This window comes from Ceratotherium simum, chromosome 1 (assembly GCF_057802395.1).
Source record: "Ceratotherium simum simum isolate JZ-2026a chromosome 1, ASM5780239v1, whole genome shotgun sequence".
In the NCBI taxonomy this organism is placed as follows: Eukaryota; Metazoa; Chordata; class Mammalia; order Perissodactyla; family Rhinocerotidae; genus Ceratotherium; species Ceratotherium simum.
The window spans coordinates 87,777,582-87,849,670 of record NC_141900.1 but is presented as its reverse complement, the minus strand read 5'-3'; the positions used below and the strand labels follow the sequence as shown (position 1 = coordinate 87,849,670).

At 43.0% G+C, this 72,089-nt stretch overlaps 1 pseudogene; it reads left to right on the top strand.

The window, feature by feature from the left end:
- The first annotated feature begins 50,256 nt into the window (after positions 1-50,256).
- Positions 50,257-61,441, top strand: LOC101399657 (large ribosomal subunit protein P1 pseudogene; annotated as a pseudogene).
- The last annotated feature ends 10,648 nt before the right edge of the window (positions 61,442-72,089 follow it).

The following is a 72,089-nucleotide window of genomic DNA, read 5'->3' as shown; positions in this document are numbered from 1 at the left end:
CTCTTTCAGAATCCTGGGAACAAGCATGAAGGGATGTGGAAATAAGTGGAAAAAAAATGGGGGAAATTGTTGAGGATTTTTTTTGTCTAATTTCCAACTTGGACAACGGAGCTTGCCCTCTGGAAGTGAGTGGGGTCCTAACTGTGTGGGGAGTGGAGGTGTCTGTAGAGAGCACCCTGACTTTCAGTCAGCAGTGGGTCAGCTGTGACAAGTCCAAGCGATGGGGTCAACTGAAGACCAGACTCTGTGGTGACTCACCTTTCTTCGTGGGAATCATATTAAAAACCCAAGGTTTGAAGAGATCTTTGAGCACTGGCTGGTTTAGGAGACATAAGACCAAAAAAGTGTCTTACAAAAAAGGATTTGGGAATCTGATACACTGTATAAAAATTCACACAAGAGAACAAATAAACAAGCACAGCATGTGAGAGGCCTTTCTCAGCTGAGAGCTGGGGCGCCTCCCGTTCCACCGACCTCTGCTGGGCTCATGGGATCACAGGACACGTGGGTTGAGGCAGTGCCTGCCAGGCCCCCACCCCCCCCCCAGGTGCTAATGAGATGCAGGGAGGGGTCTGCAGCCCGATGGAGTGGCTTTCGATTTTTGTTGCTGTTGTTCTGGAATATGCCTTTCTCTAGTGCTCTGCCAACAGCTTGTCAGCACATGGCTGTGGTGAGTGAGAAGGCTTTAGGCTCACAAGACGGTATGATGCCCTGACTCAGCCCCTAAGGGGGGATTCTCGGGACATTGGTCCACAGTGGCCCCAGACAGATGCTCTAGAGCGTCTCCAGCACCCACTGTCACAAGGGCACCAGAACCCCCAGGCCCCATGTCCAAGGAGCCAGGTTTTTTTTTTTTTGGGGGGGGGGTTGTGAGAAGGATTAACCCTGAGCTAACATCTGTTGCCAATCCTCTTTTTGCTGAGGAAGATTGGCCCTGGGCTAACATCCATGCTCATCTTCCTCTACTTTATATGGGACATCCCCACAGCACGATTTGATGAGCAGTGTGTAGGTCCACGCCCGGGATCCGAACCTGCAAACCCCGGGCCGCTGAAGCAGAGTGGGCGCACTTAACTGCTATGCCACCAGGCCGGCCCCCAAGAAACCAGATTTTAAAGCCCAGCCCCACCTCGAATTTCTTCTCCCATCTGTCTTGCAAAAGTGTGAATGGATTTGACAAAGGGTGAGGAAGGGGGTAGAAGGGAGAGAAATTAACTGCACTCTCCTACTACTGCATCACCATCACCACGCACACGCACACTCACACAGAAATACACACTCATACACAGGCAGCCAGATATCTGCCAAAGCAGCCTACGGCCAACACACTAAGACCAAAAAGGCAAGCTGCGCAAGGCTTTCCCACCAGGGTGTGTAGTGTCTAGGAAGAGCAAGGAGATTTGGATTTGAGTCCCAGCTTTGTCACGAGTAGCTGATGTTAGGCCACACACATTTCTTTGGACTCCACTGTCCTTCCCTGCTGATAGTGGTCCCTTCTTTTCTAGAAGAGCCTCTGATTATTCCAGACCACCTGTAACTTGACACCTAGGCCCATACCAGGGCCATTTATTCACAGGAGGCACAACAGAGGTGGAATTTGTTACAGATCTGGGGAGCAGAGGAAGGCACATAGGCCTTTACAGCGATGAGATTTCAGACCCTAGCCACCCAACGCCAAGACCTTGAGCTGCCCAACTGCTGGGTCCATGCTGCATTTGCTTCCTCCCTTTGTTTATAAAGTCCCAAGATGCATGTTTCAGTGTCTCAAACAAGCTGCAGGTGACTTCTTACGTGCTTCATGGGCCATCATCATGTGGCATCTCTTTAAAGCAGGATGCTCTTTATCCAGAACCCGTTTCCGGATCACTTCACATCAAGTCCATCTCTCCATCTTCTGAATTCATAGCACTTGCCGTTTGAACTCACTTGATGCTTGTCTTCTGCTGCCTTATATTAGATTTGACTTTTTCTGTTTCCTCTCAGCTAGATTGTTCTGTTTGTTGCAAGGTAACAATGTACTTCATTCTGAATTAATATGGAGTGTTTTTATCTTAAATATATTTTATCTGCTATTTATTTTACTGCATCAGTTTTGTTTTGGTTAGTATTTTCACAGTATGCCTTTCTTCATTCCTACTACTTTCAAACTTTTTGTATCTGTCTCAAAGAGGTGTGAATGGATTTGACAAAGGATGAGGAAGGAAGGAAAAAGGAGAGAAATTAACTGCACTTCCCCTACTAGCACATCACCACCATCATCAACACACACACGCACATACACACAAATACACATTCATGTTATACAGACAGCCAGACATCTGCCAAAATAGAATATGATGAAACCACTCAGACCAAACGAGAAAGCTATGTTTTAGGTGTTTCTTATAAATTGTATATTTTTTAGACCCAAACTTAGAAATTCTGTCTTTAAAAAGGCAAGTTTAATTGATTTCTATTTATTGTGATTGCTGCTGTGTTTTAATTCATTTCTAACATCTTGTTTTGTGTTTGAAAATTGTTTGCAGCGAAACTCCTCAATGGGTCACCCATGCCTCTCCATGTCTTGCTGGGTATGCCAAGAATGTAAGGCTCTGACTGCTCGTTCCCTGGGTCATTTCTCAGGGCTGTGTTTGCATCAAGAAATCTTGCAGAATGAGGTCATGTCTCCCTTTGGGACATGGAACAGGCTCACTGCCCGCCAAGAGGTGGATGCCCCACGCTCAGTGTTCCTCAGCTGCAACACAAACACACTGCACATACAACAGCCATCTAGGCTCTTCTGTCACCGTCATGGGACTCAGGGGAAAGAGGAGCTGAAGATGCTCATGGTGGTTGCTGTGTGTGAGTATTAAAATCCTTTCTCTCTGACCCAGGAGTCTCATGTCTTCTGACAGCATCCATGAAACAGTAAGGGGCTAACCTATTAGCTTGTAAGTAGGATAAACCAAATCCCAGACTCTTCACCGACCTGATAATAATTATCGTTATTATTTTCCCCGTATTTCCTCAGGTCGTGCCTCCTTTTGGAGTTCTTCTGCTTGCTTTATTTCATTTTTAACCTCTACTGCTTTGAAAGTTATGCATTGTGTTTCTCTTATGCCAGTGGTAACCCCTAAATAATCACTTAAAAAAAAGAAAACAAGTTTAACAAAATTTAAAGTCAATCAATGTCTCTAACCCCCTTCAGGACAACGAGTCTACTTTCCCATCCCCCTCCACCCCACTCCCGTCATCCATGCTGCCTATTGTTATCGAACATTTTAATTTCATCTTATTTCAATCTACTTTGTTTTATTGTTGTTACAGTCACTACTTATTTAGATTTAGCAAAAAGTTTTATCTTTTTATTGTTGTTATTTTTCTCACCATTGCTTCTGGCTTTCTACTCCTTCTGTCTGGTTCAGTTTTCATCTCACTGAGTTATATCCTTTAGTTGTTCTTTCAACTAGGATCTGTGAGTAATAAATTCTCTTGGGCTTTGTTTGTGTTAGAAACTCCTTTCCCCTCATTTTTGAATGATGATTTAGTCAGGATTTGAATTTTAGGGTGCTAATTATTGTCCTACAGCAATTGGAAGATATGTTTCCCATTGTTACCTATTTCCGCTGATGATAAGTCTGCTTTTAGTTGAATTGTCATTTCTTTATGGTAATCCAATTTTTATCTCTGGAAGGTTTTTAAGATTTTCTCTTTTTTTTAATTTTCTGTAATGTATCTATAAAATGTCTAGATGTGCATTTGTTTTTATTTATTATGCATAGGACCTGATATTCTTCAATTTAAGAATTTAAATGTTTCTTTAATTCTGGAACATTCTTAGCCAATATGTTTTCAATTATCACCTCCCTCACATATTCTCTGTTCTCTCCTTCTGGTACTTGACTAGAAATATTTTGACCTTAGTATTTTAACTCCATATCTGTTAAATTCTCTTTCATATTTTCCATTTCAAATTCTGGGTGATAGTCTCAATGTATCTTCCAGGTCACTAATTCTCTCTGTGGTCATGTCTAATGTACTACTTTACACATCTAATAAATGTTTTATTGTAATAATATAGTTTTTATTTCTAGAAGCACTATTTGTCTGCTTTTTGACTATTTGTCAAATTTGTTTCTGTATTGCTCTGTCCTGTTCTTATAATTTCTATTCTTTATTTTATGTTTTTAAATATTTTAAATATTCCTTAGAGAATCTCATGTCCTCTGTATATAAATGGTGACAGCATCTCTGTCTATAATACTGTATGTTTGCCTCTGCTAGCACCCTACTGGTTTTACCAACTCTGGACCAGTATTCATATTAGCTACTAGATATAACTTATCTGGTGTAAATTTGTGTAGGCAGTGCAAGCTTAGGTTTCCAATATCTGGTAGTGACACTCTTCTGTCCAAGGCTAAGTGGATGGCAAGCTTTCTTGAAACTTCTCCAAACAGATCTGCTGAGTTTTTCTAATCCCCTCAGAGGCTCCTAACCTTACGCCAGAACACCTCTATCCCTGCCTCTCAACTTACCCAGATTTGAGGGCTTAACTTCCATCCTTGAATGTTAAAACCCCAACCCAAGCCCTTAAAGCCTGTGTCTGGGTCTAAACCCCTCTTGGACTACCATGGCCTCTGCTCCCGCCCACACTAGGGCTTTGAGTTCCTGTCTCATCTCTGACACTGGAAAGCTCTCTCTTTCTTTGGAGCCCTGTGTGTATTTCGATTTATTTTTGTTATATTGCATGCAGATTTATATGTGTGTGGATGGAAGAAACCCCTTTCCATATCGCCTCAGTCTGCCATATTGACTGGAAGTCCTCAGTTAAATCACAACTAAGAGCAGGAACCACGTCTCAACCTTCTATGTATTCCTCCACCATAGACCCTGGCCCAGAATCATACACAAAGTCAGAGCTCAAAAAGAATTTGTAACAATCTCGGGGTCTAATGATAGGGCCTTTGTTAACTGGACCATGGTATAATAGTGCAATGAAGTGTGGTGTAGCCATTTAAAAATATATTATGGAAAATTTTTGAGTGATATGGAAAAATGTTGTCAATGTCATTTTTTAAGTGTAAAAGACAGGTTAGAAAGTAGTATATACTGTCTTATAGTATAGAAAACAGACTGGAAGAAAATATACCGAAATGTTAACACTATTCAATCCCTGGACAATGAGAATATGGCTCATTTTTATTTTCTTCTTTTGGTTTGTATTTCCTATAGTTAACATTTATTTCTTGTATAATAAGTGTGACAAATATGAATTTAAGTTAAAACCTGGTAAAACCCCAAATGCCAAATAAATAGAAAATCTGAGATGCTCTCTCGAGTTTCTCCCTACTTAGAACATTTGCAGGCTTACACTGTCTCGAATGAGCACCCATTTGACATCCACACCCATACAGGGAGGTTTCTGCCTTCTGAGCAGTTCACAATGTCCCCACTTCTCCCTGCCACTGGAGGACGCTCTTGAGCATTGGGCCTCCCCAGGCTGGCAGCTGCCCGTTGGTCCTTTGCCACAAAGCCTCCTTGGCCCATGTTCTCACAGTAGCCCTCAAGAAAGGCTGATCCAAGGACACTCCATTCCTGGAGTTCCTCTTCACTTTCCATTCCCACCCTAGTTACACACCCCATGTGCTCCCTGGGGGCACAAGTGCTGTGCCAGGCTGCCAGGTCCAGCAGGGCTACTGACAATAGCCACATACTGGACACAAACCTGCCCTCCTCCACCACTCTGGGCTCTTGCTTATTCCCCTATGTTCTTTCTTTCTTCAGATTTTACTGGACTCTCATTGTTCTTCCCTTCCACGTTTGGAAGGGCCTTGATGGGAAGGTCTCTATTCTACCCTTAACAAGTCTCCCTAGCTTTCATTTTAGGAAACAGGCACTCGGGGGTCTGTCCTCCCTACCCAGAAAGCCCTCTGTGCTCCTTTGGAAAACTTAGTTAGCTTCTCCAGTGACCAACTTCTCCAATTTCAGTAGAGGCATCCTTGATCAGGTCACGAGAGGTGTTTTTTTATACCCTGACTGCAGAAAGATGGCTTCCTACCATCCACAATTGTTTATTTTAGAAGGTAACTCAGGTAGCCCTGAGCTAGATAAGGAAGGACAGCATTTCTCACATATATGATAAGCTACTGAAATAGTAAAGGATTGTAAATTGGCTAAGCAGCATAAGTATTTACAGTACCCCACAGAAGATGGTGGAAAAGCAGAATGCAAGACCCATAACCCAGAGGAGAAGCCAGGTGGTGCTGAGGTTCTGCCCTGGAATGTCACCGCACCCCCACCCCCACCCCAGCCTTCAGCATCACCTGCTTGTTCAGTAGAGGCTGACAAGTTATGTGGAAATTGATGGCTTAGATTCTCCCTGTGGCAATGTCCTTCTTTTCCTAGCTCCATTTTTGGCAGTTTTTGTTCCCCAAAGCATCCTCCAAGCAGAGATCAGTTAAAAGTAGGGATGAGGACCACAGGAAGGACTAGGGAACAGGTCTATGGGAGGCCTGGGAGGCCCTTTGTCTGAGGAATCATTTTTTTTCCTACCTCTCTCCGCTTCCCTCTCCTCCCATGCCAGCTCCTGCCTCTGGATGTCAGGAAGGGCCAGACACTGAGCAGGTGGCCCTGGCTGGTGCCCGGGCTGGTGGCACGTTGGGAAGAAGATGCTTATCAGCATATGGGCCAAAGGAACACATGGCCCTGAGTTCCTGGGGACAGGAGGGGAACAGGCAGGAGCAGATGAACTGCTAAGCAACAGGGTTGGTAATTTCAGCCAGCGAACTTTCCAGCGATAAGAAATAAGGGAAGGCAGCCAGTCAGGGAGCATGGAAGGGAGGGTGAGGGAATCGGTTGGTCGCCCATCTCTGCACAATATCATCTCTGTTTATTTTCTTTCCAAAGTAAATGCTATTTTCTGTAGGAAGCTTTTGCCATTCCCAACTTGCAGAACTGAAAACAATAGAAAACCATTAACACATGGCTTCACCCTCCCTAGAGGATAAAGTTCCTCACACTCACATTTAAAATATTTCTGAGCTACAGGAGGTGCAATGGCTGAACTTAAACTTGGATCAACATACAGGGAATGGAGCTCTTTTGGGGTTTTCAAAATCGCACAGGAGGAAGTATATTAGAGTGTATAATCACACTGACCAATTTTTAAATGGAAAATATGAAGTATTTGAGGGCTTTTTTTTTAAGAAAAGGAAATACACACCACTCCTCATGTGCCATTTGTTCTCAGAGGGCGGATTTACCTTTTTTTTTTGGTGAGGAAGATCAGCCCTGAGCTAACATCTGTTGCCAGTCCTCCTCTTTTTGCTGAGGAAGATTGGCCCTGGGCAAACATCCGTGCCCATCTTCCTCTACTTTATACGTGGGATGCCTGCCACAGCATGGCTTGATGAGTAGTGCGTATGTCCGCACCTGGGATCCGAACATGCAAACCCCAGGCTGCCAAAGTGGAGTGTGCAAACTTAACCATTATGCCACCAGGCCAGCCCTGGATTTACCTTTTTGGTAAAGGAACAAGCTGCTGATCTTGATCAGGAGTTCATATATAATTGTTATTACAGAATAATTGTTATCACTACTCATGTTTTTAAAAAAATCTATTAAACTTGATTAAACTTGATCAGGATGGGCCAAATAAAGTTTTATTGGGACATAAAAAAAAAACCACTGTCAAGTGGCTGCCTCCAGCTGATGGGATTATACGTGATTTTTTTCCTCCTTCTTCATACTCATACACTTTTCATGTTTTCGATGTGCATGTGTTGTTTTACAATTTTAAAAAGCTATTAAAAACATATACAAAAGCAATGCCAATTAATAAAAGAGGAACACCTGTGGACTGGTGTTTCCAGAACCTACCACGTGGCAGAATCTAGGGTTGATCTTTATGTCTGTTGTTTGGTTTGACCATCACAAGCATCCTGCAACATTGATGGTACCCTTTGTACAGATGAGGAAACTGAGACTCAGGGAAGTTAATTAGCTTGTCCAAAGTGACACAGATGGTAACTGGCAAAGTGAGCTTCCAGTCGTGGCCTGTCTGACGCCAGGCTGTGTATGGGAGTGGTGGAGAGTGTCCACATAAGTCTTATTGCTGGGTGCTTCTTCGTGTACAGCTCTACTTCCCATTACAAAGGCCAGGGTAAAGAATCAAAGTGCCAGGGCCCTGAGTGGGAACGTGCCTGGTGTGTTTGAGGAAGAGCCAGGAGACTAGGGCAGCTGGAACAGAGGGAGTAGGGGTGAGTGGTGGAAAGCGAAACCAGAGGCAGTGGGACCGGATCCTGCAGAGCCTTATGGGCCTCGGGAAGGGTTTGGGCAAAACTCTTGGTCTATGCTCCTGCTGATTGCCCATGGCTCAGCGTGGTTACCTCAACCCCCAGGTTTTCACCATCTTTCAACACAAGCACCCACCAACTAGAAAGTTCTTCTGCTTCTCTTAGTTCAAATTCCCAAGAGAAGGAGCCTAGTTGGCTGAGCTCAGCCTGAGGCATCATGAATCAGGTCCTTGTCTCCTCAGCCAGAGGGGTGGAGTGGGCCAGCTGCCCCATCCTTGGCTGGGACTCTGTCAGGCAGTGACAGATAGCCTGTGAAGAGAAACTTTGAATGGGACCTGGGTTACTAATGGGATCCAGGCAGTCAATTCAGAGACAGAATCAAGTCAATGGAAGAAAGCATTTCCTTCCGTTCTCCATTCCTCTGTTGTCCCTTGAAATTATCTGTTAGGTGGGGCGTCGGAAAGGGGCAGAAAGTCCTCTATACATTGTGGTGGGCAGTTGTATCCTAATGAAGGATAATAATAGGAAGAGAGATAATATCTGCATTTGTTGATCTACTTGAAATTACAATAAGGATGAAAACACACCTTGATTAATGTGAAAGATTCAGAATCTAGATTTGCTGAGTCTCTCCAAAAGCAAAACCAAAAAAAAATATTTTTCTATTTCTCACCTCTGGTCTGTAGAAAACCTGGTCTGAGTTTCCTCACGTGGCACATAATTATTTTCTAAGCATCAAGGAAAAGCTTTTGTGAACCCTAAAGACTGAGTTCTCACCCTAATTTTCTCAGCCGGGAGATGGCACAGCTTCTTCCTGCCTCTCCTACCACACCAGCTGACCCTCAGAAGCCTCTACTGGCTGAAAACAAGAGACAGTCTCCCAGCACAGAGCACAGGGCTTGTGAGGGTCATGCACCAGGCTAAGTTTCATGCCATCCCTGGGCCCAGGCCCAGATGGGGCATCCCTATCCTGGGCCCCCACAGAGACCACAGAGAGAGAGAGGAGTGGTCTGGGCCAGCAGCAGGGTGACTGCCTTGCCTGTTCTCCTCCCTCCCTAGAGCCCCCCACACCCAGGTTGTCCTTCATCTCCCTCCAGCAGTCCGTAAATCCATCACTTGCCACTCTGGTCTTTACCAGATCTTAATTTCCAAGTGTCAGGAAGTTTCACTTTCTCTATGATCAAGTTCACGCCTCCTTTTGCGGAGGGAGAAGGATTCACATCTCAGAAGCAGTATTCCTCATTCCTCTTTTTTATACAACAGCCAATGTCTGTTTCTGATTTCTTCCTTTTCCCAGCACAGAGCCAAAATTAATAATCATGGAAATGAAGAGCAATATGCAATAACCCTGGCAAAGCCCCGCTATCTGGTTGAAATGCTAGCTGTGCTGCCCAGCTCATTTCCCCCACCCACCCGGGCCGTGGACGTAACCTACTGCTCTCTCCTCATTGACTTCTTAGAGTCAAGCCCGGAAATCAGACCCCCAGCTACTGAATTAGGATCACAGTTATACAACAGGAGCTGGAGTGTGCAGCTGCCCACAGAACAGGACAGACCTTTGGGTGCAGTGCCCTGGCGGGGATAGGCCCAACCCCAGCCAAATGGAAAGACATTTGCCTCCCAAGTCTCTAGTCTTCCTCTCTTGCCCTTTTTTTGGCCTCCTCCTCAGAACAAGGAAGGTTCTGATGTCTTCTGTGACATCCAGCCCTCACCAACTCATCCTCATTTAGCACACAACCCTCCTGGCTGTTTGCATTTTCAAGACATCATCATTGAGTAGGGAAAGACCCATTTTGTCTCATGTTAAAGGAATTGCAAGAGAAGTCAGGTAGAGGGTCTTCTTTGAAGGAAACTGCTTTCTCCACAGTGAGAGTACTGAGTGGCCCACATGGGGCCACACGGAGGATGGAGGATGGTGGTGGGATAATGTGAAACTGAACTGGAATACAGGGACCCGGTCACTGGGAGGAGCAGGAAGGAGAGGGAGAGGGTGCCCAGTTGTCAGGGAGTAGGAGTCTGATTTCTTGTTTCAACAATCCTTCGGGGTTTTGATAATGAGGAGGTGGTTGTTAAGAATTGTGAAGGGTATGAGGTGTTACCCTACTCACAAGCTAACAAGTTAGTCTGCCACAGTTTCTCGGGTGCTGGCGGAAGACGCAAGACTCCTTGGTGAAGGACAAAGGACTGTATTACCCACAGCAAAAGCAGCAGTCAGAATGTCGGCACTGAGTCCTCAAGCCCCAGTTTCACACGGCAGCATAAAGAGGGCTGCGTGAAACCTGCACATGCAGTGGGTTGAGCTACAGGAGAAGAACCCCGAAGCTTAGGGAACTCGAACCTGTTATAATGGGTAACAGGTATAATGGGTAAGCCTGCCAGCCCTTCATCCTAGGGGGAGACGTAATCTTTGTTATACCGGACAGTAAAATAAAAAAACCTGCCCTCTGCTCTGGAAGGAAAAAGTATCTCTATCTTCCAAAGAGATTTGCTATACACAGATCATGAAAAAGAGAGCCCAGAACAAAAGCAGTCAGTGCTTCTGCTCACAGGATGCACAGAAACTCGAGAGACCCATTGAGAACTGTCTCTCGATGATGGTGCATGGTGCGCGGTTTCAGGGAAAATTGCTCCCAGTGGTGTCAATAAATAGTATTGGGGAACTCACAGTTTGAGCTGATAGAAGCTAAAATGTAACCTGGATATGTAAACATAAAACCAAATATTGACCTATAGGTGCAGTGTTTACCATTTCTGTCTGATAGCCAGGCAGCACAGTAACAATCATGACCGTTAGACAGATGGGTCAGATAAACCTTTGGAAGGTTGCATTTGATCACAGGGCATATACACTAGATCACTTGATATGGTCCCACAGATCACTGAGGCTTTATTCATTTTTTTCTCTCTGTTCTTCAGATTAGATGATTTCTGTTGATTTATCTTCAAGTTCAGTAACCCTTTCTTCTCCAACTCCAATCTACTGTTAAGCCCATCCAGTGAGTTTTCTAAATCAGATACTATACTTTTTAGTTCTTACGTTTCCATTCAGTTCTTTTTCTTCTTTTCTTTATATTTCTCCTCGGAGATCCTCCATCTGTTCATTTTAACCATATTTTACTTTAAGTTCTTACACATATGTGTAATAGCTGTGTTAAAATCTTTGTGGCTAATTCCAGCATTTGGGTCGCCTTTGGTTATTTTTCTATGGACTGCTTTTTCTCTTCACTAGGGGTCCTACTTTCCTGTTTCTTCCATATCTAATGATTTTTTTATTCTATACTGGGCATTGTGAATGATGTGTTGTAGAGACTGGATTCTTCTTTCTTCCTCAGAGAAGTGTTGATTTTTATTCTAGTGGGCAGTTAATTTGACTGGACTCAGACTCCAAATTCTGCCTCTCCCCTGATGGGCAGCACCCAAAGTCTCTGCTTCGTTCTTTCAACCTTCCAGCTTTGCTTTTTGCTGGGCTCCTTGGGGTCTCTCTACACATGCCCGACTCAGGGGTCCTCCAAGCATTTGGTCACAGTTTATATGTAAATTTGGGAGCTCTTCTTCTCCAGGCCCCTCTTTACTGAGATTTCCATCCTCACTTTCTAGTTATCTGACTACCCTAGACTCTGTCTCCTGTCTGCCAGCCACTAGTGCCCCAGCTATCTGCTTGAGTTCTGGCTGTCCCAGGAGCGGGGCTTGGGAGTGGCCCCAGGACAACAGCATATGAATGTGAATCTTACCCAAGTGCAATTCCCTGTTTTCAAGGATCAGCTCCCCCTCTTGGCATGCCTGCCTTTGGACACTCTCCTGTGCCTTCAAATTGTTATTTTTTATACTTTGTACAGAATTTATAATCAAAATATGTGGGAAGTTTAGTCTACTGTAATTTACTTTACCATTACAAGGAAGTGGAACCCCTACATAAATTGTTTTATAATCTGCTTATTCTACACTGTACTTTTAAAATGCTATACATTATTCTATCATATTGACCATTGTAGTAAACAATACTTATGTAACACAACTATTGGTAGACATTTGAGATGTTTCCGACTTTTGGTATAATAAAGTCAGTGTTCTCCAGAGTCAGGAGTTCCCACCACAGGAGTTGCACAAGATAATTCATTTCGTTTGCAGGGAGAAATATATAGTAGTACTTCTTTTTCTTAACTCATCCTTTAGTATATCTATTTCATATGTTTTATAATGTATATACTATATTATGATACTACAAGCAAATAATTTATAAAAGGTGTATAGGTACATTAGGGTGTGTTCAATTTTACTTATTTACTTCTTTTCTACACATGGAATATATGATTTTAAAAGTTTTAAAGGGTATAGTTATGAATAATGTTTTAATGAATGTACATAAATATATATATTTATATATTTTATATATGTACATAAATAAATAAATATATATATATGTATATATATATGAAATGTTTAGGCACAATACTGATTATTTACTTAAGACAATTACCCAGAAGTGGAATTGCTGGATCAAATGGTATGCACATTTTTTTTTAAGTTTTTGTCAATATTATCCAATATACTTCCAGAAGAATTGTACCAATTCACCCTCAAAGCAGCAGAATATGAGAGTATACTTTCCCCCATAGCCTGCTAACACCAATTATAGTTAGTGGGGGTTTTTTCCCTTGTTTTTAAAAAAGTTTTATTGATGAATAACAATATTTTGCTTTAATGAGAATATCTTCCTTTACTCCCAGAGTTAAACATTTTTCATATATTTACTATATTAAATCTCTTTTTAAATTGCCTGTTTATTTCTTTTGCTTTTTCTGTTAAGATTATTCATCTTTTATTTAAAAATTAATTTTAAGAAATCTATTTGTAGTAAGTGTATTCATCCTTGGTTTGATAAGGATGTTACAAAAGTGTTTTTCAGCTTATCATTTGCCACTTTATGTTGAAGATATTTTCACATACACAATACATTCATGTCATCAAATTTATTAGTCATTTTCTTCATAGTTTCTGCCTTTAGAATCATGCTTAGAAAGTCATCCCACACCCTTAGGTTATATAACCATATCAATATTTTCTCTTAGGACATTTACTTGACATTGAAATCTTTACTCCACCTGGAATTTATGATGATAAATTATGCAAGATAGAAATCTTACCATACACTAAAGTATTGTACACATATTTGGGACTGTTTCTGGGTTTTCACTGAAATCCATCGATCTGTTGAACTACCAATCTGTTAGTACTACAATCCTCTAATTTTTAGAGTTGAATAATACATTTTGACATGAGGCATTACATTTCAAGAATGACATTAACAAACCAGAAACACTTAAAAGTGGAGTTAGCAAACCTCTTCATATAATAAATATTTTAAAAACTAAGAATATTTAACTTTGAGAAGAAAGGATTCAATTCCTGTCAAAAGTAGGAATTCAATAAGTAACCTAAGGGGGTTACATCAAAGTTATTTTTCAGATGGTTAAAGATCCGGTGTATGGATTGAAATAGATCTGGATGACTCTAGAGGAAAGAACTAGGTCTAATGGGTGGAAATTACTAGAGGAAAATTTTGGCTCAACAAGGGCCTTTCCTAATGTGCACAATTGTTCAGCAAGAGAACAGGCTGTCTTGAAGGAGGGTGAGGTCAGAGGAGTCAGCTCGTCTTCACTGAAAAAGTTAAAAAATAGGTAAACAATTTTTCCAGGATGCAATGAAAGGGACATTTACAACAATTAAGGACCTGGGCTACATTAAGGACATTCGAACTCTAAAATCCTGGCATCTGCAATCTTATTACCCTAAAAAGCCAATGTCATAACTTTACTGACATCAAGCCTCAACCACTAAGGAATCAGCATGGAGTGATCTCTAAGGCAATACAGCTGAGCCACTGGTTTCCAAAACCTTAGAAGCCATGGTCGCTTTTTCTTTGTCTATGACGTGGTGGGTGCGGGGCTGGGGCTGGGTTGCAGGCTATAAAGCAAAGAGAAATTGAATAGGTCCCCACACAGCCCTCTTTTTTGTTTACTCATCTAGGCATGACTCAGGGTGTCCTGGGGTACAAAGGGGCATTTCCCCAAACAACAACAAAAAAGTGACCCAAGAATCCTGGGGTCTCATGTTCATCCTGCTTCTGCAGACGCCAAAGCCCACAGCAAAGGTATGTTCCATCCCTTCTTCACCTCCATGGGCTGTGGAGAAGAGAACTTTCCTTTAATGCCTCAGTAAGACATTCTGAGGTCCCAAGAACTGTTCTGTTCAAATGCAGTGATTTTATCTATTATTCATCCCTTGGCTTTAGGAGAGGAGGTGTCTCAGCAGTGCAAAGAAGAGAGGCAGAGCTTTGAAGCAGCCTTCTTTGGGCTGGCTTCCCTTGGAAGTAAGCAGTAGCCAGAACAGGAGAGCAGAGGTGTTGTCCCTCTGGGGCTGGCATCCCTGTGTAGGAGATCTCATAGCTGAGAACATTGGCTCAGTGTCTGGTCACCTAAGCACTCTGGCTGTCATCTTCTGAAGACCCACAGTTCTGACTTCATTAAAGGAATGGGTAGATGAGGAAAGCACCATAGTCCATCACAGTCACCATAGTCCATCAGCGGTCTAGCTTTCTAGGGTAAAGATAAATACTTTGTTGGTACAAGGCATGAGGCAGAAAGTGGGCAGTGCAAGATGCTACAAGCTGTTAAGGTGGATATAATTAAGCCTTAAAGTATAAACAGAAAAGCATATGGGCCTTATAAACATAATGTTGAGTGGAAAAAGCCAGACACAAAAGAGTTTTGTATTAATCCATTTATATAGCATTTTTAAACAAACAAACTAATTTATGGTGCTGAAGTCAAGATAATGGTTATCCTTTAGGGAGGGGTGATGGTAAGTTCCTGGAAGGGGAGACAGGGGCTTCTGGGATGCTGGTAATATTCTGTTTCTTAATCTAAGTGCTGGTTACTCAAGTGTACTCAATTTGTGAAAATTCATTGAGTTGTATGTTTATGATTTAGGCATTCTTCTGCATATATTATACTTCAATAAAAAAAATCAAAACAACAGAGCCAGCCTGTTAAAGTTCTACGCTCTCTGCTTCAGTGGCCCAGATTTGTTTCCCAATGGCAGAACCACACCATTTGCCTGTCAGTTGCCATGCTGCAGTGGCGGCTCACATAGAAGAACAAGAAGGACTTACAACTAGGATGTACCACCATGCCTGGGGGGTTTTGGGGAGAAGGAAAAAAATTCGAAACAACCAGAAGGTGGTAACTTGGCACTTCTTAGCCCTGTTCCAAGGGATCCCATGGGTTTATGCCATTTAATTCTGCTAACAACCGTGTGAGAAGTAAGTGATGCTTTCCTCATCTTTTCAGTGCATTTGTCAAGGTACAGAATTGCCAAAAGATTATGTCATAGAGTCACATGGCTGGCAAATCTGATCAAATCTGGGTCTTCTGGACTCAAATTCTAAGTTCAGGTTTTCACTATTTACAATATAGAGAGCAAAGTTATACTCCCAAAATCCAGGAAGTAAAGGAGAGCTAGGATTCAGATCCTCTCCGGGCTTAGAAACTGAAATTCAGGACCCCAAGGAGACCTTGCCAGTCAGGAAGGAGGCCAGGTGCTCCCAGGGCCCTGCTGGGTCCTGTGTTACTCAGGGACCGACCCCTTATAGGCTCTGTGCAACAATGGAAATTCATTTTGAGGTCCTCTGTCATCAGACCATAGACATCCCTCCAGCTAGAGCCACAGCTGAGTCACGATGCTTCATAGACTCCTCCCAAGGCAGAGTAGGGGAAGGAAGTGGGGGAGAAATGCAGAAAACGCAGGTGGCCTGTCCCAATTCAGACACTTAATCAGATCAGTTAAGCAGAAACATGGCCTCAGACAAAATTAAATTATGGTTTCTTCATGCCCTAGTGGAAAGTTCATTGCCCCAGGCTTCAGGAAACTGTTCCAGTTACTGGCTCTGCCATTAAATATCTGTTCTAACCTCTCTGGGTTTCATTTCCTTCATCTGTAAGATGAGAAATTTGAAAGACATTTTCTCTCCATCCCTTTCAGCCCAGACTTATGACCTAAAATACTGGGGTTCAAATATCTGCCGGGGAAAGGATTCTAACCCTAATGTGAGCACAGGACTTAGAGTCAGGAACTTGAGTTTAAGTCTTGACTCAAAATGTGGTGCTTTGTCATTAGAGCCTCAGTTTCCTATTCTGTAACATGGGAAGAAGAACACTCTTAGAGGATTGTTAGCAGGATTCAATGAGCTAATAAGTGGTCCTCAAACTTGACCTTGCTACAGAATCCCTTGGGGGAGAGCTTATTAAAACACAGGTTGCTTGCCTTACTCCCAGTATTTTTGACTTATTAAGCCTGGAATAGAGGCCAAGAATCTGCATTTCTATCATGTTCCTAGGTGATGCTGATGCTGCTGGTCCCAGGATCACACTTTGAGGACCTCTGAATTAATGGATCTAAATGAATCTAAAATGTTTTAACTCAATCTAAATGGGAAATGGTTCCTCAGTGCTAAAATATAGCCATATGGATAATTCATGTCCTTATCTGACAAGCAGATGGGGTGTAAACCCCACATCCCCAGGCTCTGGATTCTGTTGGGGTAGTATTAACACTGATGATAACCAAATTTATTGCCTCATAGCCCCCGGCCTACAAATTCTGGACCTGATATTTGGGGGTCTCTCTGTACGTCTATACATGGGTCTCATGTTCTTCTACAAGGTTCTCTCCTTGTTGATGTTGCTCATTCCTATACCCCAAACCACTGGTAGTGGTCCCTTGTCACAGCTGTTGTTGCTGGTGTATTCTGTATTCTGGAAGTTGTTGCTTTCCTGGCCACGGGCCTATCTCTTCGTGGTCCCACAGCTTCAAAACTCTGAAGGTGCCAAACAGGACTACATTCCCTCCAGCCCTCATAGAGACATCCTTTCCTCACAGTAAAGCAAGAATGGCCCTCTCTTCAATCCCACTACCCTTGTCACCTGAGCTTTCATGGAAATATTTCATTGCAGAGACCATGTTCAGCGTTCACCAAATCCCCTTTAGTTTCACATGACTGCATTCCAAGCCTCCTTTCCAATTAAGTTGGGTCCATGTGACTAGTTCTGGCCATTGGTTCATAAGGGAAATGATGTGTGTGCAACTTCTGGGCCAAATCATCAAAGAGGGGCTGTGAGTTCTCCATGCCTTTCGGTCCCCTTCCAGGGATGGGGGGTGCCACATGTTCCAGAGGCATAGCAAAATGCAAGTGACAAGGATTCCCAAGTCATCTTATAGAAGGGAGCGGCCTTGAGACAGGCAGCCAACACTGACTCCGTGAGAAATAAACCCTTATGTGTGAAACCACTGAGATGTCTCCCCACAGCATAATTTAGCCCAACCTAATCCAAAGTTCCTTTAGCTTTGCTTACAGTCCACCCCTTCTAGGGTGCGGCCAAAAACTTGGAGAGAGGCCAGAGAACAGACACCCTCAAGTCCTTCCCATCTCACATCTTTCCCATTTTTCCCCCTAGTATGTTTCCCTCCCATTCTACATAAATATCGCCTGAAGATAGTCCCAGGAGAACAGTGTCATAAGGCTACTGCTCAGGAGAACAGATTTTAAGTCTCAGTTGGAGCTGGTGGTTATTGTTGGTGGTGGTGGTGGTGATGGTGGTGGTGGTGGTGGTGTGTGTGAGAGTGAGTACTTGTTATTTGGGCAAAGGGGTGGTAATAGTAAAGCACTGACTCACAAACCACTCCCAAAAATATGATGCTGCCAGGTAGGCCTGAGAATGGTCTATGTGGCAGGCAATCACCTTTCCCAGAGGGTGACTGTATGGCTTTCTTTTGGGGACAATGTTGGTTCCCCTCAATCTGCAGTAACAAGACAAGAAGGAACAATGGGATTTCTCACATGCCTAATTTCAGCATCCTCCAATGGAAATGTCCTTAGCTTCTTACTGAGATTCTAGGAAATGTGCATGGATCCTATTTTGGCTCTCCCCCTAGTTGCTGGGCAAAAAATATACCCAATTTGACAAATCTTTAGCCAGGTGTGAATGGTCTTCAAAGTAAAGAGAGAAAGAAGACATGGCTCAACAGGTGACATCTTAACTAAGGAAGCCATAGCTAGCCTGGAGCCCCATGACTCAACAGAGGTGTGGGACCAGGATAGATGGGCTGAAAGGGAGTATAGGTTTTCCAGAGTTTGGACCTAACTATAGGTGGGCAAGTTCAGAACTTCTGGAAGAGAGTGGTAGACAGACCCATCATAGTTGGGTCACATTTCTGCTCAGTCTTTTTTGAGGGCAAGGAAGGTGGCAGCATTTGTGAGACTGATAAACTAAAATTGCTGACAAGTTTTGCCTTGGGAGTAGAAACTACTCATTATATAATAATGCTTCACTTTTTAAAATAGTTTTCTTCCTTCCCTTCAAAATTTTTTGCCCATTCTTGTTATATCTTATCCTTACAATTGTGCCATCTGGCAGATATAGTAAAAATGAGAGGCAAAATAGGAACTAATATTTGCCTGGTTTCCAATATTGCCAGGTACTGTGAATAGGACAAATGACCTCATTTATTTATTTATTTATTATTATTATTATTTTTTTTTATAGAGAAGGATTCACCCTGAGCTAACATCTGTTGCCAATCATTCCTCTTTTTTTTTTTTTCTTTTTCTTCTCCCCAAAGTCCCAAGCATGGTTGTATATCCTAGTTGTAAGTCCTTCTAGTTCTTCTATGTGAGCCATGGCCACAGCATGGCAACTGACAGACAGGGGGTGTGGTTCACCAGGAAACAAACCTGGGCTTCCAAAGCAGAGAGCGTGGAACTTTAACCACTGTGCCATCGGGGCTGGCTCTAAATGATCTCATTTAATCCTCACTTTATTTTTGTGAGAAATATTATCTCTAGTTATAAATTAAGAAACTAGGGCTCAGAGAAGATAACTTGCCCACTGTCAAGTAGGTAGTAATGGGAGACGCCAGATCCCAGTCTGAGGGTGCATGACCACAAAGCTCATCCTCTTTCCATGGACATTATTATATTTGTTGACCAATGTCATACTGCAAATCAACAATGCAATCAAGTCCAGGAGCAGTTTCTGCTAATACCCCTGATACCTAGATCTGAGCTCTATTTGGCAGCTCTATTTTGCCCATCAACCACCACCAAACAACCCCTACGTGCCCAACAGTGGAGGAGAAGCCCCAGCCCAACCCCCACGCTTTCCCACCCACACCCCACCCACTCTCAGCGCCTAAGCAAGCTCCAAGTTCCCGAGCAAAGACATTTCAAGAGCAGTTACATAAAACCGCATGCCAGGACCCAAATTTTAAGATTATACCGATGATGCCTTCCTACTTCAGAAATAATAGAATTAGAGAGTAAATTTTTTTTTAAGTTAAGGGTTGGTACCCTGATTATTTCCTAAGTTCATTTGAGATGTCTTGTGGAATTAAATAGTATATGAAATAGCACAATGAAAGAAAGACATTCAAAAGGATCAGGTAAATAGAGATTATCAAGCACTTGAGATGAGTTAATTATCACTGCTGAGCCTGAAATTTAGCTGCATTTCCTAGCAGATAATGCATGAAAAGGAAACATTGTTCTCATTATCTAATTATAACAATTTTTACAATAATTAAATAGTTTATCAAAACCGTGTGTGTGTGTGTGGGTGTGTGTCACTGATTTCAAGGAGAAATGTTCCCTGTGATTATTTATATGTAAGAATCAGTAGGAACCCTGAGTACTATTTTCTCTTCCTTCACTCTTTTCTTTCCTTCCTTTTTTCCTTCTTTCTTTCCTTTCTTTTCTTGCCTTTCTTTCTTTCTTTCTTTCTTTCTCTCTCTTTTCTCTCTTCCTTCCTTCCTTCCTTCTTTCTTTCTCTCGTTCTTCTCCTCTTCCTCTTCTACCACCGCTTCCTCTTCCTCCTCCTTCATTGGTTTAAGAAATATAGAAAAGTACAAAGAATAATAAGTACTGCACACTCAACATTCAGAAGTAATTTATGCTTTGTTTTCTAAAATAAGATAAATGGAACAATTCAAGAAAAAAATAGAAGCTGCCTCTCTTATCGTCCTCAATTCCACTTCCTGTCCTCTCTCCACAGGTACCATCACTATCATCAATTTAATGTCTATTTTTCCAATCTTGTTTCTACATTTTATATGTAAATAGAAATAAATAAATATATATATAATATGTGTATGCATGTAATTATATTGAGTTTTATGTAAATGGTATCACTGAACACAGTATTCTGCAACTTACATTTTTCACTCAGTATTACATAACCGATACCTATCCATGTTGATACCCACAGATCTATGTTACTTACTGACTTCATTTTACTTGCTGAATCATATGACTCTATCACAATTTATTTATCCCTTCTTCTACTGGACCTGTTATTTGCTTCCAATTTGTCAGCATTACTATCAAATTTACTATGGATTCTCTTATCTATGACTGTGTATATACAAGTTGGAGAGTTTTTCCTTAGGATGTATACCTAGACATTGAAATAGTATGCCTATTTCAAATTTTCCTAGGTTGTAAACAACAGAATCACTATAGTTTGTTTAAACAAAAAGTGGCTTAATGGAAGGATATTAGATGGCCTACAAAAATTCTGGCAAGGCCAAAGAAGTAACCTGGAACAATGTTGCTGGGGATGTACCTAATTAGAAAAATACTCCAATACACCACAGGATTGTTCTAATAGAAAGACCAAGTTGCTGCTTAGACCTCATGACTATGGCATGGACACCAGAAATCTGAGTTCAGCTGACCCAGAAGAACCAGATGCCGTTCTTCCCTATCATTTTGTCAAAGATCAAGGACCTATATATGCTTGGATTTGTATTTGGTCTCTCTATTATGTTCTATTTGTCTATTCCTGTATCAATACTACACTGATTTAATTGCTATGTCTTTAAAATATGTCTTTATAGGGGCCTGCCCTGTGGCCTAATGGTTAAGTTTGGCACATTCTGCTTTGGCGGTCCGGGTTCGTGGGTTCAGATCCCAGGAGCAGACCTACACCACTTGTCAGCCATGCTGTGGTGGTGATCCACATACAAAGTAGAAGAAGACTGGCACGGATGTTAGCTCAAGGCAAATCTTCCTCAAGCAAAAAAAAAAAAAAAAACAAACAAAGAGGAAGATTGGTAACAGATGTTAGCTCAGGGCCAATTTTCCTCACCAAAAAAAAAAAAAAAAGCAAGACAGATCCTCTCTTCTTTTTCAGAATTATTTTGACTATTTCTGCACATTTATTTTATATGAATTTTAGAATCAATTTGTCAAGTGTGAATATAAATCATGTTGAAATTTTTATTATATGTGCATTGAACTTATAACCTACTTTTGAGAGAATCAGTATCCTTATAATGAAGTCTTCCCATCCACAAACATGGTCTATCTCTCAATTTATTTGATTCTTCTTACATTATTGGAATTTTTGTAATATTTATTTTACTATAATTTTTCACAGGTACTTTTTATTTTTTCTTGCTATTGTAAATTGTGTCTTGATAAAATTAAATTTTATAATTTGGTCAATATTAATGTATAGAATGCTACATTACATTGATCTTCTATTCAGCAAACCTGAACTTAAAAAAATATTGACAGGGGCTGGCCCAGTAGCATAGTGATTAAGTTCGCACACTCTGCTTCGGTGGCCCAAGGTTCATGGGTTCAGATCCCGGGCGGAGACCTACGCACTGCTTATCAAGCTATGCTGCAGCAGGCATCTCACATAAAGTGGAGTAAGATTGGCACAGATGTTAGCTCAGGACCAATCTTCCTCAGAAAAAAGAGGGGGATTGGCAGCAGATGTTAGCTCAGGGCTAATTTTCCTCGCAAAAAAAAAAATTGATAAATTTTCCATAAGTCATTTGAGTGTTTTGCAGAAACAGTCAAATAACCTGTAAATAATGATTATGTCTTTAACTTTCCAGTTCGTATCCTCTCAGTTTATTTTTGTGTTTAATTGCATTTGCTAGAACCTTAAGCACAATGTTGACACTAGTGGTGACTGATAGTGGACATTCTTGCCTTCTTCTTTCCTTTAATGGGAATGTTTCTAATCTTTTATAATTAATTATCATATTTACTGTAAGTAGTAGCTGCTATTATTAGGTTAAGAGATTACTCTTAATTTGCTAAGAGATCTTTTTTAAATCGTGAATGAATGTTGAGTTTTATTAAATCCTTTTTCCGCATCTATTAAGATGATCAAATTTTTTTCTCATTTCATCTTTGAAGAAAATAAACTGACTATCATAGCCAAGACAGCATCATGGAGTATTAGATTATTAGAACGGGAAGGATCCTGAGAAATCATCTGGTGTTCTCAGCAGAACTCCACTGGCATTTGGGGCTGGAGAAAATCTTTGCTGTTCGGGATGGTGCCACATATTACAAGGCAGCCAACAAGCCTGGCCTCTGCTTGTTAGAAGTCAGATGCACCCTCCAAGTCATCTGGAAATCAAAAACTGTCCCCATATATTTACAAAGGTCACCAGAGATGCTACCACATAACTTTGACACCACACAGACCCAGAGATGCTCAGAGATCTGTAGGGCTTGTCCTAAACCTGAGAATTACCAAGTTCTTTCTTCAGATTCACTTTAGAGATACTTTGACTCTACCCTCTTGTGAAATCTCCACTCCCGTACCCCTACCCTTGCTAAATAGTTGTTGAATTGTTCTGATTCCTTCTAGTTTCCTTTTGTTCCTGCTCTAAGCAATCCTTCTGGGGTCCCTACTTTCCCTCATCGTAAATAACTCTAAAGAGTTGGGCTCCCTATTTTCCCTCATTGTAAGTAACTCTTCTCCCCATTCCTGCTTGCTCTTCTCTGGAGAGTCATGCCTGACCTGACACCAACCAGTCCCACCAGAGGTCTTCTCAGATACAGGCTCCCAGCAGTAAGAGAAGAAAGAAGATGATTTCACAGGATTGAAGAGACCCAGGTGCTGCTTACATTCTGCCTCTCCTCACTTAGCCATGAGCCTAACAGCAAGAGCAGGGCATCCAACAGTACTAAGCTCTCTCCCTGCCTTGAGCACACACCTTGGGCTGTAAGACACAGCGTCAGCAAGTACCCAGGGCGGTTCTGCCACTCTTCCTCAAGCCTGCCCTCTTGTGTGTTGGGGGAGCAGCCTACAGCCTCTTGAGAAGAACAGATGCAAAGGAGAGTCTTTATCATATGTCCTTACTTTCCAAACCACAGCAGTAGGGGAAGTGGGGGCTCTCGCCTGGGGGTGTGGGTATGTTTGGGTAGGGAGACGGTGGTAGGGGTGGGTGAACAACATTCTGTCCAGAGGACAGACTTTGTTGCCTTCCCCTTGGGAAGGAAAATCAAAGCAGCCAGTTCCATTTGGGACCCGAGAATTCACCAGGAGCTTTGTGAAGTCATTTTGTCCAGTCCTGGCAACCAAACTATCACGTATAAATCCAAAGCTTATCGTGGTCTCAGTGCGCTTATGCTTCTGTCATTCACTCTGGTATTCATAGACTCAAACATTTCTTGAGTATCTACTCTGTATTCAGAGGTGAATAAGCCAGTTCCCACGCTCAAATACTTCCCAGGCAGCTGGGGAGAAACACATGAACGCGATTTCAGGGGAGCGTGTCCAGTGTCCCAGCAAAGGGATGTGGGAGATGCTACAAGAGAGGGGAGTGACCCTTACCAAGGTCACCGAGGGAAGTGCTGCTCCGTCCCTCTGTTTGAGTCTCCTTTGCAGGAGCGGGCTGGCATGTGTAGTCGATTGCAGCAAACATATGGGTGGGCAGCATCCATTCTACAGCTCCCCCAATCCCATCTTTTCCCGCCCCTCAACAAGTGTTCTGCTCCAGCCACACTGAGCCTCTAGATTCCACCCTACAGTCAATAGCATCCGAGGAAGTAGGGGAAGGGAGCATTGTGATACAACCCTCACTGCCTGCGCCAGGGAAAGAGGGGGTGTGCAAACCCTGCTGACTGGCCCAGCAATGGAGGACTGAATGGAGATGGATTCTGAGTCCAATATGGGCTTCTTTTGGTTCTCAAAGGATGTACCTTTGAATCACAGATGCAAGCAACTGGAGGACATTTTAGAAATAATTATTCCAATATTTCCTCTATATAAAATCTGCCATAACAATTTCCTAAGTTTCAACTGTCTAATTTTTTGACAGTCATGAAATAAATAAGGATCACCAATGAGGAAGAGAGAAAAAATAGAATTCCTATACGCCTTAATAATTTACTTTGATGGACAGCCCGACACAGAAGGCATTCTTCTCCTGCCACTTCCTAGCTGTGTGACCTAGTACAAATCAACCAACCTCCCTGAGCCCTCTATTCATTTGTTAAATGAGGACAAAGATATATACCACGCACAACTGTGGTGAGGACAAAAACAATGTGCATTTGGCAGGTGCTTGATAAATGATAGCTAGTATTATTATTCCTAGGAACTCAGGAGCATGAAGATAGCTCCTGTGTCTACCATTTCTAAGAATAATTTCTAAGTCAGAGCTGTAGTACAGACCAACCCTAGCAAGGATTACGTTCCACAGTAAATAAAAACAGGGTTTCAGTTAATGGAAGACTTGCCGGGTCAATAAGGCAGAGGGGAAAGATACTATCAGTTTCCTTGTTAAAGATCTCACAGGGGAAACTCTAGGAAATGCAGCCCATTCATTCATCATTCATTCATCCATCCATCCATCCATCCATCCATCCATCCATCCATCCATCCATTCCAGGAAGGGAATGGCAGCAACGGCACGCGAATGCCACGAGTTCCTGGATGTCAAAACCATGCCCTATCCCCAAGCACACGGGTAGGAAAGTCAACAAAGAAGAAATACACGTGGCCTATTAACAAATTTAAAATGTTTATTTGGCCTTATTAGCAACTTAAAATTTGTAAATAAAAGTCATATCGTTTTTTCCACCTAACAATGTGGCAATGGCTTTTAAAATGAGAATTCTCAGTGTGTGCAGGGCGCTGGGAAATGGTCACTCTCAGGATTGGTGCTGGAAATCCAAACTGATGTAACCTTTCCAGTGGCCAGGAAGAGAGGTGGTGAGGAGCGGGGGAGTTACAGCGCAGGTGCCGCCTCACCCACACGCCTCTGAGTCAGCTACGCCAGCGTGCGGTCTGTTCATGCCCCCAAACAAATCCTCTAACTCCATAAAAATGTGTCTTCTCTTTGACCTCACTGCTTCATTTCTAGAAATTTATCCTTGAAAATAACAATGGCATGTGCAAAACATATAGCTATAAAGACGTTCTTTATAGCTGTGTTAGTAATATTTAAAACCTAGAAACAACCTAAATTCCAGCAGTGGGAGCTTGGCTAAGGTGGCAGTGTGACATGCTAGCTTGTAGAATTGGCAGCCCGAAAGAGGGGAGTGAGGTTCAAATTCCAGCTCTTCTGCTCACATTCTGTGACCCTGGGCAAAATATTGTCTCCAAATCTGTTTTCTTATTTACAAAAGCTGGATAGTAATAGTATTTACCTCATAGATCTATGGTGAGGAATAAATTAGATGACGCGTGTAAAGCATAGCCCATGGGAAGCATTTTATAAATGTTTGCTATATTAAATAAATTATGCTATAACCATATGATGAAATTCATTGCAAACATAAAAAAGGTGCTGTAGAAAACTATCTAATGATGCTGGGAAAGGTTTATGGATATTATTAAGTGCAAGATGCAGGTTATATTCCTGTATGATCCTTAGTTTTGCTAAAAATATATTCTTGCAGAGGGAAAAAGAGTGAAATAATTTATATCAGAATGCTAACCATAGTTATTTCTGAGTGATGGGATGACAAGAGAGTTTTGTTTTCTTATTTGGGCTCTTCTATATTTGCCAACTTTTCCTCAAAAAGGAAGTGGAAAGAGGGTGTCATTAGTAATGTGACTTTGCTTGTTATTCGTCTTTTTATGATAAAGATGGAACAATAATTGTTCTTATCTGTAAAGACGCTCTGGAGAATGCGGGTAGAGAATGGTGTTATATAAAATTCCCAACAAACTGTCCTGCCCCATGCCCTTCAAGGGAAGACATATCCTAAGAAACCCCTGCCCCAGAGGACGGCAGTTCCCCATCCCAAGGGGCCTCACCGGAGTCTGCGGGTGCCGCTGACCACCCACCCCAGTCCACTTACAGCGTGAACACAGGCAAGGAAAGGAGGGCAAAGAGGCCTGGGAAACAGGTGGAGGGGAGGGGAGGGAGAGGGGCAGGGAGGCCGTGGAATATCTTCCTTCAGTTTACACGCCCGTCCCACCGTCTTTCCCTGGACATGGCATCCTCTTTGACTGCTGCTGTTTTTTATCCACTTACCCAGGATCCACCCTTTTCCCACTGTGTAAAGTTCTCATGTGTTTTTCTTCACCATTCCATCTCCCAGAACCAAACAAGGACCCCAGAATTCCCCCATAGCCAACTTGGCCCCAGTACACAGGTCCAGGGCAGGACTGGCCATTTCCTGGTCACGCCCCTCCCAGGTCAGGCCAGAGTAAGGTTAGAGAGGAGAAAAGGAAAAAAAAAAGGGTGAGAAGAGGGATGGTGAGCACATCCTTTCTGTTGGGCAAAGGAAGGAGAAGATGGGTTTGGAGCCCCCTTGAAATGAAGTCAACTGGCCTCCACTCCTCTCCCCAAATCCACCCACCCCCCCAAATAAACAATGTTTTTCTGAGAGTGAAGAGAGACAGGGGCCACCTGGATATGGATGGCATACTGAAGTATCTTTAGGGTTTTGTTTTTTCAGGCTGGAAGCCATGGGTAGGCGGAGAGTCCTGCTCATTTCCATGGGCTCCATCATCATGACTTAGGATTTATATTGCGTGGCTACATGCACAGAGCGCCTTCCAATCATGTTTAAAAGCTATTTGTGGAGCTGCAGTGGCTTTCCAGCTACCTGCAATTACTCTCCAGCTCTCTCCTGGACATTTGCACACTTTGGGATAGCTTTCCGAGGAGGTTTTTCTAGATGGTTAACCCTTGACTGGGCGTAGCCAACAACTGTGATTTGGGGTGATGCTAATAGGGTTAGAGAAAGCTTTTCTCCCCTGTCTGTAGAACAAAAACGATAGGGATATTAGCTACTTTGCCAAAACCACAGGACTATTGGTGATGAATGAATGGGATTGTCACAGAAAGACTAGAAAGCCTCCTGGAAAAGAGATATTTTAACACAGAAAGAGGTTTGAGACCCAATTCTGTCTGGCTGAAAAGCCCTGCTCTTAACTACTACATTCTACCATCTTGGGAATAAACGTGGCTTGCAGATTGAGCTGGTTGACACGTCCCAGGGGACCCCATTAGAATGATTGCATTATAGCTATAGCCTTGACTTTTTCAGCTCTGAATACTTTGAAAGGTGAAAGTGTCCCTGTCTGTACTGTCCCCACTCAGACCTTTGACTCTCACCTGCCTGATCCTTGTCATTTCTTGACGTCAGGAGAAAAGTGGCAGGGGATGCTGTTTTGGGGATAAAGATGGAAAAGAGGAAAGACATCCCAGGAGGGGTACTTGGGGGCTGGTGGTAGTCATTCCCTCTGTATGAAAGGCTCCGTTGTTCTTCCCCTGCTCGCCCCTCCTCCCTTCCAGCATTGGCTAGAAAGCAAAGCAGACGCTATCAAATCCCACCCTTGACTTATAAAAGACTCCTTCCTCTCTGTGGGAGCTGTGTCTTTTGTTCCTGAGAGCTTAAGGCGTTTTTGGAATGCCAAATAGTAATGACAGAACTCTGAATGGCCCTACCTGGGGCACCAGAGGAGTGAGTCATAAGCTGGGTTTGCCTAATTGAGTTAGGTCCTGTCAGCCACCAGTTGTGCTATAAATACACTGAAAGCTGGAAGAAACTCTTCTTAAATAGGAAAATAACGGGCTGTGCAAAGTGGGTCTGGTGTTTGGGGACAGAAGAGGTAAAAGAGGCTGCAGGCAGAGCAACAGGTATCTGTGTGACCCCCAGGGAGGCAGACACACCCACTCATCATCACGAGGGTCTCTCCTTGGCTGAGATTTTTCCAGAAAGCAGGGCACAGCTACCTTAAACACTGTGATAAGGTAATAGAGTGTGAATGGGCTGATGCAGCCCAGGGTGAGCGCAGGATGGGTAAATGGCTGGGGACCTGTTTTAGGCATGTTTGATTCAAGGTGTTGGCAGATATGACTCTAGAGCAAGCTCCCCTTCCTCAGGGATCCCCTAACAGATTCCCTGTTGCCAGGAGAGGAATTTCCCATCATCCTCCCTTCCTCTTGTCAGCTGCTGGCACTGTCTGAGCTGGAAGTCAGGCTGACAAGGTTAAGAGGAGAGAAGATCTGATATGCTATCATGCTTCTCAGGTCCATGACTGGCAGGCTTGTGTGGAGTGGGCCCATGGCTTCCCTCTGCTCCCCTCCCCAAATAACCCTCCAGTGTGCCAATCAGAGACAAAGATAAGAAGCTGACTCTGAGTCCTCCTCCCAGAGCCTAAACCTCGAGGCAATTATTTATGGGAGCTCCGCAGTGTCTGTCAGCCTCAATGCTGGGGCCTCCATTCCACGTAGTACTGCCACAGAACCACGTGGAAGCTCCCACAGCAGCATGGACTGCATTCTGCAGGGGACAGGAGTTGGCTCTTACACATACCCTTTGCATCATTCTGGTCACCATCACTTGACAATGACAGCCATTGGAAGGGCCGTGTCCATCGCTGAAACTGCTGACTGTGAGACAGACCTGCCACCTGTGGACAGGGGGCCCTTAAACCCCTCAAGCTGAAGGGATCACACGCGCACTCCAAGTCATGTAGACCAGGGCTACTCAAAGTGCGTGTCACGATCGAGCTGCAAATTGCTTGTTACTGGTCCGCAGTGAGGTAAGTACAGAAATTGAGAGTAAACATTTTGAAACTTTTATAGCAATCTGGCAGAGTAATTTAATGTGTTTACTCTCATAATAAAAAAACGACTTGTATTTTTTATCTTTTTATTCCATTTTCCCAGAAATGTATTCTAAAGAATACATTTTTTAGAAAAACATACATTTTATGAAAATACCATTCTGCAAGAAATTGTCAAAGACAAACCCTGTTCCTTCATCCCAGATAGTTCGAGAAGCACAAATCTAGTTGCAGTCTACTGCTCCAAGTATGTGGCATCAAAGCCTGCAGACTGCTGACTATTTGTTCTTTCCATAGGAATTCCGAGAGAGTGCAAGAGAGAGAGCCCCGGAGAGAGAGAGAGAGACAGAGAGAGACAGAGAGAGAGAAGGGAAAGAGAGAAACAGGATGTCAGACAGAGAGAAGGTGCATCCTTCCACTGCAGCCTGCTCCACCTGAAACTGGATAGCCTGCATTCCAATAAACTGACACAGTCAATCCAGTCCCTTCTGGCACTCTTTCCTGAGATTATGGTGATGGAGCAAGACAAAATGAAGGCAGTACCCCACAGACGTGGCCTCTCTCGTGGCTTACTCAGAAAGCCCAAAGCACAACAATGCACTAACACTGTCTGAGAACACACGTCCTCAGCCACTCTCCTTGCATGGCCTGGCTGCCCAAAAGCCCTCTCAACTCTACCTTTCTAGTCTGGAGGTTCTTTCCTCTTAAAGAATATGGAGAGACCAGAACTCAAACACTGCCTTATCATTTAGCTGAGCAAGACTTCCTGAGGGAATTTTTCAGGTCAGGCAGGATACCCAGTGATTAAGAACAAAAGCATTGTACTCAAACACACTGGAGCTTCAGTTCTGGCTCCTCGGCCCCCTACCTATGTGACTTCGGGCACACCACTTACTGTACTGAGGCCTCAGTGTCTGCATCTACAAAATAGACATAACAATACCTAATATTTACTGAATGTTATACTGTATGCTAGATATTGGCTATTTTCTTTATCTGGACTATCTCAGAATAACCCTATGAGATAGATATGTTTATTCCCATTTGCAGGTGAGGAAACTGTGGCTTACAAAGGTTAAGAACTCGCCAAGTCCACACAGTGAGTAAAAGCCAGGACTCAATCTTCTGCACTCCTCTTCCCAGAGTTATTGCGTTTAATCATTATAGGACACCACTGTAGCATCATTGCCTAACTCACAGGATTGCTGTGAAGATACAATAAGATAATGCACTCATCACAGTGTCTATCTACATATGAGTTGCTATTGCTTTGGACACTGTTTTCCCTGGGCCATCCTGGGGCCTCCAAAGGTCCTCTGGCTTCAAGGCTGCAACCTAGGGTAGCAAAAGCTTGGCAAGCTCCAGAAGGAACCAAGCCAGGGTTTCCTTGGCAGGTGGCCCAGCCTGTACATCTTTTAATAGTCCAGGGTCTCCTACAAATATGCCAACAGCAAATCAAGGGCTCTGGAGCAAATCTCAACAGTTACTCAATTTCAGGCTCTAAAGCATTTTCAGTCTTGCACCTTTCACATCAACTACAAAGTTCGTTCAAGTTCCCAGCTCCTGGATCCCTCCGTCTCATCTTTTTAAATGCTGAGCCCTTCTCTGCAGAACACTGTAGGTGTCAACTATTAAAAGAAGAGAGCAGGGCCAGAGGGTAGGGAAGAAATTTGGTGAGGTTGCCTGACTCTCAATAAATATTTATGTCGACTTGATGAGTCAGTGCTAGAGCCAGGACTCTGCCCTGGGCTTCCCATGGGAGACTTTTAGTGCAGGATTAGGGTAAAACCAATGCCAAGTCCTTTCCCAGCCATGCCCTTGAAAACCTCAGACCCGTGCTAATGGGTACCTTCTGTTGAGAGTCGGCTCTGTGTCGAGCAAGGTGTCCTTGGTATCTCCAATCTGTATAACACACTGCAGCAACTGCAGCATAGGTATTAGTGTTCTCATTTTACAGATAAGGAAACTGAGGCTGGAGAAGATAAGCAGTTGGCCCAAGCTGACGCCATCAATAAGTGGAGGAGCCAGGATTAGACCCAGCTGCTTGGCACTAGCATCAGAGCTCTTCCCCTCCAGGAGGCCCTCTGTGTTCTCCCTCTGGGATGGGACCCTGGACTTCTACCAGGTCTTAGTTGCTTCTCCTCCTTCCCTCTTCCCCGAGCTCCAGGAAGGGCTGCACCCCACTACCAGCACCCCCAATGGTCCCTCATGAATTTTAGCCTCCATACCCCCTTGCCCGGGGGTGGATGCATTCCCTCTTTACCCATCCTTCCTTGGTCTCATTTGTTTTATTTCAAAGGTGGTGATACAAAGAGAAAAAGATAATCTCATTCATTGGGCTGATGCAGAGTGATTGGAGCCCTTGCTTATTGGTGCTTAACAGCCTCACAATTTACAGGAGGGACTCACATCAAGGCCCCTATTGGAGATACCCTCAGCATAGCTTTGTTCAGGCTTATATATTTCTGGAAACACAAAGAAGGAACATGTCATATCCCTTGTCCTCCATGGAGCGGTGATGGGTACATCAGAGACACAGCCAGTCTAAGCCTCTGCATAACAGTATCCCATGTTGATGTCGGCACAGCACCCATAGTGCCACCTGTCTCAGAATCCCATTGGGGCTTGCTTGTTAAAACACAGACTCTTGGGCCCCAGCCCACCATCTAAACCACAACACAGTCTGCAGCGGAGGCCAGGAATATTCCCAGGCCTCCAGGTGATTCTGATGTTTATAGAATTTGTACACTCTTTGACTTAGAGCATGGGTTTTGGAAATAGAACCATCTGAATTCAAATCCTAACTTTGGGCTGATTGCCTAACCTCCTTAAGCTTCAGTTCTCTTCACTGTAAAATAAGAACAGTGATATCACCTGCCTCCGAAGACATTGGGAAGTGGCAAAGAGGAAGTATTTAGCTTGTGACAGTTAAACGGCTCTTCTAAGCATCCCTGCTTCAGGGGCCTTCCATTCAAAATTCGAATATAGTGCCTAGACGTGGTGAGTATTCAAGAAATGACTTGGATTGCTCCTATAAACCGGGGAAAATTGAGGAAACTCACTGATGAGATCATTACAGGCTAAGGAGAGTGATTAGAGGGCCAAGCTCTTCCTAATTCTAAGCAATTAATCAGCAAATATGCAGGGAGCATCTGCTGTGAGTCCAGCATCACAGAACAACCAAAGTTCTTACCTACAGCAACTCAAATTTTAGTTGAGGAGATGAGACAAAAACACACAAGTTTAAATAAAATAAAAATTAGCTAAAAGAACAAGACCATGCCAAAAGATCCTCCATGTACATTTATTCATTCAGCATATGTATTCATTAATGGTCTATGGTGTGCCATGGACTGTTCTAGAAACCAAAGGTACCAGGCTGAATAATATGGTCCCTCCCTCAAGATATTTAAAGTCTAGAGAAGAAGACAGATGAGCAAATCAATTTTCAAGATTAATTCACTTTCTTCTGGCTCTGAGTATTGAAAAGACTAAGTTTCATGGAATTTGAAATATTTTATTCGAGACCTAGGAGATCAGCTCTAATACTTGAAGCAGGAGGTATTCAAGGTCTGGTTTCCTATCTCAGAGCATTCAGAGCTCTAGACCCAAATATACTAAGAACACTACTATCAAAACAGTCACAGCAGATAGTTTTGAAACTCTTGTCTAAAGGTGGCTGCGAAGTGTGAAAACACGAGTAAATCTGTTCTAAATGGCTAACCAAAATCCAAGGGAAGGGAAGACACAGAGAACCCCCACCCTCCTTTGATAATCTCGATAGGGTGAGAGGGTGAAGGCAAAACTCAAGATAAGGCAATCAATCACGTCCACACTTTCTGTAAAACTCACAGCTTGGTTCTTTGAGGGGAGGAATAGCATCTGTTGGTTCACCGCTATATAGCCAGCATATAGCAGAGTGCCTACACAGTCACTGGTGTCTAAAAAACATTTGTTGAATGAATGAATGAATGAATGGAGTGAGTGATGCAATTGTCCAGATCTGAGAATGCAAAGTGCCCAGTACGTAGCCAACCATCAGGCCAGTGGATTGGTAGCAGTGGACTCTCTTTTTAGGGAGTCCACACTTCTCTGAGCTCTAGACCTGTGTATCCAACTGGCTATTCTCAGCTCCTTTGGGATGTCTCAAAGTCACCTCAGGCTCAGAAGGGATGAACTTGTGATCTTTCCTTGCACCTGCTCTCCTACGGCTCCATATCTCAGTGAGTGCCACCACTCTCTGTACTTACATAGGCTGGAAATTAAGGACACATCATTTCACAGCTCTCTCCTCACTCCCTAACACCAATCCACCCCTCAGTGCTACCTCTTTACTTCCTAAAATTCCCTCAAATTCATCCCCTGACATTACTCTAGTCCAAGCCAGCATCTTTCTCCTGGGCTAATACAGTTGCCTCCTCACTCATCTGTCCATGTCTTCCCCCATTACCACCTCACCATCTTGCTCTTCCCTCCACCTGCAGGCAACATCCCTTCTTCCCATCTGCACATTGTTAACTCCTCTTCTCCAGCAGATCTCAGAGACACCTGCCCTCTCCTTCTGGACTAGGGCAAAGCCCTCTGCCATGAGCTCTAATATACTTCTTTCTTGTGACATTTGTCACAGTTGCAATTTTACAGTCCACTGTCCAGAGGCTTCCTAACCCAGAACAGCCATCTATACTCATGCACCTGGTAACAAGCAGGATGGTAGAAGGGAGACAGTTCCCATAGCAGGAACTCAGTTTAAGCAAAAGTCTTTTGCAAAGGGAAGGACAAAAAAGATGGTCATTTTGTGCCGCAAAGGTCTTTGGAGTTAAGAAGGAGTGAGTCCCTGGCCCCTGGTCTGCTTGGCTTATGGGAGGTGCCCCAACTCAGAAGTCGCAAGTTCATATGTTCACAGCACCAGGGTAGGTACCATCAGTGAGCACTGCAGGCGAGGGGAAGGCAAGAGGAGGGTGGGGTTGGTGCCAGCCAGAAAGCACAGCCCACCTAAAAGGCAGCTCCAGCCAACTGTTGCCCTGTAGGAACACCAGCCCCTGTGCTCAGGTCTTGTTTTATTTTTTCAAGAGCAGTCCAAAATCAAAATTTTACATAAAGTCTCCTGATTTTTAAATGCTGGCAACTAATTCAGAAATTATAAAAACAATGCGGGAGCCAAACAGAATGTGTCTGTGCTCTGGTTTCCGCAGGCAGACTCCAATTTGCCACCTCTGCATGAGAGTACATCTCTGCTTTCCCTGCCCCAGCCCTACACAGCCTCATAATTAATTCTTCTTCCACTCCTCCAAGGACTTCACGTAAAGCAGACATGCTCTGGCTGCTGGTTAGCACTGCAGTAAGCTTCTCAACCCAGTCCTTGGTGGATTCTCCCCAGTGTCCCTCCCTTCCTCCCCCACCCTCACCCTCAGATATCAAGCCAGCTTCCTTACCAGGATATGAAGATTTCTTTGACCTCAGCCACCCATTTACCCACAAATGTCTTTTCCTTCAAAACAACTTTTTTTCTTTTTGCTTGAGGAAGATTGGCCCTCATCTAACATCTGTGCCCATCTTCCTCTATGTCATATGTGGGATGCCACCACAGCATGACTTAATGAGTGGTGTGTAGGTCCACACCTAGGATTCAAACCTGCAAACCCCTGGCCGCCAAAGCGGAGCACGCGAACTTAAGCACTACACCACCGGGCAGGCCCCCAAAACAACTTTTTAAAAGAGCCTTCGCAGGGGTGCTCCCTGAGTCTCCTCCCTGAATCTCTGCTCGGCCTCTCCCTCTCACCTCCACTCCACATCCTCTCCACCCTCAGTCCTCCACTTAGCAGTGCCTGAGACCAGAAACCTAGGGCTCTAAGGAACTCAGTTTGAAAACCACTGTCCCATTTATCCCCCAAGGATTAACACTGAAAATTAGCTCTCAAAGACCAAGCCAGTAGAATTAAGACCTCTTACACCATGAAATTGGATATCCTCAAATGCCACCACCCAGCCACGCTGTAAACCCACTACTAGGGGTGCTACTGCTTGGAACAAGGGTGGGTAGAGCCGCAGATGGGAGTCTCGGGCAGGACCCAGATGGTGCCCACTTCAGGAGGTGGGAGTTAGCAAAAGAGAAAGGAGTGAGGCTCCAAGCTGCCTGATATCTGGATGTCAACTCTGCAGGTCTCAAGTTGTCCCCTCTGTGCATCCTAAGCCCTCTTTGTCCTCCTCTCCTCCCCATCTCCGAGGATGGCATCACCCAGTCACCAAGTCTGACTCTTTTGACACACCACATTGAAATCGTCACCCAATCACCAGGTCTGAGGGTTCCATCCCTTGATATCTGAACCCTTGATATCTCCTAGGTCCATCTCCTTTCCTCCATCCACACACCCAGAGCCACATCCCTTTACCTGGATGACTGCTATCATCTTCCACATGGTCTCGTTTCCTCCAGTCTTACCCCCAACCCACCCCCAAGATGCTGAGTGAGCAACCTGCCAAAAACATAAATCCGATCATGTTATTCTCCTGCTTAAAACTCTCCAGGGATGCCCCATCATCTTTCAACATATTAATCCAAACTGCTCACCATAGCCTGGCCCCAGCCTGCCCCAGGGGTCTCACCTTGGGACATCCCCAGGTGCACGCCATGCTGCAGCCTTAAAGGACTGCTGACACCGCCCAGGCTCCCTCCTGCCTCCATGTCATCAGACCTGCTATTCCAACTGCTTCCAAAGTCCCTTCCTCCCCTCCTCATCAGCACGATGATGCCTGGTGGTCCTTCCAGACTCAGTTAAGGAGTCTGGATTCTGCAGCCTCTTCTAACTCCCGAACCCCACCTTCCTTTCCCTATTTCCTTCTTACAGGGTGACATTGAATTTTGTCATCAGATTGCTTATCCCGTGATCCTGCAACGCTCTCTTTGTGCATCTCCTGCATTAGACTGTGAGTGACTCTAAGGCAGGGACCGTGTCTCAGACACCCACTGGAAGCCCAGTGCCTAGCAGAGAGTCGGACTTGCTGTAGGTGTGTTGAGTGAATGACTGAAATGTTCAAACCTCCCTGGGCTCTCCTAATGGTCTATGCCCAGGATAGGCTGACTCCAAACAGTCCGTTTCTCAGCACACGTGGCTTATTTTTAGCATTAGTAGTTTATCTCCCAGGGAAATTTCGTGCCAGCTGTGGTCACCTGTTTGATTGCTCTCTGGGCTCTGCCTTTAACTAGAAATTAATTTGGATTACTTAAGCTTTCCTGGCCCAGCGGAGAAACTCCGGCTGGGTAATTCCAAAGCTGCTGGCGATTTTGCTTTTTCTGTTTAATCTCTTTCTCTCATGCGCCAACTCTAATTTTGTGCTTTCTGGCTTCCTCTCTGTTCAGTGCCCATTTTTAATCTGCCATCTCTGACCTTCACAGATGTTGACTCACCTTGGATCTTCACCTTCCCATCTGCTCATTTCAGCCCAGCCCTGCCCAGGCACTCAGCCACGTCACTTGGGAAGTCTGGAGCAGGTCCAAGAATGGAAACCAGGAGTGAAAAAGTCCTAAACCCCAGTCTGCTACCCTCTTGGCCCCAGACCATGCCTCGGTGCTTAGAAAGGTCAAGGATTTTAAAGGCCAACTCTCTGGCTAGAAGTTCTGACCATCAGCAATGGGGACACAGAGCGTGGTAAGGAAGGCAGGCATGGGCACAGAGCCTGGCACTCACCAGTCCTATTTTTGGTAAGACCATGTCCATCTCCCTCACGCCCCACCCCTCCCCACGCACCCCCCAGACTCTTCTGGTGGTCTGTGCCTGACAGATTGTGCTTCTGCTTCCCAGCTGACCAGAGGGCCCTGCTTCATGCCCAGCTGTCTCATCCTAACTCCTCCCTGACCCCCAACCCCCCACCCCCCTCAGCCTCCTGTCTTGTTCATTTGACAGGAGTCCATTCACACCTCACACAGGCTCCAAAAGCAAGATTGGCAAGTCTCTGTTGAGAAAGTTTGCAAAAACCTAAAGAAGGGCTAGGGTGGGGGGTACCTACTGCTCCCACATGGGACTGAGACCCTGCCAGGAACTTAGAGACAGCAGGACAAAATGCATGGTGGTTGTTCAGGGCACTGGAAAGTTGAGGAACTTGCCCAAAGGCACACAGGAACTAAGCAGAGGAGCCACCAACTCCAGGTTTTGTATGAACAGCAAATGGTTTTGTACACAACGTCCATGGCCTCTGCTGCATCACCTGAAGAAAGTTCCTATAAAATAAATGTTCTTATTTGGGGAGAAGGTTCTACAAGGTCTGATCAGATCAGAACTCCCTGCTTTGAGCAAACGCAGCTTAAGACTCCCAGGGGAAATCAGGTGTGGCTATGCTTAGGATTTGGGATTTGACAAAGGTCTCCTCAGCACCTGCCTGAGCAGTGCACCAGCTCCATCACATAGCAAGGCTGCTCTCAAGGAGCTCACAGTCTTGCGAGGAAAATGGCAAAGGCATAAACAGAAGAGTGAACTTGGAAATTAATGTAAAAGACTGATAAGTTAAAACAAGTTTCTGGGTGTAAGATTATATAATCCTTTGGAGTTAAAAAGGAACCATCAGACAAATCAGCCACCTTGTCATTTTAGCTAAGGTGCCTAACTAAACCAGTTACAGCTCTGAAAATAGAGAAATTCTAGCTTCACGCTTTTCTATAAGAGTGCAAGGCAGCGTACAATTGGTCTTTGGTAGAATTAGCAGCAACAGTCAGGATTTGCCAATTCTTTCATTTATATTTAAAAGAGAGAAATCCAATTTCTTCCATATTCCTTGTCCATAAGTAGAGAGAATTTGCCCCTTGATCCCATCTGGTTTTAAAGGTTATAGTAAATCACAGAGTAGATATGTAAACTGTACTGACCATGAGTTCATATGTAGCAAGAAAATGGAGAGAATGGGGTCCCTTCTTGCTGATACAAGTCACCATCACTGTGTACAAACCCAACGATAAGGCAAAGTTCTAATCAGTCCCTACCACCACCCTTAAAGCTAAGGAACACCAAATCAACCCCCCCAGCAAACTGTGCCAGGAGTAAAAGCTAAGTGATAAAAATGCTAACTTGAATTTGACCTGAGATGTAGTCCCTTACAATGTCTTCATAAAATGCAATTCTATCCTGGGCACCTGTGTTCCTGCTTCTCGTCCCTTTTCATCTCCAGCCTCTAATTCTTCTGGGAGAAAAGAGGCATTTCTACTGGTGCGGTAGATCAGCGGACCCAAAAGGGGGTGAAAGTTGGTAGTCTTGATTTGGCAACGCCTATTAAATGATTAAAATGTTCACACCTATTGACTCCAAAATAACAGTTTTAGCAATTTACCCAGAGGAAATAGTCAACAATGAGTGCAAATATGTATCTGAAAATATTGTTTAAAATAATTTAAAAATTGAAAACACCTTAAATCTTCATAAATATTGGATTTAAGTAAACTATGATACACCTATACATTGAACTGAAAGTGATGTAGGAGCTATACAAGAAAAGATTAATAGATATGAATATTTTTGTATGGCAAGAAATAACACTTACAATGTCAAAAGACAAATGGATAAATTATTTGCAATATATATGACAGGCAAGCTAATCTACTTGATATAAAAAAGAACTCTTTAAAATCAATAAGAAAAGAAGAACAACCCTATTTTTAAAAAGCCAATAACCATGTGAAAAGATGTTCAATCTCATACAATTAAAGAATTGTAAACTGTATTAATAGCTAGATTCAATTTTTCATTTATAATATAGGCAAAGTCCAAGAATAACCAAGATTCAGAAAAAAATTTGTTCTCATTCATTTTTGATGGAAGTGTAAATAATCTACCAAAATTTTAAATTCTAAAATATTTCCACTACAGGAATTTATCTTTGTATATATACTTGTACAGGTACATAAAAATAAAAACATAAAGGTATTTACAGCAGTGTTGTTTGTAATATCAAAAACCTGGACCAAAATAAATAAATTGTGGTAGATCCATAATGTACCACACAATGGACTACTATGCTGTTGTTAGGCAGAATGAGGTAACTCTATGTATACTAACATGGAAACAACACCCAAAATATATTGACACACTGATTGATAGGTGAATACAGAAAGTTGAAGAATATTAAGTGCAAAAAATCTCATTTGTAATACATACATATATTTTTTCACATAAGCTTAGAGAACTTCTTAGAAGATATGAAAGAAATATAAGTAGTGGCAACTTCCAAAGCATAAAACTTGAGAGGAAGGGAGATTTTATACTTTATTTCCTCTCATTCAGAACTATTTGATTTTTTTCTTTCAATGATTATGTATCATTCTTATAATTTTAAAAACTAGCTTGAGGCATTAATTGAACCATTATTAATCACCTACTCTGCTATAGGAACAGTTTAGACACTCCGGATACAGTGGTGAGTAGATCTCTCTAGTCAAGAGATAGTCAAGAGACTAGATTATCTCTTCTCAAGTAGTAAATATAGCATGAAATGAAAGGGACTATTGCAATAAGGGGAGGGAGACTATGGTAATAGGAAGAATGCTCTGACATTAAGATCTGTAAAATCTATAAATCAAGCAGAAAAGGGGTTTGCTTTTATAGGGAGGAGTAAACAAGAATTGGGTATGGGGGAATGGGATGAGCAGGGGGCATGATCAGTTGATGACGGAGGGACTGTTTTCTTTGCAGTGAGCCTATTTTCAGGAGGGGCTGTAAAGGAGGGGCTTTTCTACATCCCAGTGCTGGCTCAGTCTGAGCATGGGTCAAAGTTGGGGGGAGGGGGAAAGGGAAGGGTAGCCTGACTAAAGTTTAGCCAAGATAAGTTAGTGGGTATTTTCTAGATGCCTCGGTGGGAACAAAGAGTTCAGCTAACCACTAATGACACAAAGAATGGGAATTTGGAGGGTCTGTGTCTGGCCCTGTCATGGGAAAACAGGGGGTTATGCCTGAACCTCATCCAAGTCATATTGGGTAGGGTGGTTCTTTGCAGTTGGCCATTTATAGGAACACAAAAGAGTGGGGGATTTCTTCACCCTTGCTGTTTTCCAGTAGATCAGGGCTCAGGTAAGTTTTAACCTTGCCAAGGACGATCACAGCCCCCAAAGAGCTTTAATTCTTGGGGATTTAAGAATTAAGCAATCAAATAAGTAAATAAATAAAAATTATATAACTGCTGTCATATGCTTTCAGAGAGAAAGTGACTCTTGGCCCTGAGGAGGCCATATCAAGTCTACACTTAGCTCCCTAGCTTTGCAGTTTCAAAAATTCATCTGTATCTTCCCAGGACCAGACTGAGAGATCACTGTAACAGAACAGTTGGCACTGAAATGGACTCAATTATGTACAAGGATGTAAGATTCATTACAGCTCAATGAGGGAAAGAAAAGATTACCCAATAAATGGTGTTGGGACAATTAACTAGCAATTTGGAGAAACAGTAACTTTAGAATCTCACTGTATGTTATGCCCTAAAATAAATTCCAATTGAGTGGAAGAGTTAAATGTGGAGTTTTTTCAACATCAAAATCTCGGAGAAATAGAATTGAATATTTTTGAAACCTCTAGAGGAAAAATAACTTTAGAGGCTTAGAAGCAATACAAGGAATAAAAAAAAGAGCATGATCTATAAGCTTGGCTACAAAAAATGTAAAGTATAAAAGCAAATGGCAAACAAAAAATATTGCAGCAAATGTAATGAAGAGGCACTATATTTAATATTTAAGACCTCATATGTATTGGTCAGAAAAAAATTAAGACTAAAGATAGAAGGGCAGAAGACATAGAAGAAGGGCTATAACTAGCAAACAAAGATTTGAGATGTTCAGGTCCCAGAGAATAAAAAATGTAAATTGAAACACGAACTTACCATTTTCCTCTGTTACATTAGCATAAATTTAAAAATAATACCTCTGGGGCTTCTGTTTCTAGTTAGGATGTAGAAAGCCACAAGTGACTCTTGAACCTGCCCTAGAAATAAGAACTAGCTGAGTAAGCCGCGAAATCATGGTTCTAAAAACCATTAGAGTGCTCAGGATGCAAAGAAATCTCAATAAACTAAATTCCAGAAGTGACAAGCTCTTGCTAGGATAGAAGAGATTAGTGGCTGCTTCTACCCGTGAAGAAGTGGCAAGAAGCAGAGGAATCTGCCATACACTCAGGTAAAGAGATATCACCCAAATTTGTAACAATATTTAATGGCTGTATATGAGTTCATGTGACAGATTAGAATCCCAAAAAGCCCCAGCCACAGAGCAAGCCTACACCCACCCACATGGCAATGCTTTCATCTAGGTCTTCATATAGTACATAGGAATAATAGCCTGAAGGCTAAGGCCAAGGCTGGAGAATTGAGAGAATTCCCTTGAGGCATGCAGGATCTTCCCCAAGTGCAAGACCGGAAAGAGAACTGAGAGAAATCCCTTCAAGGGAGCCAGGGCCTCCACCAAGTACAGCACAGGGGCCCACCCAAGACTTGGAGCAGGGCAGAGGGTGAAGAGAGGTCTCCCACGTTGCAGAAACCTGGAGGTAGGACCCAAAACCCAAGGCTTGCAGCTGGCTGCAAAGCAGAAAAAGAGAAACCTTCCATGGTTCAGAAAGCTGGCAACAGGGCTGTGAAGCATAAAAAGACCTCTTGAGTCTCACTGATGCTCAGAGCCCAAGCCCTGATACCATACTCAAAATATTTGAAGCCAGTGGTGAACTGGATCAAACTGAAGCTGCAATAAACCCCATACCCTGCTCAAATATGGCTTTAATTTTCTCAGTCTCTCACATTAGTAGTCTAATAGAAGGGACATAACCTTTTCTGTGAATAAATATTATTTACTTCTGTCTCTACTGATATTTTACACACAATACCCAACATAAATAAAGAATTAAAAGATCGTAAGATGGCAAGAAAATGTGAGATAGGGTCAAGAGAGGAAGAGTAAATAGAAGAAGACCCAGAGATGGCCCAGATGTTAGAATTATCTAAACAGTGACTGTAAAATAAACAAAGTATGTATGAACAAATGGGGAATTTGGGCAGAGAGATGGAAACTATAAAAAAGAACCAGATGGGCATGTGATTAACTCTTAAAAGACATTAATTTTGTTTAAGACAAAAATTATAACAATGAATTTTAGAGTTTAGAGCACATGTAGCAGAGAAATATATGTCAATAGGAGCAGAGAGGATGGGAGTGAGGTAAACGCAGATACTGTTACAGAGTTCTTACATTGTTCGTGAAATAGTATATTTTTTTGAAAGTATATATTGATAAATAAATGATTGAGAGAAATCACTAAAAGTAACAAAAATAAGTATAAAAAGTCAATAGAGGAGATAAATGATAACATTAAAAATATTTAATTCACCTAAAAGAATGCAGTAAAGAAGGAACAGAGGAAAAACAAACAGAGGGGACAAATAGGAAACAAATACCAACATGGCAGACCAAAACCCAATCATATCAATAATCATATAAAATGTAAATCAACTAACTGCTCTAATTTAAAAGCAGAGATTCTCAGATTGTACAAGAAATCAAAACTTCACTATAGCCATTCATAAGAAAGACATTTTAAACAAACAATCATGAACTGGTTAAAAATAAAAGGATGGGAAAAAATGTACCATGCAAATACTAAACATAATGTGGCTATATTAATAACAGAGAAGGTAGTGTTCAAGACAGATAACATTATTGAAGATAGAGTATTATTGAAGACAAATAGTATTATTCATGAGAAAAGGTAAATTCAACAAGATAACATAACAATCATGTATACCCAAACACCTTATAACAGGGCATCAGTATACATGAAGCAAAAATGACAGAACTAAAGGGAGAAATAGAGAAATCCACAATCATACTTGGAGATTTTAACATCTCTCTCAGTAATTTATAGACTAAGCACAGAAAAAAAATCAGTAAGAACGCAGTCTATTAGAAAAACAATTTGATATTTATTGAACACTGCACCCAAACTTTTCAGACAGCTTTTTTTCCAAATGCATATGAAATAAACACATAAATAGAGCATATGCTGAGCCACAAAATAACTCTCAATACACTTCAAAGGGTTGAAATCATACAAAGTCTGTTATGTGACTACAGTAAAAGTGTTTAAAATCAATCACACTAGGGTATTTAGAAAATCTCTGAATCTTTTGTAGATAAACAGCACAAGTCTAAAAAGCCCATGCACAGATAAGGGATCACAGGGGAAATTAGATATATTTTGAACTGAATGGTAATGAAAACACAAAACATCAAAATTTGTGGAACGCAGTTAATGCAATGTTTAGATAGAAATGTACAGCTTTCAATGCCTATGTTAGAAAAGAAGAAAGATATAAAGTCAATAGTCTAAGCTTGCACCTTGCGAATTTTGATGAAGAGCAAAATAAATACAAAGTAGAAAAAAGTAAATAATGAAAATAAGAGTAGAAATCAAGGTAGGAGAAAATGGACAAACAACAGAGAAAATTAACAACTGTAAATAGGCTCTTAGAAAAGTTTAATAAAATCAATGAACCTCTGGCAAATCTGATCAAGGAAAAAAAGACCACAAATGATCAGGAAGGAAAGAAGTGTTATCACTACAGATCCTTTTAATATTAAAAGGAAAATGGGAACATTATGAACACTTTAATGTCAGTAAATTTGACAACTGATATGAAAGGGACAATCCCTTGATAAAACACAGTTTTTCAAAACTGACACTAGTGAAAAAAAGAAATCTAAGTAGCCCTAAATCTATTTTAAAAATTGAATTAGTAATTTAAAAAGCACTTACACCAAAGAAAACTCCAGTCTAAATGGCTTCAATGGTAAATTATGTCAGTCATTTATGGAATCATAATGCCAATCTTACATAATTTTAGAAATGTTGAGGAGGAGGAAACACTTCCTTATTTGTTTTATAAGGCAAGCAGAACACTGATACTGAATCCTGAAAAAGATATTACAAGAAAAGAAGGTTATAGAACAATATCCTTCATGAGTGTAAACAAAAAAAGTCCTTAACAAAATATTAGCAAATCAGATCCAGCAATGTATAATAGAATAAGATATCATGACCAAGTGAGATTTGCCACAGGAATGCAAAGTTTGTTTAAAATTAAAAAAATAATCAATATAATTCACCAAATTAACAGAATATAAGAGAAAAACTATATGATCCTTTCAATAGATGCAGAAAAATTATTTGATAAAATTTAATACCCTTGAATAATGAAAAAATATATAATCTCTATGATTTTTTTTAAGCTAGGAATATAACACATCTTCAATCTGATAAAAAAGAATTTATAAAAGCTACAACTAATGTCCTACTTAATGGTGAAAGAAAGTTAGCAACAAGACAACAAGGTCCACTTTCACTACTATGAAATATTGTACTGGGGTCCTAACCAATGCAATAAGGTAAGAAAAAGAAAGAAAATTCACACAAATTGGAAAGAAAAAAGTAAAACTATCTTTCACAGATGACATGATTTGTGTGGAGAAAACCTTAAAAAAATCTATAAAAATAGTACAAAAAAATAATTAGTAAATTTATTAAGGTTGCAGGATACAAGCTCAATATACAAAAATCAGTCTATTCTCTCAGTGAATACTCTGGATGAATAATTGGAAAATAAAATTTAAAATATTATTTATAACAGTATCAAAATTATCAAATGCCTGGGGATAAATCTAATGAAGATAGGCCAGACCTCTATGCTGAAACCACAAAATATTGCTAAGAGAAATTAAAGAAAATCTAACTAAATAAAGAGATATATCATGTTCATTGATTGAAGGATTCAATATTGTTAAAATGTTTATTCTCTCAAAATTTACCAATAATTCAAAGCAGTCCTAATCAAAATACCAGCAGGCTTTTTTTGTAGAAACCAATAAACTGATTCTTATATTTACATGGATAAGCAAAGAGGCTAGAATAACCAAACAATATTGACAAAGAAAAACAAAGTGGGAGGAATTATACTTCCTTGCTTCAAGACTTAACTATAAAGCTAAAATAATTAAGACTGTGTAGAATCATCATAAAGGTAGACAAATAGATCAACCAAACAAAACAGAAAGTTCAGAAATAGACCCAATATATATGGTCAGTTAATTTTCAATTGAGTTACCAAGTCAATTTGATGAGGAAAGAATTGTCTTTTTAAGAAATAGTGCTGTAACAACTGAATTTTCATAAGGAAAACAATGATCTTAATCCCTACCTCACTCTCTATACAAAAACCAATTTGAGATGCATCAAAAACCTAAATATAAAGCTAGAAACATAAAGCCTCTAGAAGAAAACAAAGAAAAATATCTTCCCAACTTTATAATAGCAAAGATTTCTTAAGACACAAAAAGGATTAATCTTAAAATTTAAAAATTGATGAGCCAGACCTGATGGGCTAGTGGTTAAAGTTCGGTGCACTCTGCTTCAGCAGCCTGAGTTTAGTTCCCAGGCGCAGAACCACACTACTCGTCTGTCAGTAGCCATGCTGTGATGGTAGCTCACGTAGATAAACTAGAAGGACTTACAACTAGAATATACAACTATGTACTGGGGCTTTGGGGATGACAAAAAGAGAGAGAGGAAGATTGGCAACAGTTATTAGCTCAGGGAGAATCTTTCCCAGCAAAAAGAAAAGGAAGCCAGTAAAATTTAAAAATAAATAAATAAATAAAAATTGATAAATTGGACTTCATCAAAATTAAAATTTCTTCTCATCATAGAAACTATTAATAAAATGAATAAAATGAATATAGAAGCCACAGACTGGGAAATAATAATAAACATAAATATATACATATATATGGCAAAGAAATTGTTCCAGATTATATAAACTTTATATAATAAAGAATAATTTATAATTTATGTATTTTATTTATATAAATTTTTATTTTATATACAAATTTTATTTGACATATAAATTTATAATTTATTTAAAATTTTTATTTTATCTGTATAAATTTTATTTTATTTCTATAAATTTATAATTTAATATATATAAACTATATATTTACATATAAATATATGTAAGTATATATAAACTGTAAATTAATAATAAAAAGACATACTATTCAATTAAAAAGTACATTTCAGGGGCCGGCCCGGTGGCTTAGTGGTTAGGTTCACAGGCTCCACTTCGGCGGCCTGGGGTCTTGCAGATTCGGATCCCGGGCCCGGACCTACACACCACTCGTCAAGCCATGCTGTGGCAGGTGTCCCACATAAAATAGAGGAAGATGGGCTCAGATGTTAGCCCAGGGCCAATCTTCCTCAGCAAAAAGAGAAAGACTGGCAACGGATGTTAGCTCATGGCCAATCTCCCTCACCAAAAAAAAAGAAAGACAAAAAGAAATAATTCAAAATAACTAAAAGTGACATGCACAAAAATATTAACCATAGTATTGTTGTAATAATGTAACCTGAAGCATTTCAAAACCCAACATTGGGTAATAATTAAAGTGCAATAAATATACTTTGTAGAATATGTTAGCCATTAAAAATTATATTTATCATGACTATACATGCTGAAGACATATTTATGCTATAGTTCTTTACATTCTCATAAAAATATACATATGAAAAACACTAAAAGGAAATAAACTGTAACAATAAATTGTTGTCTTGGGCTTGTGGGAGTTTTTTTTCTTCTCAACTTGGTTGAATTTTGATATTTTTCTTTCTTATAAAAATATTTTCAAATTTTTTTGGTTTTTCTTTCTTCTTGATATTTACAATATTGCATTTTTCTATCCAAGAACATAATTTTTTTATAGTTATTCATATATTATTTATGTCATTCCATCATTTTCTTTCTTTGATTGTTTTTTTATCGCACAAGAAAACCATGGCTACATTTTCATTATTTTTCACGTTATATAAAAGGATCTCAATATTATGCAATAGTTTTAATTTCTAGGAAATAAGCTTTTAACCTGCACTTTAATTTGTGACTATAACAAATGGGATAGACCTTTCCAATGACCCAAATACTCATGCCTACCAGATAGAATCGTGATATACATGTTTATAATGATACAAACATTAAGTATATTTATTTTAAAAGCATCTGAAAATATTAGCAGTGGTTAGTCTCTGGGTAGTGAGATAACGTTAAACTTCTTTTTTCTTGTCTGCTTTTCCTACAGTGAACATGTATTATTTTGTGATAAAGAGAAATAGTAAATTTCAATCCGTATTTCAGGCTCCTAAAGCCTTGGGCCCAATCCTGATCCAAGTCAGGGTCAGGGAAATGCAGCATTCCCCAGGCCAGAAGCTTTCCCATCATGCATTTCATCTTGCTGTTAACACTCCACTTCTGGTCACTTGACTTTGCACTTCTTCCTGTGCCACTTTCTTGACTTTAATAACCTGATGCTCTGGGGCTTCCTCCTCTGGCCCTCAGCCATGCTCCTACCAGTCCCACTGTCCACACCCCCCCACTGTGGGGTCAGTAAACCTGTTAAGTAAGTGCAGGAAGCAGGGACTCTCAGTCTAGTCTCTCCCTCTTGGTTCCTGGGCTTCTTGGTGTCACACAGGCAACTGGAGTGATAGCTGTACCTCCCTTCCCTCCCTGAATCCCCAGCACCAGAGCCTGCTCAGCCATCCTAGCTCCTGTTCCTGACAGACCTTTATTAACCACGACAAGGGTTTGGAACACCTGTGAAACATCATAATCTCCCCATCTCCCTGTAGAAGCAAATAGAGTTAAAAGAGGCTGTGGAGGGTGGAATGGTGGCAGGTGCATCCCTGGAGAGCCCAGCTCCAGCCTTCCTCGCCTGTCTGTCTCCCCCTCTCAGCACAGATCTCTCAGGAGCCTGGCCAAAACTGCTGAAGGAGAGCTGAAGAGGTGACTGCAAATTGAAATGAACATCCTGCTGAAAAGAATTCAGAATGGTGATAAATAGCTTTATGGGGCCCTAGCATATGCAAACGGCAGAGGACTCTCTCTCCCCATCTGCCCCTGAGTATAAATTAGAGAGAGAGATGAGTTCCTCGTCCCTTCCTCCTGCTAACCCTTACAGTACTTAGAAAAAGGAAGAGTGGCCACGCCCAACAAGGAGGACCAAGGAACAGCTCAAATTAGAGGGAACCTCGTTAAAATATGTCTCCTCATTGCTATTCAATCACTAATTGACTTTTCCTCTTCACTTTAATTTTGACATTGGTGTCTTGATTAATTAACTCTGTCACCAAATCCCCAGGGTGCCACAGAAGGACTCACCAGGAGTTTCTCTCTCTATGTTCCAGCCAATTTGACAGGTAGGCTCTCCCTGGCCAGTTCCCCTGGTAATGACCTGAGCTGTTGTAGTCCCTTGAGGAGCAGAAACACATTGTAATTCTCTAACCATTGGCAGTGGGACCTGGCCGGCAGGAAGAGAAGCAGAAAGCCTAGATTATTGCTCTCCCTCTCTGGCAGCTCATAAATTCCTTCTCTCTCTCTGCGTTCTCGTATGTATATGAAGTTCATCATGGAAACTGTGGCCAATGGGAGAGATGGATCACAAGTGTTGTTTCTGGGTAAGCCTCCTGGGAAATCATTTGTTCACTCACTTGTTCATTTATACATTCATTCATACAGGTATTTAACTTATTTTTGATTGGCCTGTGCTAGACTTGGGGGGGGTCAAAAGAAGTATAAATTATGACACTTATAATTTTAGTTAGAGATATGACATTCTCTTATAAAAATAGAAGCCAAGATGTGGTGTTCAAAGAAAATCTCCAGGTGGGCCAAGTCAGTTGTCCTAGATATTTTGGCCATGTGTGCCCTCCTCACTTCTGGGACCCTCTGGCATATTTCAATATGCGATGAGGAATCACAGTGAAGCCACCACCAGGTCGAGATTTGGTGAGACAAGTTAAAAAGTCAAAGTTCTCTTCCCCAGCCTGGCTTTCTCCATTCTCTCTTCTGGAATGGAGGGATAAGGCAGCAGGAGAAGGCATATAAGGGAAGGGACGTTTCCACTTCACTCCCTTTTCACCCCACCCCAAAGAGGAGGAAGATTGATAGTTTGGACTGGGCTACCTATGAGTGGAGCCACTTTGCCCTAAAGGTGGGCTGGGGGTCTGCTTTCTGGTCTACACTGCACTGGCAACTCCCAGACATGTTGTTTTTTCCTTCTCTTTTCAGCTTAGTGGCAGAAGTGGCATACTGCCCCAGGGACCCACTCTCCTTGAGCACACCCCACCATCTTGTCCTCTTCTCTCTGTCGCTTCCACGTAGGAAAGATAAAAGACTCATGACCAGGGAGTGAATTTTCTTCCTATGATAGTTGGTGTGGGGAGGGGGAGAAAACATAAGCCACAGTTGTTTCTGTTTCTTCCAGCCTAGCTTACAAAAGCCCTCTGCATTGGGGTTTGGGATCCACCCTCACTAGCAATGAGGTGCTGTTTTATTTTCCTTTTACAATTTTCATCATACACATCTTTCTCTAGAAGACTCATAGAGATGAATGCTGTGAGCTTAGGCAGAATACTGATATTCCAGGGTCCCTTGTCCAAAAACCATCAAAGAGTGCCTGATAGCTGTTCTATGAATGGAGAGCTGAGGAGGCCAGGCTAGGCCAAGTCATCCCCCAGTGTGCCTCCTGCAGAAGGCCTGTCCTGATACTATTTTTAGGGCTCTACCCTAATGGAACTCCCTTACCATGTGCTCAGTATCTGAGACATACTTTTCTAGATTACCCTACTTCTTGTATCTCCTAATTGCATTCTTGGTCTATTTTTTAACCTACCTTGGCAACCAACATTAATACCCCTCTGTTTAAAGAAAAAAAAAATCCTAATGGCTTCCTCTAGCCCTTAGAATAAAATCTAATCTCCTCAGCACAGCCTAGGTGGTAGATTATATTGTTGATCTCAACATCTGCTGCTCCTCTCTATGGGAGGACTGTACGTCCCACTCCCAATGACATCACATTTGGCCCTGTGATCTGCTTTGGCCAATGACAATGGCACATCTACTTCTATGCAGAAGCTTTAAGCCATCACATGGTCCTCCACTTTCTCTTTTTCCTCTGCTAGGAAACCAGCACTGTCCCAGATAGGAGCTGTCCCATTTACCTGGGTCCTGGTGTGAAGATGTGCAACCAATCCACAATGGACATGGAGCGTGAGTGATAAGTGAACTTCTTTACCGTATGCTACTGAGATTTGAGGGTCATTTGTTACCATGCAGTTTGCCCCAATCTGAGTGATACATTCTACAATGTGATCTGATCCCGACCACTTTTCTGATCTCATGTCCTGCTTTCCATCCACTTGCCCACTACATTCCAAACACCCTGGCCTTCTTTCTCTTCTCTGGACATGCCAAGCTTGTTCTGACCTCAAAGCCTTTGCGTATGCTGTTCCCTCTGCCTGAATTGCTTTTCCCTGAGGCTTTCACGTGGCTGGCTCCTCTTCATTATTCAGATCTTGGTTCAAAAGCTACCTTCTTAAGAAATGCCTTTCCTGAACCCCTATCTAACATAGCCCCCAGTCCTCCCTATCACATTATCCTGTTTTATTTTGTATAATTTATTATTTGTTTTCCCTCCTTGGAATGAACGCTCTGTGAACATAGAGACCTTGTCCATCAGAGTCACTTCTGTATCTCCAGACACTAGAAGGTCACCTGACACACAGGAGACACTCAGTATTTGTGTCATGAATAAATGAATCTCTCCTAAGCTTTAAACCCATTTTCAGGACACCTCTTCCTGGAAATCCTCAAACTCCACAGATCCAACACAGAATTCATAATTCTGTCCTCTCTTCCCTCATCCCAACTTCCCCCGCCTCCTCTGTTCCCTGATTAACAACATCATCATTCACCCCTAACCAGAAACCTCAGAGGACTTTTCCATCCTCCCTCTTGCTCACTTCCCCCACTTCCAATCAGTCACCACACTGATCCTTTTTTTTAAATCTCTCTCTAATCCACTTCGTCCTCCTTCCCACGCACCTGCCCTCACTCAGGCCCTCATCATCCTTTGCCTGGATTATCACAATCTTTGCAGAACAGGGTTCCCTGTTTCCAGTTTTCTCCCCTCCCATCTGTGCTGCACACTGCCACCAGAATTATCTTTCTAAAATCTGATAATGTCACTCCCCTGTTTAGAAGGATTTCAAAGGAGCTACAGGATAAAGCTTAACTCCTTAGAGGCCATGAGATACCTCTGCATTCTGGCACCTGCCAAGTGTCCAGGGTCTCTCCTACAGCTCGCTGTCGGACCCGTCACCCCATCCAGCCCCGAGGAAGCAGGGTAGTGGCTCCAACACGGGTCCCTCTCCCTGGGCTGCCCTTCCCCTGCAACCCCTTGCCCCCCTGGACACACACACTCCCATCAGCTCGCATCCACCTACTGTGAGCTTTCTCTGCTCCTCCTCAGCCATCTGAGTTACCAGCACTCCTCTGTCTAGCTCTCCCAGCTCCTCCTTCCCCTCCTCCTGCAAAAATGAAAATAGTTCTAATTATGAGCTCCATCCTTTTTCATCCTTTAGCACGTTATGCAAACCTCTATTATAAGCCATCACATGGCATTGTATGCTTTTTGGGGACAGGTTTGTCTCCCCAAAAAGTCTGTGCATTCCTAAGGGCTCAACAGGTAACCTTTCTTGTTTGAGTCCCCAGTACTTCACACAGTGCCTGATAGACACAGTATGTGCTCAATAAATCTTGTTCCAGGGAATAGACAGTATTAAGTATAAGGAGTATACTTATACTAATAGATGGACTAATTATATTACAAGCTAGAGCATTCATTTGCATGATATGACCAGGGAAAAAGAATGCAAATGATAGTGGGATCAACTCTCAGTCTCCATTCTGCCCTAATAAAGCTACCCTACAAAATGGATACTCACCTAGTAGCATAGGAAGAGGATCCCAGAATTTCAGGAGCCCTATGTACTCATTTTAGTTCCAGACCTCACTAGTCCTTGGACCTTAGGTGTGGCTCTTAAACTCTCCTTTACTGCTTATATAGCTTTCTCCCATGTGCATACTACAAGAAAGGGCTTTACTAATGCTGCTCCCATTTTACAGATGGGAAGAGGGGAATTAAGTGATGTTCCCAAACCACACGATTAGTAAGCTGCAAAGTTAGACCTTGAACTCAGGGTCTCTGTTTTGCAAACTCTGCACCATCCTTACCCAGCTGGACTGTCTTCCCGTCAAAGGAGAGCGTTAGTAAGTAGGTTATTTCCCACTCCCATCACCTCTAGAATGCTTAATTCCAGTGCTCTCTTCCCCCCGGGCTGTCTTGAGACACTCTTCCACCTAACCTCTCACAGTCCCAGGCACCCATCAGGGCCAAGCCTCCGGGGGGTGGGCCGGGACCCCCAGCTCCTCACTCAGGAAGTAGAGGCTACCCCCAACAAGGAGCAGCAGGGCCCTCAGCGCAGCCAGTCTGAAGCCCGGCTGTCATGTTAGGAGATTCAGATTCCAACTTAATACTATCTGAGGCTCAAAATAACCCCTCCAGTCTCCCTGCTTATGTCTTAAACGTGGTTCTTAACAGCAATGATGGCACCTGTGGGGGAGGAAAAAGAAGGGATTTAGGCTGGGAGTTGGTTTCATGTCACCTAAAAGGATTATTTTATACCATCAGAAAGCTAATTCCCCTCCTACTAAGGGAGGATGGATTAGGTCTTTACTTCAGATGGTACTTTATGAAAAGATTATTTAAAGAGTATAGGGCAAAATGGATACATCTGACAACATCTGCTACGGCTGGGGTTTTGGCTGCCTGAGAAACAATTGTTATTTATGCAATTAGTAGATTGCTTGCATCAGTGCTAATCTCTATGCTGTCTGCACACAAACGTCCACACACTCCTGTTGTGGCGTTTTCTTCCCCATGTCCTCCTATTTTTGACTAAGACTAACACAAAATGCCACCGCCTCCATGAAGTCTTCCCTGGTCTCTCTACCCAGAAGTGGACTAGCTCCCCTCCTCGAAGGTACTGTATTATCATACCCTGCTTTGTGCAGGAGCTCTACCTGCCTGTGCCTTCTCCCCGCAGACCTGAGCATCTTACATACATAATACTCAAGCCCCACAAGGCCATGCGTACAATGGGCAGTGAGAAATGTAAAAGCTTCTCTGTGCTCTGTGGATCTTAGCTGTCCGCCCAGGCAGTGTAGGGAAGCAGAATTTTGGAGGCCTCCAGGGGTCAGGAAGGCACTGATGTTGCTTGGAGTGGGGTTCTGCCCATCTGAATCTCGCCATATTGTTATCCACACAGGGGTTTGGGGCTGAAGAGTGCATGGTGTGATCTGCCATCCTGAGAGGCCTCCAGGAAACTGCTATCCAGAGCATCTAGTCAGATACCCCGGGACTCATGCTGCTCGCTTACTTACGGTGGAGCAGTTTTGAGAAAAGTATTGAGGAACAATGCTGGATTACTCTTCTGAAAAGTCCTTGGGCGTGGTACCACAGAAGTAAGTCTGGACTCACTCAGAGTTGAAGAAGGCTATCTCCTGAGTCCCCAGAAATCTGTGAATGGCACCTATGTTCATCCATAGCACTGCCACCCCCAATGACTGCTGACTCTCCCAGCCTCTCCCACATCACTGTCCTCCGGCCCACACTGAACTAATGCCAGCCGTCATGCCTCGTACTCTTCCCTGCATCCAAGAAACACACAGTTTCTTCTGCCTGGACTCCCCTGCCCTCAGCCCTTCTCCATCCCATGAATTCCTCCCCCACTCCTTTAGATGTCACCTCTTCTCTGAAGCCTTCCCTGATGCCTCTGGTAGATTCAGGGCATCCTTGTTTTCCTAGTATTCATTATCTGAGATAGAGAGAGGCAAAAATCACCATATATGGAAACATTCACTAATAAATGGCCACTCATAATAAATAATCGACAACTAGTATTGAGTGCCCATCCTGTACCAGGAGCTGATCTCTGCACTTGGAATTCAGCTATGAGCAAAATAGACAAACAGCTCCACCCTTGTGCAGGGTGGGACAGCAATACAAAATAAACACAATAATAAGTAAATTATATAACATGTTAGAGGTTGATAGGTGTGTACAAAAGGGAAAAAGTAGAGAGGGTAAAGAGGATGGAGAATGTTGAGGGCGATGAGAGAGGGAAGGGCAGGGTTAAATGGGGGGGTCTGGACAGGCCTCCTCGAGCAGGTGACATTCAACCAAAGACTAAAGAGACAAAGGACTGGTCAAGCAGATTTCCATAGGAAGACCATTCTTTGAAAACTGTGGCCCGGGGGCCGAACCCAACCTGCCACTTGTTTTTAGATGGCCCACCAGCTAAGAATGTTTCTTATGTTTTTAAAGAGTTGAAAAAAATCAAAAGAAAAGTAGTATTTCATGACACATAAAAGCTCCATGAAATTCAAATTTCACTGTCCAAAAATAAAGTTGTATTGGAACACAACCACCCTCCTTCATTATGTACTGTCTATGGCTGCTTTCGCGCTGCAGTGGCAGAGTCGAGTAGCTGTGACAGAGGCCTTCAAAGCCTAAAATATTTACTATCTGGCCCTTTGCAGAAAAAGTGTACTGACCCCTGAGTTAGAGCAAAGGCCCTGGGGCAGGAACAGGAATAGGAAGGAGACAAGCATAGCTGGAGTGAGAGGGGTGATGAACAGCGGGGAGGATAGGGCGGGAACAGGCTGGGGAAGGAGTGCAGATCCTGGAAGTTCTTTCAGGCCATTTGGTTTCATCTCAATAGGGAGTCATTGCAGGATTCTGATTAGAGGAGCCACAGAGTCTGACTTATATTTCAAGACGTCTTCAGCGGCTCTATTGAGACCAGAGTGTTATCTTAAGGGGCTATTGCCATTACTTAGGTGAGAAAAGACAGTGGCTCTGACCAGGGTGGTAGCACTCAGTGTAGGTGATAAGAAGTGGTCTGATTCTGGGTATGTTTCAGACACAGAGTCAACAAGATTTCCTGATGGATTTGACGTGGGATGTGAGAAAAAGAGAGAGACAAAGGAGGACTGGAAGGTTTTGGAGTGAGCAATTGGAAGGTGGAGCAGGTTTGTGGGGACATATCACGATTTCATGTATCCATGCTGGGTTGAAGTGTCTGTTAGACAAGCCACTGGTGATGCTGAGTGTCAGCTGGATTGATGAGTTTGGAGTTCAGAAGAGAGGACCGGGTAGAGATATGAATTTGGGAGTTGTAAGCATGTAAGTAGTATTTTAAATCATGGGACTAGATGAGGTCTCCGAGGAGGTGCATATAGAAAGAGAGAAGAGGACTGATTGATCCTTGGACAGGTCGGCCTTAAGGACTCAGAGGAGAAAGGAAGGAAGCAGCAGAGGAGGCTAAAAGGAGTGTCCAATGAAGCAGGTAGAGACGAGGACAGAGCGGAAGCCAGGTGGAGAGGCCGTGTCAAGGAGGAGGAGAGGTTATCCTGGTCCAGTGGTGCCGCAGTGTAAGCAACATGAGGCCAAGGGCCGATCACTGATTTAGCAACATGGAGGGTGCAGGTGGACTTGACAAGAACAGGTTTGGGGGAGAGACTGGAGTGAGAGCTGATTAAAGTAAATTTGAGAGTGGGGAGAAAGAGAAATTGGAGAAAGTGAGTATAGACAACACTTTTGAGGAGGTCAGCTGCACAGGGTAGCAAAGAAATGGAACACCAGCTGGAGAGGAAGGGCGTGTTGATGAGTATAATCTAACAGAGAGCAAAACTGTGATGCCGTAGGAGAGGGGGGATTTTTGCTAGAGCAGAGGAGACTGGCCGGAACTGGTGCACATATGGATGGACCGTGGAAAGTCCTCACTGCCCACGGAACGCTAGCACCTTTCCATACCACCATGTTAGGAACTTTGTTCAAACTTATTCACTTATTCATTTATTCATTCATTCTACATAGTTTCACTGAATGCCCTCAACCTGCCTGGTTTGGTTCTGGACACTGGGGATACACAGCGTGGACAAGTCCAATGATCTCTGCTCTCTTGCAGGTTACATGCTAGTGGGGGAGCTTTTGAGGGTAACTGAAAACTCTGAGTTTAATTGACTCAAAAGGCAAGGACATTTAATATCTCCTGTAATGAAAGTCCAGATAAAGGTTCACAATTATGCCATTATTACAGCCTCAAGCATCACAGTCATGCCATTATTGGAGCTGGAATCAAAATGCACCACCATTGTCTACTTTTCTATCCCCTATGTTGACAGTGATTTTCTTTAAAGGGATAATATTTATAACCCCAGCACCTACTGCAGCTTCTGACACAGGGAAGGAACTTTTAAAATGTTTGCTGAGTGAATACAAAAAACCTGAGAGCTGGGGAAAAAGCCTCCTTTAAAATTTCTCCATAATATTCACCCCTGTGAGTTACTGAGCTACGCTTTTCAAAAGCAGAACATCCCTATGACGTCTAACACCTTCGTGCAGACAGGTGTCCATGCTGAAGTTTAAATTAGTTTCCCTGGATACTTTTCTGTTAACAACCAGCTGAGATCAATGGTCCCTTATCAATTGGATTTTTCCATGCAGCGAGATGAAGGGGACATCTGGGAGGGGTAATTTGGAAACTGAGGCACTACAAGGTGACGTGAGATTAGAGGTTCTGACCCAGTGGTTGGTCCTGGTGACAGCATCAGGACACTAATACCAGTGGAGGGGACATGGTGGGGGGACACGAGAAGGGGTACAGGGGGAGAAAGGAGGCGAAAGGGCTCATTCTACCTGAGGTCTTGCCCCTGGGGCCCCCTTGGCGAGTTGTCCTGACCTGCATCTCAAGCCAGCAGGGGAGTTGCTGACACAAGTCACAGCCTGATTCCCAGGTTTCAGGAAACGGAGCTTCCAATTTTCAAATGGTCTTTCCAACTGTTTGAATTAGTAGGCTGCCTATCTGTGATTACTTTTCCACTCTTCTAAAATTTCTGTCAGTATATGTGCTTGGAGAGAAGAGACATCTTGTTTTCACTGGACAATCCTAGCCGCTCCCAGTTTCAACTGTTGAGGGGTGAACGCTGATGACACCCTCTTGCTGGTGTTTCCAGCTGTTGATGGGGGCTCTCAACCTGAAGGTCATCCTCCTGCCTTCATTGCTGTTCTGAGGCTACCGAATGGAGCGGGGTCTGGGAAAGACTTTGCAGTTTTTCCAGGCACACCTGTGCGTGGATTTGACCTTGCGGTTTTAGACGTCTCAAACCACCATCATCGATCCAACACCAGCCACATGATCTGAGAATAATTTTGTATTCTGGCTTGTGAGGTCACAGTAACAGTAACAATTCAAGTTTCACTGGCTAGAGCTTATTCAGAAGTTCAGAACCCTGTCAATTGGCCCTGGGCAAGTGTTTCTAGAAATTCAGACACACAAGAATCATCCCACCAAGCAACCCCTGCCCCAGAGCCCTCATGGCACTTTGCTTGAAGTAAAAGTGGGGGCAGTGTCCCTCTCCTCCATTCTGGATACCTGGGGACCCAAGCAAGGCGCTGAGCACCCTGACCCCACAGAGCCCTTCAGGAGAACTGGCCATGGGCTTCTGTCCACACCTCCATCTTCCACAGTATGCAGACCCCAGTCTGTGGGTCAGAAGGGACAGACACAAGCCATCTGCCTGCACCCCCGTCTCCCTCCTCCTCTGGCTTCCCACCGACCCCTGTTCTGCTCTGCCGAATGCGGCTCTGCCCCGCCCCCATTCTGCACTGACCAGTCAGGGGTACTTCAGTGCAGTACAGAAACCAAGGTCGCAGGGTCTGGAGTCACGACAACCTGGGCTCCAATGACAACTGCGCTAGTTACAAACGGTGCAACCTTGGCCACAGGACTTAACCTTCATAAGCTTCCGTTTCCCAAACACGAGCTGAGGAGAAGGATTCCTTCTTTACAAAACCATTGTGAGAGTTAAAGGAGATCATGCATGGAAAGGGTTTAGGATAGCAACAGGCACATGGCATGGCTCAGTAAATGTTAACTAACTGTATTTTTATATATTTTTTCTTATAGTTGTTCCATGCCTAAATTTGACCAATTCCCATCACTTTCACCATTAATATCTCTGATCGACTCCTTACCTTCTCCTGCCAGATTACTGTAAGTGCCTCCCTACATTTGTTCTTGCCTCCCTACGATGAACCTGCACAGAGCAGATAGAATGCACCTTTCCACACATAAACCAGATCATGTGTATCCTCCACTTCAAACTCCCATCACTCTAGAATAAAGCCAGCCTGCTGTTCACGCCCCTGCCTGTCCCACCCCATCCCCCCTCCTCCCCACTCTCCCAACCTCTGCCCAGCCTCCACGGCAATCTTGCTTTTCCTGGACACGCTGTTACCTGTCCTCTCTCACGGCCTTGACACTTGGTATTCCTGCTGCCTGCATAGATCTCCATATCACTTAAGTCTCTGCTCAAATGTCACCCCTTTGTCCTTCCTGTCCACCTTACCTACACAGACATCCCTCCCCCAGGGGCACTCTCTATCCCCCTACCCTGCTCTAAAGCCTTCATGGCACTTGCTATCATCTGAATGTTTGAGTCCGCCCCCCAAATTCATATGTTGAAATCCTAATGCCCAAGGTGATGGTATTAGGAGGTGGGGCCTTTGGGAGGGGCTTAGGTCATGAGGATGGAGCCCTCATGAATGGGATTAGTGTCCTTATAAAAGAGACTCCAGAGGGCTCCCTCGCCCCTTCCACCATGTGGGGACAAGTCAGCAGTCTACAATCCAGAAGAGGGCCTTCACCAGCCCCTGACCATGCTAGTGCCATGATGGTGGACTTCCAGCCTTCAGAACTGTGAGAAATAAATTTCTGTTGTTTATAAGCCACCCGGTCTATGATATTTTGTCATAGTGGCCCAAACGGACTAAGAAAGTACTTATCACTATATAAAACTATACCAGTTATGCATTTATTTAATCCATACTATTTATTTTGTGCAATATTAATATAATATTTTATGCAATATTAATTTAATACATAAAATAATACCTTCTTAACAGCTTCTATCTCTTTACTGTGCTTTATTTGTCTGAATAGCACTTATCACCACCTGACATGTTATTCATTTGTTTTTTCACTAACTTGTAGCCTGTGTGTCTCCATTAGACTCAGGCTCCCTAAGAGGAGCAATCTTGTTGGTGCCTGAAACAGTGCTCAGTGTGTAGCAGGCCTTCAATAAATATTTGTTGGGTCAATGAATAATTTCATGCCCTTTACAGTCTTCTTTCTGAAACACAAGTCGCCTCTCCACATCCCTGTCCCCCACAGCCCGGTTCTCCCGCATCCACCTCAGTGTTGGAGAGGCCCGTCTAACCTCTGGGCACCAGCAAGGAAGGTTTACTCCAAGTAGACACGGACCATTACAGAGCAGCTAGTGAGGAGATTCACTGCTTGTTCAGTGCTCTGAGTTCAGAGAGTGAAGTCATAGTCATCAGACACAGGCCAGCGTGTGGATGGGCAGTGTCCCCCTGAGAGGCCTCCGAGGAGACAGCAGCCACAGGCCAGTGTCCTTTCCCGGCAACAGGATAGCCGACTATAGTGAGAAGGGCAGGAGCCATGATAAGGTGGCCTGTTACCTGTCTGGGTTTGAAACCAAAATGCCCAGGGTCCCCGTCTGTCTTGCAGCTTCTCATGAACTTGCTGCAGATTCTCCTCTTCAAGTGTCCCCGGGACAGTGGCCTTGACTTTGGGCCAGTCAGGCCCTTCATCCTCTCTATTTTGAGCTGTCAACACAATGCACTTTCAGCCAGCATAAGTTATGCAGCCTGGTACATGTGTGTGTGTGCACGTGTGTGTGTGGTAAAATATACATAACACAAAATTTACGGTTTTAACCACTTTAAGTGTGCAGTTCAGTGGCATGAAGTACATTCACATTGTTGTACAACCATCGTCACTATCCATCTCCAGACTTTTTCATCCTTCCAAACTAAAACTCTGTGTCCATTAAATAGTAAATCCCCCCAGCTCCTGGCAATCTCCACTCTACCTTCTGTCTCTGTGAGTTTGACTACTGTAGATACTTGACACTAGTAGAATCATACAATAGTTGTCCTTTTGTGTTTGGCTTATGTCACTTAGCATAATATTTTCAAGATTCATCAATGTGGTAGCATGTATCAGAATTTCCTACTTTTAAGGTTAAATAATACTTCAGTGTATGTATATGCCACATTTTCTTTATCAATTCATCCATCAATGGACATTTGGGTTGTTTCCACCTCTTGGCTATTGTGAATGATGCTGCTATAAACATTGGTGTACAAATATCCATTCAAGTCTCTGCTTCCAATTCTTTTGGGTATATACTCAGAAGTGGAATGGCTGGATCATATTCTATGATGCGATGTTTAGTTTTTTGAGGAACTGCCATACTGTTTTCCATAGTGGCTGCACCATTTTACATCCCCACCAGCAATGCACATTGTTCCAATTTCTCCACATCCTCGCCAACACTTACTATTTTCTGTTTTTTTGGTAGTAGCCATCCCAATGGATGTGAGGTGGTATCTCATTGTGGTTTGATATACATTCCCTAATGATTAGTGGTGTTGAACATCTTCTCATATGTTTATTGGCCATATGAATTACTACTTTGCTTTTGTTAGAAAAATCATGTATAACAAAACTGTTTACAGTCTAACAAATTACAGAAATACCAGAGTTACAGTCTAACGTAGCCCCATTTAAGACATCTGAATTGGTTTTGTTCTCCCAATTTCACAAATTTCCCTCTTTTTTATCTAAAGGGGTTCTTATAATAGGTCATCCAGGAAACCTGGTTTCGTCACACCATAGGCAGCCTCCCAACACCTGACTTGATTGATTGCTTCCTTCTCGGTTCCCATAACATAACCCCAGATCTCTTCAAATGTTTTCCTCTAGGCATCTTGTCAAGGTCAACATATTCACTTTCTTTCCTCGCTGCTGCTAAGGTGCTCAGACCTTCTGAGAAGGCTAAGGCCCCCTTGGGGTGAGGCCGTCACTTCCAGCAGCCGCCTGCCCAGCACTCACCCGCACCATCAGTCTCTGAGCTTCCCTGTGTGTACTTGGCCCTCGGTCTGCACGATGATGAGGTGATGCTGACAGAGGATAAGATCAATGCCCTCATCAAACAGCCGGTGTAAATGTGGAACCTTTCTGACCTGACTTGTTTCCAAAGGCCCTGGCCAAGGGCCACATTGGGAGCCTCACTGCAGTGGGGGCTGGTGGCCCTGCTCCAGCAGGGGGCGCTGCACCAGAAGGAGGTTCTACCTCATCCAGCACTGCTGCCCAGGAGAAGAAAGTGGAAGCAAAGAAAGAAGAATCTGAGAAGTCCAATGATGACATGGGCTTTGGTCTTTTTGACTAGACCTCTTTGTAAACAAGTTCAGCAAAAAGCTGAACTCTTAAAAAAAAAAGTCCATCCAATCTGCCTGTCTCTTCCAGATCCACTTGCTGCTTCCTCATTATCTTCAGCTGTTACGACCACTCGCCTCTTTCATCAATGCCTTTTTCACAGTGTCCACTTGCTCACTTCCCACTCTCTCTCCTCATACCAGTTCAGTCCAGTTGGTTGTGCTTCTCCCAGCCCCTCTGCTCTTGTCTGGTTTCTGCGGCTGTCTGTCCAGATCCAATGTCTGCTTCTTTTCCCTTGTCCTTCAGCCCCATTTGGCTCAGGTAATAACGTCTTCTTTATTGACACAAGTCTGCCTTCCCCTAGGCATCCTTCTTCCACTCTGGTCACTTCTTAATCTTCTTTGCAGGTATCTCTTCTTTACATGGTGTGCCGATGTTTGCATTTCACAGAGCTTAGCCTACCGCTCTTCTCTACACACTGTCCTTGGGTGATTATACACATTCCCACTGCTTTAAGTACCATCCATAATTTGATAACCCCTAAATTTAGACCTGCTATCACATCACTCCTCTGAGTTACAGACTCACATATACAACTGTCTCCTTGAAATGCCCACTTGGGTAGCTCATAGATATCTCATAGTTAATACAGCCAGCATTAAATCCTTGATTTTCCCCCCTCAAATCCTCAGTTTTCTTCATCTCTATAAATGGTAGCACTATCCGCACAATTGCTTAAATAAGAAAACTAGGCCACCTTCTTAATTCCAATTTCTGTCTCTGCTCCAATTCAATCCATTATTAAGTCCTGTTGTTTCTACCTCCAAAATATTTCTTAACTCCACTCACTTCTCTTCTATTCCTTCAAATACTTCCATCAACACTATCACCATCTTTCCCCTGGATGGGTACAATCGCCTCCTCACTGGATGTCCTTGCTTCTGGTCTTGCACAACTCCAATCTATTATATCTGCAGAAATCAGATCATGGGACACTCCTCCCTAAAACCCTTTAATGGCTTCTCATTATACCTCAAATAAAACACAAATATCTTATCATGGTCAATGAATCCTAAATGATCTGGGCCTTGCATGATGCTCTAAACTCATCTTGTGGCTGTCTGCTCCTCACTACACTCTAGCCAAGGCCTCTTTGTTCCTGGAACTTCCAGAACTCTTTCCCATTTCATAGTCATTGCTCACACTCATGCCTTTGCCTAGAGACACATTCACTCACCTTTCCCATGGCTGCCTCCATTTCATCCTTCAGAACTCAGTTAAATGTTGCTTCTTTAGAGAGGCTTCTCTGACCACCCTAATTAGCTAAATTTTCTATTTCTGCACTCTGGTAATTTCTTTTTTTTTTTTTTTTTTTTGTGAGGAGGACCAGCCCTGAGCTAACATCCAATGCCAATCCTCCTCTTTTTTTTCTTTTTTTGTTTGCTGAGGAAGACTGGCCCTGGGCTAACATCCGTGCCCCTCTTCCTCTACTTTATATGGGACGCCGCCACAGCATGGCTTCAACAAGTGGTGCATCAGTGCGCACCCAGGATCCGAACCGGCGAACCTCGGGCCGTGACAGCGGAGCATGCACACTTAACTGCTTGTGCCACCGGGCGGGCCCCCTCTGGTAATTTCTTTCATAGCATGTATTACCGTTTGTGCTCAGTTGATCACTTAAAAATATTTTTTACACCTTCTTAGTCTCAGACACTGTGCTAGGCCCAGGGGATACAACTGTGAACAAAATCTCATATAGCCCATACTCTCACAGAGCTTTTAGTGTAATGGAGAAAACATATATTAATTTCTTTAAAAATCACAACCATGTGTGTATAATACAAAGTGACATGAGTACTATGAGGGCATTTCTATTTCAAAATATAGCTAGGCAGCTAGCACTGGACCAGGCTTCCCCAGAGAAGTGATGCTTCAGCCTGTATCTGAGAATTGGTAGGGGTTAACCAGGCAAAGGGAGGAGAGTAGCTTTCCAGCAGAAGGAAGAACATATGCAAAGATCTTTCAGAAAGATGGAGCAAAATGCTGGCAAGGTCAGGGTGGCAGCTGTGCAGAGAATCAAGTGGAGAGTGGTGCATGATGTGACTGGGAGCTAGTCAAGGAACGCCGTGTGAGGCCTTGGATACCATGTCGAAGAACTTGGTTTAATCCCAGGAGGAGAAGGAAGCTGTTCAAGAGACAGGTTAGAGGTTGGGAGTCACGTGATCATGTCTGCTTTTTCAGAAGATCACTCCAACTACAGTGTGGAAAATAGTTGGGAGAGGCCATAGAAGCACCGAGAGACCAGTAGGTAGCCTGGGGAGAAATGATGGCAGTGGATTGGAGAGGTGCAATAGTGTTAGGGAAACGTGGACAGATTGGGAAGATATTTAGAAATCAAATCAATAGGAGTTTGTGATGCATTAGATATAGATACTGAAGGAGAAGGAAGTTTCAAGGAAAACTCCTAGATTTCTGACTTAAGAAACTGAATGGATTGTGGTGCCACTCACTGAAATCAAGAAAACTAAAAAAGAGAAACAGATAATTAGACGTGAACCAGGCAGAGGCTTCCAGACAGAAAGGGATCATGAGTTTGGTCTTAGACTTGTTGAGTTTAAGCGGCCTTTGAGAATGCAAGTGGAGATATAGTAGGACTCAGATATATTTGGGCAAAGAACCCAGTAAAGAGGTATGAGCTAAAGATCTAACTTAGGGGTTCCTTGATGTATATGCAGAAGCCTGGATGTTTGCGTCCCCCAAAAACTCGTATGTTGAAATCCTAACCCCTAATGTGATGGTATTAGGAGTTGGGGCTTTGGGGAGGTAATTAGCTCATAAGGTATAGCCCTCATGCGTGGGATTATAACTCAAGGTTAAGTCCATGGCTTTTAGTCTGAGGAACTGAAAGGATAGACTGCATCTTTAGCTTATATGGGAGAGTCTGTGAGAAAGGTAAGTTTTTGAGTGAAGATCACTAGCTCAGTTCTAACCTGTTAAGTTGGAGGTGCCTGTGAGAGCCGTTAAGAGGCTGCTGGAGTGAGGAGTTCTGAGGAGTCGGGGCTGGAGACAGAAAATGTTGAGCCATCGGCACATAGACGGTATTGAAAGCCAATGGGATTGGATGCAACCACCAGGAGATTGAGGAGGGTTAAAAAGAGAAGAGGTCTGAGCCCTAGGCCCGGGGACATCCTAAGTTGTAGAGGGCAGGAAGATGGGAGAAGCCAGCACAGGAGATTGAAAAGGAGAGACCAGTGAAGAAGGAGGAGAGCCAGAAGAAAGAGGTGTTCTAGAAGACAAGAGAAGAAACTGTTTTGAAGAAGAGAGAGTGGACCACTGAATTAAATACGGCTGGTAGGTCCAGTTAGATGAGTACTAAGGAATGACCACTGGAACGGCAAGGTGGACAACATTGGTGACCTTGAAAAGATTTGTTTCCACACTCTGGAAAAGGCTCAGGAGAGGCTCAGGAGAGAATGAGAGGAGAAATATTGGAACCAGTGAGGATAGACACCTTTACTGGGAGTTTTGCTGTAAAGTGAAGGAGTAAATGGGATGGCAGCTAGAAGGGAGAGTGAGGCCAAAATGGATTTGAGTTCTTTAAAATGGAATAAATAGCAACATACATGAATGCTGATGGGAATGGTCAGCATAATATAGGAATAAAATAAATAGAGGGAATAAAAATGAATAATTCAGAAGAGAACAGTGACCATTGCTGTAGCAATGCCCATGAGTAGGAGAGAGATGATGGGAGCAAGTCCTCCATGGAAGGGTTGGTCTAAGGCTGAAGCAGTGGCAGGAAAGAAGACAGCCATGTGGGTAGGTGGATCCATATGCTGCTGAGCGCTTTTGCAAGTTCTCTGCTGATGGTGTTAATTTTCCCAGTAAAATAGGAAGCAAGATCATCAGTGGAAAGTGAAGAGAGGGATGGAGAGTTAGAGGGTTGAGAAGAGAGAAGGAAATACAAAATGGTCATCCAAGAGAGGGGAGAGCAAGTGGACTGGGCAAGTATAGGATAATTGGTGGGCAGTATTATGGCTCCACGTAAAGGTCAGTGATCAAATATTTAATGTGGGGCCAGCCCCGTGGCTTAGTGGTTAAGTGCACGCGCTCTGCTACTGGCGCCCGGGTTCAGATCCCGGCATGCACCGACGCACCACTTCTCCGGTCATGCTGAGGCCACGTCCCACATACAGCAACTAGAAGGTTGTGCAACTATGACATACCACTATCTACTGGGGCTTTGGGGAAAAAAAAGGAGGAGGATTGGCAATAAATGTTAGCTCAGAGCCGGTCTTCCTCAGCAAAAAGAGGAGGATTAGCACGGATGTTAGCTCAGGGCTGATCTTCCTCACAGAAAAAAAATATTTAAAGTGGCTTTGAAGATTAGGAGTTTTAAATTAGTGATCTTGAAGGGGGGGCAAATTCAGATGGTGCCAGCGTCCAGACTGTACTTATGGGAGTGGGTGGTCAGATGGAGTGAGGGAGGTCATTCAATATTATGGCTTTGCTTACTGGTTAGTCTCCAGTGCAGGGAGCATGTCCCTCATTTACCATTGTGTACAGTGCCTACAGCGAGGACCTGTCACAAAGTAGGTGCTCAAGAAATAAATGTTTGATAAAATACAAACATTCTATAAATTGCAAAATATTTAGTGTGTTACATTCTGTCGTCTCCTCCTCCCCACATCTCTCTGTTCTTAATCTTCTCCACAGACTCTTAAAAGTTACTCACGAGCTCAACTTCACATTTAAAACACGTCTGCATTGATGGATAATAGCAGAAGTTTTTAAGAGAAGAAGCCCAAAGACCTAGATTATGTGAAAAGTTGGGAAAGAAGCTGTTTATTCATCCTGGTCACTTCTTTTATAATAATGCGAAACTTTTCTTACAGTGCCTTTATTGATTAAAGGTCTTTGGGGCCGGCCCCGTGGCTTAGTGGTTAAGTGCGTGCGCTCCGCTACTGGCAGCCCAGGTTCGGATGCCGGGCGCGCACCAACGCACCGCTTGTCCGGCCATGCTGAGGCTGCGTCCCACATACAGCAACTAGAAGGATGTGCAGCTATGACATACAACTACCTACTGGGGCTTTGGGGGAAAAAAAGGAGGAGGATGGGCAATAGCTGTTAGCTCAGAGCCAGTCTTCCTCAGCAAAATGAGAAGGATTAGCACGGATGTTAGCTCAGGGCTGATCTTACTGACAAAAAAAACAAAAGGACTTTTACAACTATCACCTCCTCTCATCTTCAGAATAATCCTGAGAGGCAGGAGCAGGGGCACCATCATCCTCATGTCACAGGCGAGGGTATAGGGGCAGTGATCTTCCTGGTCACATGGCCAGTTAGAGGCAGAGCAGGAATTAGACCGGTAGTATTTGACTCCCACCCCTGGCTGCACAGGCTGTTCACTGTGGGAGCTCACAAGACTTTGGTGTTTCATATGACCCCACTGCCCCTTAAATTTATTATCCCCTCTAGTATCTGCCTAAACAGTCTCTTTTTCTCCTTTTTCCAGCCTCCCTCCCATGATGTGTCTCAGGCTTGGGAATGGCAGTTGGAAAATGTCCATATCTCACTCCAGATCTCAGGGACAGAGTTGAAGACAAATTGGCAGACATGTGACCATACGACAATCCAAACTCAGCCAATATCGATTCAAGGTTCTTTACAAAAGGCCAAGCTTCTGAGATTGCACCCTGAGTCACCTGCCCCAACTTCCCCCTCCCATCCAAGGGTGTGGTGGTTACCCAGATCCATTCCTTTCCTGGAATCACATTCTCAATACTTCTTACCATTTACTGTGAGATCACTGTGTAGGACATTGTGTTAGGTACCACGTGTATTATAACTTTTATTCTTGTACAAATGAAAACACTGCAAAAAGAGTATTTTTACCCCAACTTTACACATGAGAAAACTAATGCATGAGGAAGTTGTAACTTGCCCAAGGTCACATAGCCAGTACCTGGCAGGGCTGAGACTGGAACCCAAGTCTGAAACCAAAGTCCTTGTTTTAACTGCTCTTATACCATCTCTCGATTTCTTGCTGAAGAGCAGAACTGGAGCAACTTCAGTTGAACAAATAAATCTCATATTAATTACCATCTCCTCCTCTCACTGAAGTTACTACAGAGCCAGTTTCCTCTAAGGTGACGTCTCAATCCAGCCTTTACAGGAGAAAAGACCTGCATATGAACGGTCCAGGATGGAGATAACCAACTAAGTGCTAATGCCTGCCACTGAGGGGGAAGTGGGAAGAGAGGTGAGGCAGGAAAGAAGTTAGGGACCACCACTGCGGTCCCAGTGACTGCAGTCCAGGAGCTTTGTTCAGGACCATGGCGAGGGTGGTGGAAAACAGGAGCAGGAATCTCTGAGAGGGAAGGGACGCTCCCACCATCTCTTCCTCCAATGAGCTCCCGTCACTTTATGTTTCCCCTAAATGTATGATATTTGCTACCCGAGGTAGTAATTTATCTACTGTTTGCAATGCCAGCTGGGATCTTGGTCACGATCATTCTGACAAAGCATTCCACTTCTTCTAAGAGGTCTTGTCATGGCATGATGACTGCCCAGATCATTCTTCCCGGAATAGGCTACAATTCAAATTGAACCAGGATTGAGCAGGACACTGATAGACTAGGGTGGAGGAGGAGTAAGCCTCATTGGCAGGACTGTGGAGAACCACTGTGGGGTGGCATGAAGGCAGTTCCAGGCTCTCCCAGGGGCCAAGGCACGGAGTACAAGGGCTATTGAAATCAAATTTTACTTACTTTCTCTCAATATACACTTCCATTAAAAAAAAATCACATCGTCTTTTAAGTAAACACATTCAACTCCTTTTCCTATTAAACTTAAGCCACATGACCTTAAATTGTAGTTTAATTTAATTTCTGAAAATTTCTGCAATACGCATGTACTACATTTATAATGGTGGGGGAGGGAATTAAACTTTCATTTGTTTTTAAGGGACACGCTGGAAATAAGATGCCTGAGAAGGTGATGAAATGTTTGTATGCAGTAGGAAAGACGTCAGCTCTAGCAGAAATGCCTCTCCCAGGTTGGAATCCCTCTAGCTGGTGAGTCTGAAAGTCATAAGAGCAGATGCTGCGGTGGCAGTTTGGATCATTAGTGGAATGTGCTGGGGGACCACACGATGCTCAGAGCTTGCAAGAAATATATTGGGCTGGTCCCGGGGAGCTAGAAGAGCAGTTCCACTCAGCTCAGGCTACTTAGCAAGGGGAGAATTAACCCACACCGGGATCCAGCGTACAAATGAGTGAGTTAGTCCTTTCCTGGCTCTCAAAGTCTCTCTAAGAAGTTGCTTTTCCTTTCAAGGGGAGTGGTGGCTTTCCAGGCATCACAAGGGAATCTTACTGTATTTAAAGAATATATATGTTCCCAAAAAGTTGTTTTTTGTAAATTAATTTTTAATATAACAAATCCTACCTTCCCATACTTTTATTTATTATCAAATTAAGGAATCTTCTTGAGAATCACTCCCATTGAATGTCATTCACTCATTCATTCCCAATTCACTCTTGGGAATATGGCACAAGCAAAAGGCAGCCTGCTTCTTTTAAACATGCGTTTTTTTTAAAAAAAAAAAAACTGGTAAGACTTGAAAAATAAGGTGCAAGGGATAAGTTTCTCAAAATAAGTTTCTCAATATAAGTAGACAGAAATATCTGTCTCCGTAGCTAGCAGCTTCATGGTCCAGAGGAAACCCTATAGTAATAGCTGAGCTGAATAAAAGAGACTGAAATCTCTCTAGAATAGTCTTCTAAAAAATCCAGTGTGTTTGTGCTGGGTATTTATCCAAAGAACTTGAAAACACCAATTTGCAAAGGTACATGCACCCCTGTGTTCATTGCAGCGTTATTCACAATAGCCAAGACTTGGAAGCAACCTAAGTGCCCATCAAGGGACAAATGGATAAAGAAGCTGTGGTATATATACACAATGGAATACTACTCAGCCATAAGAAACGATGAAATCCAGCCGTTTGTGACAACATGATGGACATTGAGGGTATCATGCAAAGTGAAATAAGTCAGAGGGAGAAGGTCAAATACCGTACGATTTCCTTCATTAAGTAGTAGATAATAACAACAATAAACAAACACATAGGGACAGAGATTGGATTGGTGGTTACCAGAGGGGAGGAGGGGGGAGGAGGGCGAAAGGGATAATTCGGCACATGTGTGTGGTGATGGGTTGTAATTAGTATTTGGGTGGTGAACATGATGTAATCTATGCAGAAATAGAAGTATAATGATGTACACCTGAAATTTATACAACGTTATAAACCAATGTTACTGCAATAAAAAAAAAACATCCAGTGTGTTTGGATTTAAGCTACTGTCTCTCAGCTCCAAACTTACCGTTCTACTCTCTGCTTTGTGACAGAATGGCTGGGGCTGGGAAAACCACTTGTCGGCTTTGCCCGCTAGATCTCCATTGGGCTAGGAGATAGGGGGCGCTAGAGGGAGTCGAGGCAGCTGGAGGAGGAAGTAGGGACTTGATCCTCCATCTTTGCTTCTTGTTCCTATCATCGTCACACCAGCGATGCTTCTCCATTCTGGAAGCGGCAGCTGGTTCCAATTTCCAGTTTTTCCTGTGCGCCCAGAACCAGCTTCATTGTGCCCCCTTACTTGCGATGGTGTGTTGGAGCAAGCTTGCTCAAGAGAATTTCAGGAATTTTGTGAGCTAATTGTAAACACAGTTACCATCATAAATTAAATTATATAAACTTAGTGCATTAGTTTGCTAGGGCTGCAGTAACAAAGCACCCCAAACAGGGTGGCTTAGACAACAGAAATTTATTGTCTCCCAGTTCTAGAGACTAGAAGTCCAAGATCAAGGTGTCTGCAGAATTGGTTCTTTGTGAGTGCGGTGAAGGAGAGTCTGTCCAGGCATAGCCGTCCTCGCCCAGTTCTGGCGGCTGCTGACAATCTGGTGTTCCTTGGCTTGCAGGTGCAGCACCCCAATCTCTGCCTTCATGTTCACGTGCCATTCTCCCTGTGATCATGTCTGTCTCCAAATCTCTTTTTTTTATAAGGACACCAGTCATGTTGGAGTAGGGCCCACACTAATGACCTCATTTTAACTCGATTATCTCTGTAGAGACCCTATCTCCAAATAAGGTCACATTCCAAGATACTAGGGGTGAGGATTCCAACATATCTTTTTGGCGGACACAATTCAACCCATAACACTTACAATTAAATTATATTTAAAAATGATAGACAGGGAGAACAGACAGCGGTTGCGAGGAGTTACAGAAGGGGAAGGAAGGTGTGACTATAAAGGGCAGCAGGAGGGAGTTCCTTTGTGGTGGTGACACCGTTTTGTATCTAGATAGTGGTGGTGGTGGTTATACAAACCTGTATATGTGATAAAATGTCACAGAATTATACACAAAGATATAAAAAATGAGTAAACGCAAAAACTGGTAAAATCCAGGTATGTAATCAAATTAGTTGTGCCAATCTATTTCCTGGTTTTGATGATGTACAGATGTCACTATTAGAGGAAACTGGGTGACAGGGGTACAGGGGTACTGTTTCAGCAACTGCTTGTAAGTCTATAATTATTTCAAAATAAAAAAGTTTTTTAAAAAACCACTGAAGGTAACTAATACCCTAAACTCATTACTCCCTAATTATTCGCATTTTACTATCATCTGTGCTCCTGAGGTCCCAGCTCTGCAGGTCCCTTCTTTCAAGCTTCCACCTTCTTCCTTCGTTCCCCCCAGCCCCAGAGACGGCAGCTATTCCCTGCAGTTATTCTCTCTGTGCTGCCTCAATGTTCCCTTTTTGCTTTTTCGGTTCTCTAACACTTTGTACTAAACTCTCTCTGTTAATTATGTTTCTGTTTCCCTGACTGATATAACCAGTCAACACAAATGTTCTGCAAAGGATGCGAACGGCTCACGTGATGGTCGAAGAGAAAGCATTTCCATTTCCCAAAACTACTCAAGGCTCAGACCTACATGCCTCTTCTGGTTGTCCCAGGGTTTTATTTTGGAAAATTGGCATTCCCAAAGGATGCTGGGAAGCAGAGCTTGCACTGGCCCACAAGACAGTGCAGGGAGAGCTGTCTAAGGAGCCCAGATACATACGTGATGATAGAATTTTAAAATATGAACAGTGATCTCTTTTCTGATTACCAAGGTAATCCATGCTTGCATAGTACATTACAAAGAGTTTAAATAAGTAGTCACTTAATCCCACCATCCAGAGAGACATTACTGTTAATATTTTGATATACTTTCTTCCATAATTCTTGTGATATATAACATAAACAATCCATGGCTGTCTATATATGTATGCTTTTAAATATGTAAAGTGAAACTGGGTTCATTTATAGATACTGCTACAGTTTTGAAGGTAATTATCAATTACTGTTCTTCCCTTTGATGAATAAACATGGGCTTTAGAAAAGGATTCTGGCAGAGGAAGCTCAGAGAACATGGCTGGGGCTTGTAGCCAAAAAGACTTTCTAATTCTCATCCTTTTCCCACCCCAGTCTTCAGAATGGGGTTCTCAAGGCAGACACTTCACCAGTCAACTGCACATCGGAGGATTTGCTGCTGTACTCTCTGACCCGCAGAGCAGCAGCAGAGCGGACCTCAGAAGGCAGGCCTGGCCCCGTCTTCCGGG